The 72,089-nt window shown below is 38.3% G+C and overlaps 1 long non-coding RNA gene across 4 annotated transcripts, besides 2 other annotated features; it reads right to left on the bottom strand.

Moving 5' to 3' along the window:
* Positions 5,910 to 7,109: an enhancer, noted in NCBI's record as "P300/CBP strongly-dependent group 1 enhancer chr2:151519399-151520598 (GRCh37/hg19 assembly coordinates)". NCBI's record gives its function as "activates an origin of replication core promoter dependent on BRD2, BRD4, P300/CBP, MED14 and CDK7 cofactors, with strong dependence on P300/CBP, by STARR-seq in HCT116 cells {active_cell/tissue: HCT116}" and the evidence as "EXISTENCE:reporter gene assay evidence [ECO:0000049][PMID:35650434]".
* Positions 34,637 to 41,097, bottom strand: LINC02612 (long intergenic non-protein coding RNA 2612). 4 transcript variants are annotated; one of them, NR_110244.1, is made up of 5 exons: positions 40,873 to 41,097; positions 40,280 to 40,354; positions 37,598 to 37,727; positions 35,255 to 35,358; positions 34,637 to 34,808 (listed from the first exon to the last, which is right to left on the bottom strand). It is a non-coding gene; the product is annotated as a long intergenic non-protein coding RNA 2612 (long non-coding RNA). The 4 variants fall into 4 exon arrangements; NR_110246.1 differs by lacking the exon at positions 40,280 to 40,354 and having other exon boundaries at positions 34,637 to 34,759; NR_110247.1 differs by lacking the exon at positions 40,280 to 40,354 and having other exon boundaries at positions 34,637 to 34,756.
* Positions 48,543 to 49,742: an enhancer, noted in NCBI's record as "CDK7 strongly-dependent group 2 enhancer chr2:151476766-151477965 (GRCh37/hg19 assembly coordinates)". NCBI's record gives its function as "activates an origin of replication core promoter dependent on BRD2, BRD4, P300/CBP, MED14 and CDK7 cofactors, with strong dependence on CDK7, by STARR-seq in HCT116 cells {active_cell/tissue: HCT116}" and the evidence as "EXISTENCE:reporter gene assay evidence [ECO:0000049][PMID:35650434]".

Below are 72,089 nucleotides of genomic sequence, written 5' to 3'. Positions count from 1 at the left end.
CTTAGTCTTGCTTTGGCTATGTGGGCTCTTTTTTAGTTCCATATGAATTTTAGAATTGTTTTTCTAATTCTGTGAAGAATGATGGTGGCATTTTGATAGGGATTGTGTTGAATTCATAGATTGCTTTTGGCAGTAGGGTCATTTTCACAATATTGATTCTACCTATCCATGAGCATGGGTTTCCGTTTGTTTGTGTCATCTACGAATTCTTTCAGCAGTGTTTTGTACTTTTCTTTGTAGAGATCTTTCACCTTCTTGCTTAGGTATAGTGCTAAGTTTGGTTTATTTATTTATTTATTTATTTATTTATTTATTTATTTATTTGCAGTTATTGTAAAAGGGGTTGAGTTCTTGATTTTGTTCTCTGCTTGGTCGCTGTTGGTGTATAGAAGAGCTACCAATTTGTGTAGATTAATCTTGTATCTGAAAACTTTGCTGAACTCTTTTATCAGTTCTAGGAGCTTTCTGGGGGAGGCTTTAGGGTTTTCAAGGTAAATGATCATATCGTCAGCAAACAGTGCCAGTTTGACTTCCTCTTTACCAATTTGGATGCCCTTTATTTCTTTCTCTTGTCTGATTGCTCCGGCTAGGACTTCCAGTACTATGTTGAAGAGGAGTGGTGAGAGTGGGCATCCTTGTCTTGTTCCTCCCAGGGTTGTATTACATTGAGGTATATCCCTTGTATGCCGATTTTGCCGACTTTTAATCATAGAGGGATGCTGGATTTTGTCAGATGTTTTTCCTGTATCTATTCAGATGATCATGTGATTTTTGTTTTTAATTCTGTTTATTCAGTGTATCACATTTATTGACTTGCATATGGTAAACCACCCCTGCATCCCTGGTATGAAAACCACTTGATCATGATGGATTATCTTTTTGATATGTTGTTGGATTCAATTAGCTAGTATTTCATTAAGGATTTTATCATCTATGTTCATCAGGGATATTGGTATGTAGTTTTCTTTTTTGGTTATGTCCTTTCCTGGTTTTGGTATCAGGGTGATACTGGTTTCATAGAATGAATTAGGGAGGGTTTGCTCTTTCTCTATTTTGTGGAATAGTGTAAGCAGGATTGGTACCAAATTCTTTGAATGTCTGATAGAATTCTGCTGTGGATCCATCTGGTCTTGAATGTTCTTTTGTTGGTATTTTTAAATTAACATTTCAATCTTGCTGCTTGTTATCGGTCGGTTCAGGGTATCTAATTCTTCCTGATTTAAGCTAGGAGCATTGTATTTTTCCAGGAACTTATCCATCTTTTCTAGGTTTTCTAGTTTATGTGTGTAAAGGTACTCATAGTAGCCTTGAGAATGATCTTTTGTATTTCAGTGGTGTCAGTTGTAATATCTCCAATGTCATTTCTTAATGATGTTATTTGGATTTTCTTCCCTTCCTTTCTTGGTTAATCTTGCTAATGGTCTATCAATTTTATTTATCTTTTCAAAGAACCAGCTTTTTATTTCATTTATCTTTTGTATTTATTTGTTTCAATTTCATTTAGTTCTGCTCTAATCTTGGTTATTTCCTTTCTTCTGCTGGGTTTGAGTTTGGTTTGTTCTTGTTTCTCTAGTTCCTTGAGTTGTGACCTTCGAATGTCAGTTTGTGCTCTTTTGGACTTTTTGACGTAGGTGTTTAGGGCTATGAACTTTCCTGTTAGCACCACTTTTGCTGTATCCCAGAAGTTTAGATAAATTGTGTCATTATTGTCATTCAGTTCAAATAAATTTTTAATTTCCATCTTGATTTCATTTCTGACCCAGTGCTCATCCAGGAGCAGGTTATTTAATTTCCATGTATGAGAGTTTTGAAGGTTCCTTTTAGAGTTGATTTCTAGTTTCATTCTACTGTGGTTTAAATCTATTGTTTCTTTTTTGACTTTCTGTCTTGATGACTTGTCTAGTACTGTCACTAGAGGGTTGAAGTCCCTCACTATTATTGTGTTGCTGTTATCTCATTTCTTAGGTCTATTAGTAATTGTTTTATAAATTCGGGACCTCCAGTGTTAGGTGCATATACGTTTAGGATTGTGATATTTTCCTGTTGGACAAGGCCTTTTACCATTATATACTGTCCCTCTTTGTCTCTTTTAACTGCTGTTGCTTTAAAGTTTGTTCTGTCTGATATAAGAATAGCTACCCCTGCTTACTTTTGGGGTCCGTTTGCATGAAATGCCTTTTTTTGCCCCTTACTTTAAGTTTATGTGGGTCCTTAGGGGTTACGTGAGTCTCCTGAAGGCAGCAGAGAGTTGGTTGCTGAGTTCTTATCCATTCTGCAGTTCTGTATCTTTTAAGTATAGCATTTAGGCCATTTACATTCAATGTTACTATTGAGATGTGAGGTACCATTCCATTCATTGTGCTATTTGTTGCCTGTATATTTTTGTTTTTGCTTTTTTAATTGTATTTTTGTTTTATAGGTCCTGTGTGATTTATGCCTTAAAGAGGTTCTGTTTTGATGTGTTTCCAGAATTTGTTTCAAGATTTAGAGCTCCTTTTAGCAGTTCTTGTAGTGGTGGATTGGTAGTGATGAATTCTCTCAGCAGTTGTTTGTCTGAAAAAGATTATCTTTCCTTCATATATGATGCTTAGTTTCACTGGATACAAAATTCTTGGCTGCTAATTGTTTTGTTTGAGGAGGCTGAAGATAGGGCCCCAATCCCTTCTAGGGGATGTGGCTTCCTGAAAGCTGAGCTGCAGTGATTGTTATCTCTCTTCTGGGTCTAGCCACCCAGCAAGTCTACCAGGCTCCAGGCTGGTACTGGAAGTTGTCTGCACAGAGTCCTGTGTTGTGAACCATCTATGGGTCTCCCACCTGTGGTTACCAGCATTTGTTCTAGTGGAGGTGGCAGGGGACTTCCCCTTTTCTGTGCTATTTTTTTTCCTCAGAATCTTTAAATGTTACTAATCTGTCATAGTTGTTTTTAATTTGAATATTGAAAATTAAATTTTTAAAATAATGTTTATTTTGTTGAACTATTCTACATGAACTGAATAATATTTTCAGAGAACGTAAAAAATGTATACATTGACAACTAAGCAGTCCCGTTTCTGACTCAGCTTTTTAATGGCATTCATCATTAATAAATTCCTTTGTGCCATTTTTCTGAAAAAGTTATCTGCTTTTTAAAAGTTTAGCTATCTTTAACATGCACACACACATACTCCAAAAAATACAAATAAGAGCATAATTTGCACTGCTCTGAACTTTGCTTTTTCCTTAAAAATATAGCTTAGAGATCTCTCCAAATTAGCACCTATTGAGAACTATTGCTTCATTCTTTTAATGGCTGCATCTTCTGCTATTCTCTGTATGTACTATGAATGATTTAAGCAAATTTCCTACTGGATTACATATTTTTTCTCCTGTTTTTCGCCTATTCTAAATTTGAAGCAATTAACATCTTTGCACATATGTCTTTGCACACATTTGTGAGAAGCTAAGTCAGTCATTTACCCAATTCCTAGGGAGATGGCATTTATACCATGGACTATGGGAATGGGACTCTCTGACAGTGCATACCCTGCAAGGCAGTACTCAGTGACTATAAGACAATTCCCTAAAGGTGAAATGCTAGTTCTAAGTTCAGAGTATTTAAAACATTAATGTATGTTTTTTGATAATCTCATTAACAGTGAGTGTTTGAGAGGGCCTGTTTTCCTCATGGTTCCCATACTGGACAACATGCAATCCTATATGAATGGTGCCCCTGGAGTTCCGTGGCATGTGAAATATGGTGGCCCTGATTTCCAAAAGCTCTATAATCAGACTGAATTAGCAGACTATTAGGTAAAAGCACTCTCTTCTTACATTTTTAATTTGTATTTATGTAATTTTAAAGAAGTTTGAGTATGTTTTTTGTTTTGTCTTTTTTTTTTTTTTTTTTTTTTTTTTTTTTTGAGACAGAGTCTTTCTCCATCGCCTAGGCTGGAGTGCAGTGGTGCGATCTCAGCTCATTGCAACCTCCACCTCCCAGGTTCAGGTGATTCTCTAGCTTCAGCCTCCCAAGTGGCTGGGACTACAGGCACACACCACTGCATCCAGCTAAGTTTTTTGTATTTTTAGTAGAGACAGGGTTTCACCATGTTAGCCAGGCTGGTCTTGAGCTCCTGACCTCGGGTGATCCACCCACCTTGGCCTCTCAAAGTGCTGGGATTACAGGTGTGAGCCACCATGCCCAGCTGAGTATGTTTTTATATGTTTAAAATTTATTTATAGCAGTGTATGAGTGTGTGTGTACCCTTTGTTCTTGCTGTTTGCCTATGTTTTTCCTAATGGATTGTATGTCAACATTCTTTATATGCTAAGCAATTATTAGATTTAAAATAATTATTTGATATTTTAAATATGCTGGATGTAATTTTTCCAGTTGTCATTCTATTAATCATGAAAAATTAAATATAGTTTGAGTTGTCTCTCTTATAAAGGCTTTTCCCATTCTATGTTAATTTTTAAAAATTACCCATGTTTTCTTTTTAATTCTTTTTAGTCTTTGAAGTAATTTATGAAATGGGGCAAATATCCAATTTTTGGGGTTTTTTCCTCCAAATGGTTTATTACTTTCTGATCTTACTTTTCTTCACCATTTGTTAAATAACCCATATTTTCTTACTGACAGGAAGTACCACTTTTGTATGCTAAATTCTTATATATATTTGAGTTTGTAAGTCCTTTGTAACTGAGCCAGGGGAAACCAGACAAAAGATCAGAGTTGTACAAAATAAGGTGGGGGAGGAATAATGGATTAGTTTGGGATATGTTTGTTTGAATTAAATTTAGGACAAATAAATGAAGGGGTCCACTTGGTATTTGGGATTAAAACCAGGCCTTCACAGGAATTTAACTGCAGTCACAAAAGCCTTGTTAAACCCCCCAGTTTGCCCCAAATATTCTGTCTTCAGTTTCCATATGATTTGTCTTTTATGGCAGGGACTTTCAGTCTTGCCACTACTGCAATTTGGAAAAATAAAATGGTTCTAGCTCCAACTGAGTTGGCAGAAAATTTATCCATGGCCTTTTGTATTTGATTTTATGTAAAGGAAAGGTGTGTAGAAATGCACCTTTTATGAATAGACAGTTCTGGTACCACTGCTATTTAAATATAGCCTCATTTAATGGTAATATGGCAGAATTCTTTTGAAGTATGGTTTGGTTTTGACAAAGTTATTTTTATAAAGTTAGCAATGAGACTAGCCTTAAGAAAAAAGTTAGAAACTATGTTTTAGCCAAAAAATCCTATTGATGAAAACATTCCCTAAAGAAACTAAAAAGGTTATTGACTGTTTACTTCCAATTTGGCATTGGACTGAGTGAGAACATTGGCTGATTGCAATCCTCTGAAGCATTTTCATCTTATGTTAACATTTAGCTAAACTTCCTTCTGTATTTCCCCTGTTCATTAAGAGGTACAATTCAATATCCAGCCAATTTGTTCGCATATTCTAATTAGATTGCCACCTGTCCTTTTCACACTTGAGTCTTTCTGGAATGGTTGTGTGCATATTGGGCCAATTGATATTAGTTGTAATTGTATGCAACAGTCAGAATGTGTTGTATTGCTAGATTATAGTTTCTACTTCTACTCAATTTTTTCCAGGCACCTAGATTTTATGACTGTACCTTAGATTCAACCAAGAGGGATATCAATAAAGTTATTTGAACCTAAGCACATAATAGAATAGGATGGAATAAATTATGGACAACACTCTCATCAAATTACCAGAAGGCTGTTCCCCTGGCAAAATATTAGAAGGTTGTGAATAAACTCAGATCCTAGGTTATTTCTTCAAGGCACTGACAAAAGAATATTTTCCGCAGGAGCATGACTGTAGAAACTCAGAAAATGAGTAGAAAATCTTAAATGTAAAATTGTTATACCCACTCTGGGTCGTAATTGGATTTATAGATTTGTAATTTATGTTGGGTCTTCCTTTTTGGATATATAACATGCCTATGCAATGCTAACTGAACACCTATGCATTGGCACACCAGGTCAAGGGGTGTAACTGAACACCTATGCATTGGCACACCAGGTCAAGGAGTGTATATATGGAAATCTTGAAGAGAAAGGTTAAATAAGGCAGCCTACACTTATAATGTTAGGTTGTAGTAGCAGCAGCAGCAGCAGCCAACAGAGGTTGGATCTGCATTCAATAGCACACCTTTAAGATAATTTCTAATCATAAGATTTTATAATCTTAGGAAATGAGATGATTTTCTGAACAAAGTATCCATTGATCAAATGATTGAAACTTCAAACTTTAAAATAACATCAGTATCTGAAAATTGCATTGTCTGGGATTCAAAACTCTCAAATTCTTCATGAGAACTACCACTACTGCAGATTCATGAAACAATTTCTGAGAGTGAATATTTATCAATACAGTGAATACTTTTATTATAACTACTGGGCCTTGGCCTTTGGTGGTCTGGACTAGGCCACAGGGTTTTCTTTGGAGCATCTGGCTGAAGGCTTAGGCTCCAGCAGAACTGGTACAACCTTAGAACTCTTTACCCCCTTGGAACTTCCTCTCAGGTCCATGTTCTCCAGCTTTTTACCACTCCCATAATGAGGAAAAGCCCAGAAAGTCTAATCCAGAGGGAATACCAAGGAAATAAGTCATTTTAACCCGATACCTACAGAGTGATTAAAGAAAGCTGTTCTTTGTGAGTCACTTCCTGCTTGCAAAGTCAAAATTTTCCCCCTCCACACAACTGCTTTCCATTTTGGGGGGCCAGTAATGTTGGCACTGTTTTGGCTGAGTTCTGAGAAACCACTGCTGAGAATTTTACTGGAGCTAACACAGGACTGGAGAGCCATTGGGCAAGCCACAGTCAAAGTTATGAGCAAAATTTAAAGTAGATTTCTAAAAGATACAACACAAACACCACTCCTGAATGCCCAGTGACCAGATCGAGCACAGGTTGAAAGACCAAGACCTGGAGGCCAGGTAGAGCTAAAAATAGAGTAGCAGCTCATTGAGAAAAAGAGACAAGATCCCAAGGAATTGTTTCACGTGTCTTTGAGCATTAGTGGCTGTTGTGGGAAGTCAGGGACCCCAAACGGAGGGACCGGCTGAAGCCATGGCAGAAGAACATAAATTGTGAAGATTTCATGGACATTTATTAGTTCCTCAAATTAATACTTTTATAATTCCTTACACCTGTCTTTACTGCAGTCTCTGAACATAAATTGTGAAGATTTCATGGACACTTATCACTTCCCCAATCAATACCCTTGTGATTTCCTATGCCTGACTTTACTTTAATCTCTTAATCCCATCATCTTCGTAAGCTAAGGAGGATGTATGTCGCCTTAGGACCCTGTGATGATCGCATTAACTGCACAAATTGTTTGTAGAGCATGTGTGTTTGAACAATATGAAATCTGGGCACCTGGAAAAAAGAACAGGATAACAGCAATGTTCAGGGAACGAGAGATAACCTTAAACTCTGACTGCTGGTGAGCTGGGCAGAACAGAGCCATATTTCTCTTCTTTAAAAATCAAATGGGAGAAATATTGCTGAATTCTTTTTCTCAGCAAGGAACATCCCTGAGAAAGAATGCATCCCTGAGGGGAGGCCTCTGAAATGGCTGCTTTGGGGATGGCTGTCTTTTACGGTCATAGCAGAGGGATGAAATAAGCCCGGGTCTCCTGTAGCACTCCCAGGCTTATTAGGATGAGGAAATTCCTGCCTAATAAATTTTGGTCAGACCAGTTGTCTGCTCTCAATCCCTGTCTCCTGATAAGATGTTATCAATGGCAATGCGTGCCCGAAACTTCATTAGCAATTTTAACTTCACCCCGGTCCTGTGGTCTTGTGATCTCGCCCTGCCTCCATTTGCCTTTTGATATCTTATTACCTTGTGAAGAATCATGTGATCTCTGTGACCCACACCCTATTCGTACACTCCATCCCCTTTTGAAAATCACTAATAAAAACTTGCTGGTTTTGCGGCTTGGGGGGCATCACGGAACCTGCCAACATGTGATGTCTCCCCTGGACACCCAGCTTTAAAATTTCTCTGTTTTGTACTCTGTCCCTTTATTTCTCAGACTGGCTGACACTTAGGGAAAATAGAAAAGAACCTACAAGAAATATCGGAGGTGAATTTCGCCTGATAAGTGGCCCATCGTTATTTGTTGTTTGTAGTACATGGGGAGGTTGGACCTAAGGGCAGCCTCAAAGATTTCTGAAATGGCTTCGGGGCCTTTTTCCTGTTGTCTTAACTATTAATTAGCACCTGGTTACCTTTTAGTCATGCTAATCTTCCTAGAAAGTGGTTGTTTCACAGCACACTTGGATTCCTCTCCTGACAATGCGCTTCCCTTTTCTACCACATGGCCAGGCTGCACATTTTCCAAATTTTTGCTCTCTGTTTCTCTTTTAATTATAAATTCCACCTTAGATCATTCTGTTGCTACTATATGTGATCATAAGCTATTAAAAGTAGACACACCACATCATGAATGCTTTACTGCTTAGAAATTTCTTCTACCAAATACCCTAGGTCATCACTCTTAAGTTTGGCCTTCCACAAAGCCCCAGGGTATGGACAAAATACAGCCAAGTTCTTCGCTAAGGTGTAGCATGGGGAACCTTTGCTCTAGTTTCCAGTTGGTTCCTCATGTCTATCTGAGACCTTATCAGCCTGACCTTTGCTGTCCATATTTCTAAAAGCATCTAGGTCACAACCTCTTAGTCTCTAAAAAGTTCCAAGCTTTCCCTCATCTTCCTGTCTTCTGAGCTCTCCAAACATCTGTCTATTACCCAGTTCCAAAGCCTCTTCTGCATTTTATTTCATGGTATCTTTATAGAAATGCCTTATTCTCCAGTACCAATTTTCTGTCTTAGTTTGTTTAGTATTGCTATAAAGGAATGCATGAGGCAGGACAATTCATAAAGAAAAGAGGTTTATTTCACTCACAGTTATGAAAATGGTACAAGAAGCATGGGACTAATATTTGCTTCTGATGAGGGCTTCAGAAAGCTTCCAGTCACAGTGGAAGGTGAAAGGGAGCTGGGTGTGCAGAGATCACATGGTGAGAGAGGAAGCAAGAGAGAGGGAGGAGGTGCCCAGCTCTTTTTAACAACTAGCTCTCATGGGAACTCATAGAATGAGAAGTTACCTACCCCTCCAGGGAGGACATTAATCTATTCATCAGGGATCTGCCCACATTACCCAAACACTTCTCACTTAGGCCCCACTTCCAACATTGGGGATCAAATTTCAACACGAGGCCTGGAACAGTCAAATATCCAAACTGTAGGAGGGGTCAGACCACCTTAAACTGAGACCTAATTCTGCCACTACTCTCTTTGCCTCAGCCTTTACATCTGTAAAATGAAAATACTAATAGTACAAGCCTCAGAGTATTGTTGTGAAGATTAAATAAATTGTATATGTGCAACAAGTGCTTATGATAGTGTTGGTCACATAATAAGCTATAAGTAAGTGTAGATATTATTATTATGTTTTTGGAAAAAAATAAAACCCTACTCTATTCATCTCAATTTTCAAACAAAATGAGTAATAGCAGCTCCACTCTGCCTTGTCATCATAAGCCCAGAGGCCTAGAAAGACAGAATGGTTTGTGGGGTAGCCCTGGGATGCTGGTACCCTGTGTTGCTTTGAGACTCTGCTTCCTACATCCCCACTGCTCTAGCTCCATCTGTGGCTAAAACAGCCTCAGTTACTACTTGGGCTGCTGTTCCAGAGAGCACAAGCCATAAATTTTGGCAGTGTCCATGTGGTGCTTAGTCTACAGTCTCCCAAAATGCAAGAGTGGTGGAGACTTGGAAGCTTCCGTGTAAATTTCAGAGGGTGTATCAAAAAGCCAGGGTGCCTTTTGACAGACAGAATCTTATCACAGGGGTGGAGCCACAGCAAAGAGCCCCTACTAGGGCAATGGCTAGTGGAGTTGTGGGAGCAAGCCCACCATCCTCCAGACTCCAGAATTATAGACCCTCTGGCAGCATGCAACAACAGCCTGGAAAATCCAGAGATATTTTAGTCACAGGCCAACCTGTGAAAGCAGTCATGTGGCCTACCAGTCACACCAGTGTGCCTAGGATATAGGGCATGGAGTCAAAAGAGAGTATATTGGAGTTTTCAGATTTGATGTCTGCCTTGCTGGGTTTCAGACTTACTTGAGGCCTGTTACCCATTTCTTTTTGCCAATTTATCCCTTTTGGAATAGTAGTGTTTACCCAATGCCTGATAATCATTGAATCTTGGAAGAAAAGAATTAGGTTTTTATTTTACAGGCTCATAGTTGGAAGAAACTTTCCCTGAGTCTCATATGAGACTTTGGACTTTGAACTTTTGAGTTGATGTTAGAACAAGTTAAGACTTGGAGCCTGTTTTTTTTTTTTTGTTTTTTTTTTTGTTTTTTTTTGAGACAGAGTCTCACTCTGTTACCCAGGCTGGAGTGCAGTGGCACGATCTTGGTTTATGGCAACATCCAACTCCGGGGTTCAAGCAATTCCTGCGCCTCAGCTACTTGAGTAGATGGGATTACAGGTGTGCACCACCATGCCTGGCTAATTTTTGTATTTTTAGTTGAGATGGGGTTTCACCATGTTGGCCAGTCTGGTTTCAAACTCCTGGCCTCAAGTGATCTGCCCACTTCGGCCTCCCAAAGTGATGGGATTACAGGCATGAGCCATAGACATGGTCTTGAGGACTATTAAAAAAGGATGATTGGCTGGGCTCGGTGGCTCACGCCTATAATCCGAGCACTTTGGGAGGCCGAGGCAGGTGGATCATGAAGTCAGGAGATTTGGACCATCCTGGCTAACACGGTGAAACCCCGTCTCTACTAAAAATACAAAAAATTAGCCGGGCGTGGTGGCAGGCGCCTGTAATCCCAGCTACTCGGGAGGCTGAGGCGGGAGAATGGTGTGAACCCAGGAGGTAGAGGTTGCTGTGAGCACAGATCACACCACTGCACTCCAGCCTGAGTGACAGAGCAAGACTCCATCTCAAAAAAATGAAAAAAAAAAAAAAAAAGAATGATTGTATTTTGTAATAAGAAGAACATGAGATTTGTGGGACTAGGGATAGAATGCTATAATTTGGATGTTTGTTCTCTCCAAATTTCACATGATTCTCAGTGTTGGAGGTGGTGCCTAATGGGAGATGCCTAATATGTTATGAATAGATTAATGCCCTCCCTGGGGGGTAGTGAGTGAGCTCCTGCTCTGTTGGTTCCTTTGAGATCTGATTGTTAAAAAGAGCCTGGCACCTCCCCTCTCACTCTCTTGCTTCCTCTCTCACCATGTGATCTCTGCACACACGACTCCCTTTCGCCTTCTGCCATGAATGGAAGCAGCCTGAGGCTTTTACCAGATGCTCAGTCTTTCAACCAGTAGAATCATGAGTCAAATAAACCTTTGTTCTTTACAAATTATTTAGCCTCCAGTATTCCCTTATAGTAACACAAATGAACTAAGACAGTCCCCCTAAGTCTTTATTCTTCATTGCTGGACTATACTGCCTCATATTCTTTACCAAGGTACTAGAGAGAGCAATCACTTGGAGAATGAGCATTCATAGGTTGATTTTGGTCATCAGTTGTTGGTAACTTTATTGGGTGACTCTGGACAGACTGAAAGAATGAATAATAGTCTTGAAAACCTCCACCACAGAAAAATGTATTTTAAGTAGTTAGGATGGTTCTGTCAGTCATTCATAAAAAGCTCTTTCTAGTTGATTATTGTAGTAGTCCATTTTGCATTGCTATAAAGAAATACCTGAAGCTTGGTAATTTATAAAGAAAAGAGGTTTATTTGGCTCATAGTTCTGTAGGGCGTACAAGGAACATGGCACTGACATCTGCTAAGCTTGTGATGAGGCCTCAGGAAGCTTTTACTTATGGCAGAAGGTAAGATGGCTGGCATGTCATATGGTGGGAGAGGGAGCAAGAGGGTCGGGGGCAGTGCCAGACTATTTTTAACAATCTGATATCATAGTAACTAATATACTTTGAGGTAATTCATTACCTTGAAGATAGCACCAAGCCATACATGAGGGATCCACCCCCATGAAACAAACACCTCCTTCTAGGCTCCACCTTTAAAATTGGGGATCACATTTTAACATGAGATTTGGAAGGGACAAACATCCAAACTCTATCAGCTTTCCCTGAACACAGGGAACTCACCCAACAAGACCACTGGAGAGCAGAGCACAGGGAACTCACCCAACAAGACCTCTGGAAGCATTGCCTTCTCAGAAGAGGTAGCATTTGAACAGAAGCTTGAAGAATGAATGAGGTTGTCAGGCACCCAAGCTGGGAGGCTGTTCCAGGAAGAGCCTGTGTAAGACAGGGTGCCAACAGAGAGACTGGAACATTCAGAGAACTCTAAGTAGTTCAAGATTGCCAGTTTGCAAACAGCAATCCAGAAATGACAGATGAGACTTGACTTCTAGGCAGTGGCCAGATCCTGAAGTTCTTTGCCAAGTAAAGGAATTTACAATTTACTCCTGTAGGCACTAGGGAAGCATTTTAAGGGCTTTAAACCAAGGTTTCATGTTAGATTTTCATATTTGGACTATCATTTTGGCAGCCAGTATAAAAGATGGATTGAAGGGATGTGATCTAGAGGCATGGGCCTGGTAGGGGTGTTAGGCTGCCCTACTCTGGGGATTTTCTTGGCATTGGAAATAGCAGTAACCTTGAACTTTCCTTTATGGGTCTGGGTCAGACCCCGTGGAATTTCAGAGCTCATTGTCAGGTGAGATCAGGTAGGAGGTACAAGGGAAAAATGATAGCCTGAACCATCTAGACTTCATGGTATAATAGGTAGAATTTGGAATTTGAATCAAGTGTGTATGCACTGTGGAACATCTTTTCAGCCATCTCCACACATTAAAATGACAGCAGTATCATCCTCAAGTGCAAAATTTCACTATAGCAGCATTGTCATTTTTATCATAATGCCATAAGACTTACTTGGAGACCAAACCAATTCATAATTTACCTATTTTTTAACTTCTACAACTAAACTCCCTTGGATTGTGTCCAAGTTGAATTTATAAACAAGTTCTTTGTTTCAGGGAGCATGGTTGTATTGCAAAAGTTAGTGTAAAATGTACTCTTTTTATTTCAGATAATTATTGATCAGATCAGCTTTAGTTTTCTGATATTTATGCCATAGCTACCCTGAGTTGGTCAACAGGTTTATTCCTCGCCTCTTGGAGGATTTACTTATACACATGCATGCATGTTACACCCACACACACCTCAAAAGTGCTTCCACATATACAAAAGATGAAATGTTGTTCTTTACCTTCTCTAGGAAAGAAAGCCTTGATTTACTGACCTTAAGTCATAATTTAAAATTTATCTTCTTTAATAAGTTTTCTAAAATACTTAAAAGATTTGTTTTCATGCCAATTCTGCTATGTCTGAATTTGTGTGACTTTTTTCTTCTTGTCATCTTAAAACAGCATTTTGCCAGAAAAATCAGTATTAAAATAAGCATTTTGAATGGTGTTGGGACCCTGGATGGTTTTCTTACATGAATCACTCCATCAACATTCTAACCCAATGCAGCTAAATGTAAATTGGCCTCCAGCTCACTGTCACTTTAGAGGTGATACCATTATTTGGCTTTCTAGGCAGTATATAGTGTTTTGATGATTTTGCAGTTGGGGTCTGTGTGTCTGTAGGCATGTGCACAGGCCACATATGAACATCTGTAATCTCCCAGACAGCTGCCAATTCTGTTTTCATGTCATTGATTACATACTCAGGCATCTCCCCTAATAAAACAAGCCAATCTAAAATGAAGTGAGCAAAATGGAAAACATACAGCATGGTCAGGGGCCAGGAGGCTGATACATACATTCCCGTAAGATAACGCCTCACATATGATCTTGTGTTGACTGTCAAAACTCATGAACCTCAATTCATGTCACCTGATACTGATTTTTCCTGAATGTTTTACATCATTCACTCTCTTTGAAGCTAATCAGAACTTGTAATTTTGCAATATAATCATTTCAGAAGACTGAGAACTGCATCCAATACAGGACATGAAGAGTTATTCCTTGACTATGTAATAGAAATTGTGTTATTCTGATATATACTGACTATTTGAGAACTATAAGTAGAGATTTTGGAGTTAGATTGCTTGGTGGGTTTAAATTCCAACTTACTGACTAGGTGATCTTGAGCAAGTTTCTTAACCTTTCTGTGCCTCAGTTTGCTTATCTGTAAAAAAAGGAGTCCTTTCTAGTAGACTATAATGAGGACTAAGTAAGAAAGTACACATAAAGTGTTTGGAACATAGTAAGTGTTAAATATCTTCTCTGTTATTACTCAAGTATCAATGCCTAACTATCCTCTGGCCCCCATGAACACTGATGTCCTTTAGTTCCTGCAGGTTAATTGATTACCTGGATTATCATTGATCATGAATGTGGAAAATCTGTCTTCCCAAAAGGGTTATGTGAACTCTATGACTAAGATATCTCTCTCTCCACCCCACATAAGCCCCAAAACCCTACGCAAAGTGATACTACTTATTTTTTCTTGTCACAGTGAATGATAATGAAAAATGTAAAATATAAGGACTACAATAAACAGCTATTTTGCAGTTATCAGAAGTAGATGGTGATTATGATTGAGAAAGAACTGAGGAATTCAGGACCTCTCTTGAAGACACCTTGTCAATATGCAATTAACTCTTCTTTATCTTAGAAAGCGATCATAAATTATATTTTGCAAATGTGAGAAAAAGGAACATATAAATACTAAGTAACGATTCTCAGCACAGAATGATTTTTTTCCAGAGCTGCAAATGCCAGAAGACCCTGAGGAATTTATCTATTCACCAAAGAATGTTTTAACATACGAACTTGTTTCAGACAGACATAATTCAGATGATCAAAACAAAGTAATGGTTTCCCAGTATCACATAATATAAATATTAATAAAAAGGCATTAATTTGATTTTCAGATGTGAACTATGTTATTTTTCTATTTGTCATTTTCACTTATGCAATTTTTTTTGAAGAATTTTCACAGCTTTCCTAGAAGTAAAATGAAGCTAAAACTTTATGTAGCAGTGCCTACATATATATATATATAAAACATATATACAATATATGAGATATATGTGCATTATATATGTGTGTGTACAAGTGTGTGTGCATGTGTGCAGAGAGATAGCGAGAAAGAGAACCCAAATTCTTTGTATGATGAATACTAGTATCTGAACACATGCCTTTGATGAGATGTCTTGTAAAAGTCAGAGTGCAAATGCATAAAGGGCAGAATGTGTTGTAGATCTTGCCCTCTCAGCTATTCCCACTACCCTCTTTAGAGTGGACGTGTCAGAAATGGATTTACCTCATTGTCTTTACCAAAGAACATGATCTGGGTATAATCAATCTACTTTTTTTGTATTTTTCTATTGGGAATAATAATAACAATGATGCAGCAGAGTTGTCTGAAGATCAAATGAGATAATGTATACGGTGATTCATATGTAGTGAAGGTTTGTTCTTTTTTATGATTATTAGGCATCTGACTTATTCTTGCCTTTTAGCTTCCGCACTTTCAGTTGATAGAGTTCCTTAGAATTTATAAAGCCCTTTTAAATTAATTAGCACAGTAACTTGCAAACAGGCAATATTAGTTCCATTTTTCAGATGAATAAAATTAATAAAAGGTGACTAGGACAATAGGATTTTTACTAGAGATAATTTTTATTATTGGAGTATATAAGAGTGGCTTAGTCCATTGGAGCACTATAACAAAATATCATAGACCGGGTAGCATATGAACAACAAAAATTTGTTTTTCAACATTCTGAAGGCTGGAGGACCCAAGGTCAAGGCACTGGCAGATTCAGTGTCTGGCGAGGGCCTGTTTTCTCATACAAAGATGGTGCCTTTTGCTGTGTCCTCACTTGTCCTCACTTGATGGAAGGAGAGAGGAGTCTCTTTTATAAGGGCACTAATCCTATTCATGAGGGTTCCACCCTCATGGCCTAATCACCTCCCAAAGAGCCTACCTCCTAATCCATTCCCTTGGTGGTTAAGATTTTAATATATGAATTTTGAGGGGACACAAACATTCAGACCATGGCAAGGAGTGAATGGCAATTAGTCTAAGAGCATAACTCCCTGGCAGGCCAGGCATCATGCTGATTAAATCAATAGTGATGCTGCTCCTAGCAAGGCAAGAAAAACATATTTGGGGACAGAAGTAAAGCCACTTTAGAGGGCATATGTGGCATAATGATTAAAAAATAAAATTGTCCATCAGTTTCTGTTGTCTTTCTAATTTATTTCACTTCGCATAGAGATAAGAAAAGGAAATCTGGAGAGAAAATGCTTTAATTGTATTGGAAATACTGCTCCTTTTTGAACATATTGAATGATGTTATCTGGTTCTCCCAAGGAGTTATATTACTTAAGTGACCTCTCTCTGGAATGAAGAATTTCAACAGAGGGAGTGAAATTCTTGCAAAATATATGTTTGGGAAAAATAATAAGTAGTACTTGGTTTATTCTCTGAGTTGTTTTGAACTTTGATTTTTTAATATAAATTTTTTTAAATTTTTGTTAAGTTAATTGAGATATGATTAAAATTCACCAGTTTTGGGTATGGTCCTATGACTTTTGGTACATAAATACATACATGTAACCACCACCACAATCAAGATACAAAACATTTCTATCAATCCTGAAGTGTGAACTTTGTTTTGAGTCAAGTTATTCTTAGTAAGTTTTGTGTTTTAAAAATTTCTCAGAATCTGACAAATGCAATGATCCTCTTCCTTGGAAAAGTGTGGAGATACATACAATATTACCTACTATTTCAGAGGAATGATGAAGCCTAGCCTTGGGTCCCCAGATTCAGAAACAGAGTTTAAATTCTTTACAATTAGTGTCTTTATAAAATTACATATTTTCTTAGAAGTAGAAATCTTGTTTTTCTACCAATTGCCTGGAGAGCTGACTTATTTTTTGATGGATGATTTCTTAAATATAATCATTCATCTACATATGAAGGTATATTGGGCTTCAAAATTTGTGGATATGTTAGGCCGGGTGCGGTGGCTCACGCCTGTAATCCCAGCACTTTGGGAGGCTGAGGCGGGCAAATCACAAGGTCAGGAGATCGAGACCATCCTGGCTAACACGGTGAAACCCCGTCTCTACTAAAAATACAAAAAATTAGCCGGGCCTGGTGGTGGGCGCCTGTAGTCCCAGCTACTCAGGAGGCTGAGGCAGGAGAATGACGTGAACCCGGGAGGCGGAGATTGCAGTGAGCTGAGATAGCGCCACTGCACTCCAGCCTGGGCGACAGAGTGAGACTCCGTCTCAAAAAGCAAAAACAAAACAAAACAAAAAAATTGTGGATATGTTAATGGTTAAATTCTTTCAAAGTATTTCAACTTATCATGGACAAAGAGAGGGTTCATGCTAATATATTGGTCTGCTCACACCAGTAATTAACATGGATTTACCAGGCAAGGTGCAGAACACCCAGTTAAATTTGAATTCCAGATAAACAAATATTTTTCATTATAAATATTCCCATGCATTGATAGTTCCCATAAAATTCAAATATGTCCCAATGCATGGGTCATAGTTTTACTTTTAAAAAAAAACTATTAATTGATTATCTAAGTTCAAATTTAACTGGGTATCCTGAATTATTTTATGATTCCAGCTCCTTCCCATTGGCAAAGATATATTTTGTCATATTTTATTTACCTCCACCTTTGCCATTGTCTGTTGAAAACCCTAGGATATAATAGATAGTCATAACATTCACTAAATGAAAAAAGTTATTCAATTTCTAGGTAAGAGAGGCTTTATATTTGGTTCAAGTGTTTCAAGGAACTTTCTAAGAATTCAGTATAGGATTGAACTCCAAGCCAGTCTTAATTTTGAATAATTTCCCCTACATGCAAATTAAAATTAGAATCCACATCTTCTTAACTCCAAATCCCATGTTTCAACCTCTATTAGTGACTCTTAAAGAAAGACAGATTGCATTTTAGGGAGAATTTTAATTAATAGGGGCAACATGAGGGGTTGGGAGTGGAAGAGTAGGGAGATGCTGGAAGTTAGAGGGTAGTAGCCAGAGATACTACATATCCAGCAATGCGTGGGGACAATCTCACGCAAGAAGGACTTGTTCTGGGTCCCACAGAGTTTTTGAGATTACTACCAGATATTCATGTCAGAAATAGACAAAAATTATCTAAACTTAGAATGTAACTCAAACTGACATATATACACAAAATTTTGCGTGGTTTTAATATTTTTTAAATTTTCCAGAAATGAAAACTGAAATGTAAGTCAAAAGAAGATTATCCATAAAATTCTGACAAAAAAATCCAACAGTGGATAAAATGTCAGGTGATATTATCACAAACTGATGAAATGAGCAGAGTAAACCTGCACAGCCAGCTGGGAAATAATAGTTCTAGTGGCCCACAGGCAATTAGGTGTCCACGTCCCAGGTGCAGTGTCGCACCACCTTCAAGTAGTTGTCTTCTCTGGCTTTACATCTTTGGGGACAATTCTGGGTCCTGTGGATGGCTAGAACTTCCAAAACAACAGCAGCAATTCCAGAAATCTCTTGATTAGTTGGTTATTGGTTCATGATCCCAGTAGAACAGTCCACTTTTCCCCTGATATTTCCCTAGATGAAATTGCCTGCCTGGCTTTGCTCTTATATCTATGTCTTCAACTCTCATCGCAATAAGAACTTCAGACTAGCTAGGCATAGTGGCTCACACCTGTAATCCCAGCACTTTGGGAGGCTGAGGCAGGTGGATCACTTGAGCTCAGGAGTTTGAGACCAGGCTGGCCAACATGGCAAAGCCCCATCTCTACCAAAAATATATTAGCTGGGCATGGTGGTGCACATCTGTGGTCCCAGTTATTTGGGAAGCTGAGGTGAGAAGATCACTTGAGTCTGGGAGTGGGAGGTTGCAGTGCACCTCTACACTCCAGCCTGGGTGGAAAAAAAAAAAAAAAAAAAGCAGTCTGGGTGCAGTGGATCATGCCTGTAATCCCAGCACTTTGGGAGGGCAAGCTGGGCAGATCACGAGGTCAGGAGATCGAGACCATCCTGGCTAACAAGATGAAACCCCTTCTGTACTAAAAATGCAAAAAATTAGCTGGGCATGGTGGTGGGCGCCTGTAGCCCCAGCTACTTGGGAGGCTGAGGCAGGCGAATGGTGTGAACACAGGAGACGGAGCTTGCAATGAGCTGAGATCGCACTACTGCACTCCAGCCTGGGTGACAGAGTGAGACCCCGTCTCAAAAAAACAAAAACAAACAAAGCAAAAACTTCAGACCAGCTTCCGCAGAGAGGGAACCTGAGCAGAGGATAGGAGCAAATTTATCCCTATCTCCTTATTAAGGAATGAACTATTTTATAGTTTTACTGTTTTTTGTTTGTTTATTTGTTTGTTTGTTTTATTCTGGAACTTTATTAAGAGCTTTTTACCATTTTAGAAAATTTCGTCATTGATGGTAATCTTCCTATGATACTTGACCTTCTATTTAGCAATCTGTGCCTGTTAAATTCAAATTCTACATAGAGAAGAAAATATCTGTTTCATTTTATTTTCTATTTAAACCACATTGAAATACTATATTATTGTAAATTTATTTTCTTTATTTATAATATAGATGTGATGTTATTTTCTTTTTAAAAATTATGTGTACTGTGCAATATTGATTGAGAGCTGGTGCTCTGAGTTATCTGATGAGAACAGTTCTTTTAAAGAGTACCAGCCAATCTGAACAATGTCTGACATTCAGTTAAATTACATTATAAATCACTAGTTGGCAGATTAATTAGCCACAGTATAAAATTATAGCTGGAAAAAAAACTATGTCAAAAAATAATAGTAGTAAATAATATTTTTGCCACACATTTCCTAGGAAAACCTTGTAAACATTTAGAGAAACCATTAGCAATTTTACTTGTTATGAATATCTCTTAAAGTATTCTTAAGTAAAAAACAACATTTCTTATAATCTCAATGAATACTTTCAGCACACCTAACATTTGGATAGAGAACTCAAGAAGAGGTAAGGATTTCTTATGGGAAGGCTTGAGGTTGCATTGGTTAAATGACAACCCTAATTCTGTTTTTGTTTTGTTTTGTTTTGTTTTGTTTTGAGATGAAATCTCACTCTGTTGCCAGGCTGGAGTGCAGTGGCACGATCTCAGCTCACTGCAACTTCTGCCTCCTGGGTTCAAGCGATTCACCTGTCTCAGCCTCCCAAGTAGCTGGGACTACAGGTGCACGCCACCACGCCCAGCTAATTTTTGTATTTTTAATAGAGATGGGGTTTCACCATGTCGGTCAGGCTGGTCTCAAACTCCTGACCTTGTGATCCACCCACCTCGGCCTCCCAAAGTGCTGGGATTACAGGCCTGAGACACTGTACCCGGCCAGCCCTGATTCTGATAAAAGGCCAGTGGACACATCTGGACCAAATATTATGGGGAAAGGTGACATCTTCTCAGAACTGCTCAGGCCACTTGTGTATTTTATTGCTAAAGGATGCAAAGGGACATAGTGATAAAGAACCTTATTTGGAGCTGGACAGCTCTAAGCTTGAGTCCCAGGTGTGCCACTGCATGGGACTTTAAATATGTTATTTAGTCACTCTGAAGTTCAATGTTCTCTTCTGTAAGTAAAAATAATTACAGGTCCTACCTTCTATCCGTATAGAAAGTAACACACTTAAGGGTTGCATTAATCTGCTCACACTGCCATAGCAAAATACCATAGACTAGGTGGTTTAAACAACAGAAATTTATTTTCTTACAGTTCTGGAGGCTGGGAAATCCAAGATCAAAGTGCTGGCCAATTCAATATCCAGTAAGGGCTCTGGAAACTGAATTGTTTCCAGAAGTCCTTTGACCTTGGACTTCCTAGCCTCCAGAACTGGCTTGCTGATGGCTGACTTCTCCCTGTATCTTCTCATGGCCTCTTTCTTCTCTCTCTCTGTCTCTCTCTCTCTCTCTCTCTCTGTGTGTGTGTGTGTGTGTGTGTGTGTGTGTGTGTGTGTGAGAGAGAGAAAGAGACAGACACAGCTCTCTTCTTATGAGGACACTAATCCTATCAGATCAGGACTTTACCCTCATGACCTCATTTGACCTTCATTATCTCTTCAAAGGCCTTATCTCCAAATACAGTTACATGGGAGTTTAGGGCTTCAACAGATGAATTTGGTGTTGGGGAGAGGGGACACAATTCAGTCCATAGCACAGTGCCAGACTCTTAGTTGCACTACTAAACATTGGTTATTACTAACATCAGATGCCTAATCTAACACAACCATGTTGTAAAGTAAGCATTATTATCCTTCTTTTAAACATAAAAAAAACTGATGCTCAGAAAGCTTGACTCACATCCTTGGGTTATATACACACTAGTACAAGCATCGAGGCAGTGGTGATACCAGAATTTAAAGTTAGTTCAGGTTGATGGCAATATACATGCTCATTTCACTCCACACTAGATTGCTTTACAGAATAATGGTATTTTAATTCTTATGAATAATTAACATTCTTCCAATATTCTATAATTTGTAAAATGTTTTCCCAGCCTTTAATGTTCCTGTGGAGGAAGCCTTGGGCTGGTTAAAAGGGAAAGAAAGGGAGGACTGAGGTGAAGGAGAGGGCAAGCAGAGACAAAAGAGCTACAAGAAAGAAGGTTTCATTCGAAGAAAGCAGGTAAAGCAAAACTTAAGTGACTTCTCAGGGCCAGAGAGGCAGGCAAAACTCGAAGAAAGGGTGACTCAAAGAACAAGCTTTACAAGAAAACAGCAAAGCAAGAAATGAGAGTAGAGTTGGCATCAGGGTATAGGTAGAGCCTACAGTCAGATGCCTCAAGTAACTCAAACACGCTGAGAATGGTTCAGCAAGAATTGCAATTGCTGTAGTCAATTAGAAATGGGAAGTGAGCAAGATGTTTGTTCTGCATGAAAGAGAAGTCCATTGTTGTTGCGATCATGGTGGGTGGTTTACGGTGCTGATCTGGAGTCAAATTGCCAGGATTGCACTCTGCCTTCATCTTTTCTAGCTGTATGACCTCGGGGAATATTGACTTCCCTAGCTGCAGTATGGGAAGCTTGATACTCCCTATCTCATAATGTTGATGAATTAAATCAACATTATGAGGGTATGTGCTTAGCACTCTACCAAGGACACAGTAAACATAGCATAGTAAAGTTCTAGCAATGATGATGATGAGGAGGAGGAGGAAGAATTTTATCCCTAAAATAATTCCTGTATGGCTAATGTGAGACATTATGTGCATTGCAATTGTGACTGTGTCTCTTACACTCCAGGTGACAGGCTAGAAGGTGCAATATTCCTGTAAAATATCATTGTTTGCATTTGACCTTTTCTAGGAAGTACTCAGGAAGACTTAACAGAGACAGTGCCTTAGGTAGTGAAAACAGATTCCATTAGAACTTCAGGTGAGCAGAGCAATGCCGTTAAGCTGAGCTAGGGGTCAAAGGTTAGCAGGACTTTCTGAGGAAACATTTCCTGTCATTCTTTTGTTCTCCTGTCCTGCCTATCCACACACACTCATGGAAGTCCCCTTTTCTGGGCCAGAGATTAGTGACTGTCTCCCATAGTGAACTGCTTGCCACCCTCAGGAATATTGGTACCAACATGAATGAAAGAGAAAGTGAGAGAGCCAGAACAGGAAGAAAAGAGAAAGAAGAAAAAGAGGAGAGGAAGAAATTCAATAAATCAGACATCTCTCAGAAAGATACTCATAGCCAGAACTCCATGAGAAAGGGCTGAAATATTCATAGCTGAAAATTTCATAGCTGAAAATACTGAAATATTTCTGAGGACTTGCTGCTGAAAAGGTCAGGAAATGGATCATCGACTCAGATCTACAAATTCGAAATTGTACTAAGTCTTGCTTTTCCCCCCACAAAGTATGGGAATACATAGAATGCCAGATGGAGCATGGGTCTGTTTCAACTACCAGCTCTCGTGGTAGTTGAAAATGGCTGTGTGGTTGCTCCACCATGGTTGCTTAGATGAGTAAAGGCTTTATTTGGAAAAAATAATGATAGTTACAGTCTCATGTAGTATCATGTTACAAGTGAAACTCATTCATTGAACACCAAAACTGTATGGTTAAATATGCTTGAAAGATTGTCTATAAAATAAAAAGGTTAACTTCACGGCTTATCTGTTCCTTATACATTGCATATCTGTACATAAAGTTTTCTACATTTAAGCTATAATGTTTTCCTAAATGTGCATCATGGAAACTGTAAATCCAGATACTTCATTCCATGTATAATTGAGATCAACCTCTGCAGAAAACTGGGACACCTCAATTATATAATCCCAGTCCAGTCCACACCATCCTTGTTATTTATAATGTCAATCTCATTCTATATTGCCCATCTCTAAAATAATAAATATCATAGGTAGTTGTCATATATAAACCTTGATGATTTGTTATTTTAATTAAAAGAATTTTAAAATGTTGATGCAAGACAACGTTGATGATTTCAAACAGAATACAATTCCTGAATAAAGCAAGCCAGAAATCTTACATGAGACTATCTTTAGAAAACAATTATTGTGATCATATATCCTCTAGCAAGTTGTTCACTTTTAATTCAAATGGTCAAGAAGTCTGAGTATCTTTTATTTCCTGAAGGGATGTATATATTTGAAATCTGGCACAACTCACTGTATGTCAGTACATTAGATATAGGGGGAAGAACAATGAAGAAAAAGAAAATATATGAAAATAGACAGATGATTTTGGGAAGCTTACATGCCTTTGGGGGAAAAGAGGTATGAAATAGCTGCTAGCACCCTTGAAAATACTGCTTATGTGCCTCATTATGCCACCTAGATTTCCAGACTGTCACATTCAATGAGGTCTTTGTGAGCCCATGATGCTAGGGCTGTCAGCCTGATAGTCTATAATTTGGAATGACTCCCACCCCTGCCATTTTGTAATGCTTCCTGAAAAGCAATGGAGGAACCTTGCTGGATATTCTCTCTAACTTCATTTAATAGAGTATTTCATGGTTTCAGTAAGAACAGCTCTGCTACTGATGCGCTGGGGCATCCAGTCATCCATTCATGCTTTTTCTTTTTTAAATAACAGGCCTCAGCATGGAAAATTGCATTTGATTCAATTCGTAGAAATTAATGCTATATATAGTGCCCCCAAATTCACCACCCTAGTTGCAACTTCTACAATCAGCCTCATCCATTCTCTCAGTTCTGTAGCCTCTCCCCTGAGATTCTGATTGCACATATTGGGCCATTTTTGGAGAGCTAGATGTGTCTTCTTAGAGAAAGTGCACATTGTCTAGGAGTGGGGCAGCAGTAGCTTAATGCATCTTGTAGTTCTCCATTGGAATGACTGGAATTCTGTGTAGCTCCAGAAGGAATAGTTAATCTCTCTTTCTCCTAACATGTGCTTCTTGATGCAGGATTGAGTGGATCTTGTTTCCCTGGAATGCCCCTAGATTCTGTCCTAGCCTTGGTTTGAGGGCAAATCACTGATGAGGTGGGGACTGGGAGACACATCTATTGAAGCTTCCAGAAGCCTGGTAGGAAGACAAGGTCAGCAAGGGAGTGAAGTACGTGATTCGGTGCCTGAAGGAATTATCAGGTGACCATGAGGGCCCTACACTATGGGAATCAGTGAGATGTGAGATCATCTACAGAGCTATTTTCCTAAAGAGGAAGAGGATGGATCACTTTCCTTCCTTCTTACAACATCCTCCCCAAGCTTCTCTTTTCTTTAGAGAATGACGGCCACCGGCCACCTACCACCCACCACCCACCTCCCTTGGAGGACTGTAGAATCAGGTATTTTTAACAAATATAGAGAAACTGTTTTGAAGATAGGGTTCATATTCTCACGTCTGATTTTGGCAGGTGTAATATATGTTTGGCAGGGGGATAAACTAGGTCTTGCATCTTTGAAGAGATGCTGCTGGGATCAAAGCAGTATGACAACAGAGGAAGGAAAGAGAAGACAAGAGAGTCTTAGTATAGCACTGAAGTCCCAGCACCAAATTATTTCGGGAACAGTATCTTCCTCTTCCTGACTGTTCTCTCAATGTGTGTCCTTGTTTTCTTGCCTCACACAAACATTCAGATGTCCTCAATGCCCTCAGTTCATTTCTGTTCCTAGCTAGCCAAGAATAATTATTTCTGTTCACATTTTCCTCTTACTATGGCCTCTCTCACATCATGAGTTTACACTATTACATTCCAAGGACTATGCACTTGATTTAGGTATATTTGCTAGGAATATAGTCCTCTCTGCTTGAAGAGAAGTCTCATTTGCTGTCCTGTGCACTCTCTCTCTCAACTTTTTCCCTCTAGTTTAGTACAAAGAATCTGCAATCTGCTTTCAGTCATCACTGTTGACACACCAGAGAAATATGACTCTAATTTTTCAAAGAAAATATGAATCACGTAGTGTTCCCCACACAGACAGTACCCTCCTCTGTTAGCTAGCTGTACAATCTAAAATTCTGAGCATTACTTTTCACACAAGCAATGGTCAGATTATTGGGACTGTACAGAGCAGAGCGCCACGGCACCAGGATATGACCTCATCTGCTCTGAGGAACTAAGTGGGGTTGAGCTGTGTCCATGTTTGGAGGGGCCTACTTCCAGTGGAGAGAAGCCCAGAAAGGGTCAGCAATTTCTCATTTTGGACAACAGCCTGCTTCTTTGATGAGAACACTTCAATTGAAAATTAAAATGCAATGATAGGCTCATTATTGTCACAGAAAACTGCTTAATAGAGAATAAACTCTGTTTTTTTACTACCAAGCAACTAAATGGCATAGAAAAAGAAACATCAACTAAATGGCATAGAAAAAAATTAATTCATGGTTCATTTTTGTGGGTGACATGGACAATGGAAATAATGGAAATAAGGTTTGTTTCCAAATCAACAACATCTAAGGTGTGTGTTATGGTCAGAACAGTTTTAGCTTGTTTTTTGTATGTGCAGTACTTTGCATGGAAATTTCCTGATGATGCCCCTGTCATTGCAAGACCTTGAATATCCTTGATTCATCCAGATAACTATTTCCAAAGCCTTCCAGTAAAATGCAGAACGATTGCTAATGAGAATTAACTATTAAACTATTGGGACGGTACTCAGGAACCAGAATATTGCATGAACCAAAGCATCCCATTCTCTAGCCCCTCAAATAAAAGGAATTTATTGTCTTTTGATGACAAGACAGAGGAAGGATATATGAAGTAGCAGAAGGTGAATATTCAAGAGCAGCACTTAAGCCTCAATCCTGTCATTACACCCTGACTAATGAAGGTTCCCGCAAATATCACTTGGACTCAACTCTCACAGTCTCTCATTACTCATCGGTTACTGCTTCGAGGCTTTTTATCTGACCCACTGTGAGGGGGATGCATTCCAAAGCTGAGAAAATTATTTCCCTTGAGCGTGTTCAGGTGGGTGGGTGAATTTACAGTTGCAGGCGTTCAAGAATGTATTGGTGACAGCAAGATTCCTTCAGGTTCATTTCAGCTGCCAAAGAAATGACTCTGCTGAATATTGATTCTGTCCTGCTTTAGGTGTTGCCCTTGGAGGCAGTCACCATCCACAAACATGCATGTAAACTCATACTCATGCATCCCACACAGCAACGGCACATTACTCTTAGATAAGGTCAGGCAGCTACATCTTCCAGGATCGACGCTGGGCAGAGAACCATTCTAGACGGTGTGTGTGCTGGGGGAGGATGGAGGGTAATTACACCGAAAATAGAGAATATGTTTTAGTAATCTGAAGGTATTGATGGTTTAACAAGAAACATAAAATTAAAGTCTACTAGTACATACAAATAAAATGGGCAATAAAATATATGCATAAACAACTGAACCAGTACAGTGACAATACTGGCATTTTTGTATGAAGCAATCCTAAACATTTTCATATGAAGAAAAAGGTAAAGAAGCATAAATTAAAAGGATAACTTGAAGAAGACCATAGGTAGCATGTCAGGCCTGACATGCTACCTTAGAAGAGATGAATTAAATCTTAGAAGAGATGAACGAAAACCTAATATTTTTCTAGTCTTAGGGGAAAGACATGAAGTCAGTGTAGTTAAGACAAATGAATTCCATGGGGCAGCCTATCCAAGATTGTTGTTCTCAAAATCCATGCAATGTTCAGAAGTATTTCTATTTTTTGGAAAATAAATTCTGGTTTCAGAAAGCAACAAACAATATTCTCTCTTAGAGATTAACAAAGAATATCAACATCTTAAGGGCCCTGAAGATTCTTCTGCAATACAGCTCTCTTAACTCTAGCTATTTTAGTTCCATGTTTCCCAACATTCTTTGATTAGGAGGGCTTCTTTTTGTTGTCCCAGGAATATTGTAGGAATCTTTACGATACAGTTGAAGAAGCAAATAGAATGGAATTATCAAAGATGATGTTGAGTACATATATCTTCCTTTTTTCCTTGCTAGGAGAACCATGGAAATACTTTTCCCAATGGCCTTAGGAACTTGCAAGTTTCTATCTTGTTCATCAACCTATCTTTAAAAAAAAATCTTTTGAGTCAAGTTAATAGGATTATTTCATTTCAAAAACATTTAGGACCTGATTGCCTTTATCAAACAAGCTCCTATAATCTTTTGAATATATTTGCTATAGTTTGCACTGAATCATCAAAAGGAAAACTGTGGTAAAGAATACATTATGCCGTCTAGAAGCATTTTACATGGAGGAGCATGAAATCAGGAACCCGAGAGATCACACTTCAAAGAACTGCAATGCAATTATGGTTCAATGTTGTGTATTGTTTTTAATGCATTCAGTTATGATACATCAAGATGAAGGTAGTTGAAATGATTTTTGTTAATCATAGCTTATCATCAAGCTGAGTTACTTCTTGTTTGTCACAGATTTGGTAATACTTGTTCAGTTGTCTCTAGTCTAAATGTATATAGGGATCCTAGTAATAACTAGCTTAGGAACTGGCTACTGGAGACAAAAGTCACAAACAATGTTTATCACTAGATTCTTTTAAAAGAGGGACTGTAGGCTGTGTCCTCAGGCCAGAATTGACAACATCCTATAAAAGTGGAAGCAATTTTTCTCATTAATTAAGAGTAGGTTATCTTAGGACTATCAGGTAACAATTAACCTAAACTTTTTGACTAGCACCTAGATAGTATTTAGTGAATTATATCAGTGAGAGATAACTAATTGCATGTTCATGATATTATCAGACTCCATGTTTTGATGTGTGTAATTTCTTATTAGAAATTCAAGCCCATCGTTTCTAGGTCAGTGAACACATTATACATGTTTCTCCTTATTTTGAAGCACTTAATGATACATAGTAGGTAGGAAAGATTTAGATATAAAACCTCATAGTCAAAATATTTATAAAGGGGACAAATTTGACTCCCTAAATATGAAATTAAAACCGCTTCACTATAAAACAGCCTATAAGAGCATGTGAAAAGACAAAACAGTGTAAAAGAAAATATGTGCATCAAATGTCATCATCAAAGGCTAATATCCAAAATATTTGAAGACTTGCTACAATACAGTAAGAAACAGACAAACAATATAACACAAAAAGGAAGTAGGGTATAACAGAAAGTTCAGACAAAAAGATACAGGTAGTTTATCAACATGCAGAATAATGTTCCACCTTTCTGGCGGTCATTTAAACACAAATCAACAATGAGATATAATTTTAGCCTTATCAGATTAGTAAAAGTCCAGTATTGTTGAAAGTATTGTTAAAGCAGCTGGAATCTCAAACAAAACAGTTGAGAGGGCAACTTTCCAATACTTATACATTTATGTAGTATTTAAACCCTTTGACTTAACAATTCTATTCCTAGTAATTAATCTTACAGAAATATTTTCTAAAGTGTTTATCAAAGTGTTCAGAAATAAAGATGTCCCCTAAAGGATAATTTGTAATAATAGAAATGCAGCATTATTGTAGTAATAAAAATTTGAAAATAAACTAAATGCCTATATTGAATATGTTATGGTTGATTCATAGAGTAAGAAGACTAATAAGCCATTAGAAGGAAACAGGATTTGCAGAATCTAACAAGCAAACATATCTTTGACATATTGCTAAGTGAAAAACAGCAGTGACAAGCAGTTCATATAATTTTATTTTTTAGATAAATATATGTTTGTGTGTGTACATGCATGTAAATGATGTAGCAACGACTTTCTTTTTTCTATACATATTTTATTTTTCAACATTTTATAGAAAACTTTGTTTTTAAAGAAAGCAAAATAAAATACTCAAGCAAAAACACCTCAGATGGAATAGTGATGGAAGGATGCCATATGGCTAGCCTTAAATGTCTTTTTAAAGTAATTTCCCAAGTCAAATAGTAGGCATGATCTAGAGGATTAGAAGTGCATTAATCCCAAAACTCAGCTATCATTTCTCCATCACTGCTCCATTGATGGCATCTCATCTTTTCCTTGGAGTACTGCCTCGACCTTTAAACTGTTCTCCCTGCTTCTACTATTAATTCATTGCAACAACCCGTTCTCAACACAGCAGGCCGAATAGGCTTTCCAGCATTTCAAGGACATGCTTTCTGTTGCACTCAAGATAAAACCCCAAATCCCTAACCTACCCTGTAAGGACCTATGTCATCTTGTCTTCCCGTTTTCCAGCCTCCTCTGATTGTATGCTACTCCTGCTTCACTAAGCTCCAGCCCTCTGGCCCCTTTCATTTATTCAAAGGCACTCAGTTCTTTCCTGCCATAAAACCTTCGTACAAGTTTTTTCACTTTTTCCAGAATGCCCTTTCCCTGACTCCAAACCCATCCCATTTCTCTTCAATTCTTGGCTAAGATGCAGTCATTCTTTCACACTTATCTAGACTTCCTCAGAGAGGCTTTCCTAACTAAATTATATTTCTGTCAGTTTCTTTTACTTTCAGTTTACTTGTCACAGTTTGTAATCATATTATTATACAATTCTTTGCTTAATGTTTGCCTTTCTATCGGAGCAAGATTTATGTAAGCAGTAACCAAATCCTTAAATCAAACAAACAAACAGTCTATGAAATCACTTTGTTAGCATGATACCTGGCAGCATAAGAAATATTTTGAATAAATGAATAAATGAAAGAATATACCAACGCCTCCCACCCTGTTGATTCTTATTTTAAAAGCCCAGTTTTTCTTAAGCTTACTTCTGAAAGCATCTCATAAAATATTCCAAAGTAAAGTGAATACAAAACCAATCAACCATAATACAAAAGTATTTTAGTTAATGAACTGAAGTGCTATTCTGGGCGAGTAGAAACATCCTTGGGTGCCACTTAACAAAAACAGGCTCTGCTGTTTTCATATTCTCTCCATCTATAAGAGAGTGGGTGTCTCAACCCTGTTAAGCTTTTGTGCTGTTAGAATCCCAGTTACCAGGGGAAGCTAGCATCACCGTTTAAACTGTTATGTCTTAACTTACATTTTGTTTCTGGCGATTTAGATTTTATACCTTTCTGTCTTTTTAAAATGAAACCACAGCTCATCTGTTCTTATACCCTCCAAATTTAAAAGTTTTTATTTCTTTGATGAAGGAGATGGTAAATTGGGAAAACATAGGAAAACCTCCTACCAAAAACATCACTCTTCTGGGAAGAGAAAGACAAACAGAAGCCTAATCCTGTGTTTATGAGTCAAATGTTGCTCGCCTGTTTTAGATGAGTTTTGCAAAAGGTTTTATTAATGTGCAAGCTTTCTTTCCAAGCTCCACAATTGCATTTGTTCTGCTCTCATTTCCAGTTCCACTAGAAACATCTGAATCTGCATTTGATGCAAGTTCCATAAGTATTTTATGCTAGGTACTAATTAAATTTCTTTGAGTTGTATGCAATAGAAACCAGAAGATGATAAAAAGGGACAAAAGAAATGAAAAAAGACTTGAACAATGAAGCACTTGAAGGGATGGAGACAAAACTACTCCAAACTCATGGATTTTTTTCTCTAGAGTTCTGTAAGGAACATGTGTCTGTTCCTTTTTTCCTGCTGTCTACTGGTTAAAATTCTCAAGGCCAGGTTCTAACTGGACCAGCTTAAAACAGGTGCCCATGTCAGGTCCAATCAGGTATTGCCAGCCAGATCTACTTCTGTGAATGGAGTAGGCAGAGAAGGGGTGTTCTGGAAGACACCTTAATGGATGTTCATGACACACAGCCTATAAATTCTACCGAAACACTTTATTGATTGATTTATTGATGATAAGAAAGCTATAAATATAGATGTATAACTCACTGAGAGACTTTGAAAGAGCCATATTCTAATAATAGGATTCTAGAATGACATATTTTAAATTTGTTCAAATACTGAGAAAGAAATAGAAAATTAAGGCACACAGATAACCTTTATGTTTGGGGTGTAGAAGATTGACCTTTAGCAATATGGCTTCCTTTGTCTCCAGTCTCCTGCTGGAAAGGGAGTTTTCTAGTACACATTGAGTCTTATTAGCTTTGACTAACTTTCTCCCTTCTCGCATACCCAAATTCACACCATCGGTTGTTTTTGTCCTCTATGATTTGGTCCGCTTTCTCTCACTATCTTTGTCACTTCATACTATGGCCCTCACCTTATCACCTCATTGTCAAAGATTGACATTGGCCAGCAGGTATCCCGGCCTAAAGTTATTTACCTCCTTTATTCCACCTTCCATGTGCTGCAAGATGAATCTTCCTAAAGCACTACTTTTATTATGATGGCAATCTCCTCAAAAACATTTAATCCATTTTGCTTTCCCACTTAATCAATTATAATCTCCTTTGCTGATCTGCCGAAGTCTTTTAATAGTTTGGCTGTTCTTATCCACATTTAGTTTCCAGTCTTCCTTAGTCTGAATCCATGGGTCTGTCAGTTTGGCCTTCTTAATGTCCTCTTCCAAACATATTCACACATCTACTCCCACTCCTGGCTCACGTTTGGTTTTGTACTGTGCTAGAATGCTGTACTTCATCCCTCCTGTTCACCTATTGAATTCAGATTATTATTCTAGACCCATCTCAAGTCTTAACCTCCCATGAGGTCTACCTTATGCTTACTGTCCCACTTATTTTAAAAATTATTTTATTTTTGAACTTGGTACGTATTATGATTTTATAAAAGATTATTCTGGGCCAGGTGTGGTGGCTCACACCTGTAGTCCCAGCACTTTCGGCCTAGGCGGGCGGATCATGAGGTCAGGAGATTGAGACCATCCTGGCCAACATGGTGAAACCCCGTCTCTACTAAAAATACAAAAATGAGCTGGGCATGGTGGTGCATGACTGTAGTCCCAGCTACTTGGGAGGCTGAGGCAGGAGAATGGCTTGAAGCCAGCAGGCAGAGGTTGCAGTGAGCCGAGATTGCACCACTGCACTCCAGCCTGGTGACAGAGCAAAACTCCGTCTCATAAGTAAATAATAAATATAAATTATCATTCTGTTCTTTAATGTCTGTAAACAGTTTGCAAATTTAGCCTACCAATATATAGAAAGTACATAATACTCTTTTATTCCTTATTATTTTAAACAAATATTTATTATATGCTTCCTACATGCCTGACATTGTTCTAGACAATGCAGATACAAAGAGCAAGACAGATAAGGACAGCTACTCCCATCGGCCTTAATTACTGCAGAAAAAGATAGACTGCAGCCTGGTCAAGGTGAAAAGTGACAGGAGATGTGGTAAGAGAGATAGGGTCAGACTGTGGAGAAATTTGAAAGCTATGGGATAGGGAAAATAGCATGATTCCTTTTCCTCCTCACCCTTCTCCTCCTCCTATGCTAAACAGTATAGGTTTCATTTTAAATGCAATGGATGATCACTGACTCCTGTGTAGAAGAAATATTATAAAAGGGCAAATGAAGAAACAGACAGGACATGCAGAAATCTGGGGAGGAGATGATGGTGCCTTGGGCTAAGGTGATAGGAAGGAAGCTGGAGGAATCATTTCGTGTGTTTACATGTGACCTCTCCTGCTCTATTAAGGGCGCGGTGGCTCACGCCTGTAATCCCAGCACTTTGGGAGGTGGAGGCAGATAGATCACGAGGTCAGGAGATCGAGACCATCCTGGCTAACACGGTGAAACCCCATCTCTACTAAAAATACAAAAAATTAGCCAAGCCTGGTGGCGGGCGCCTATAGTCTCAGCTACTCAGGAGGCTGAGGCAGGAGAATGGCGTGAACCCGGGAGGCGGAGCTTGCAGTGAGCCGAGATTGTGTCCCTGGACTCCAGCCTGGGCGACAGAGTGAGACTCCGTCTCAAAAAAAAAAAAAAAAAAAACCACAGACAGATGACATATCTTAACCTATGAAATATTCAACAGGTAAAAGCACACAGCAGATGTTCCATATATATCTGTTGGCAAAATAATTGAATTTCACTGTACCACTGCTTTATTTAAAAAATTGAGGAATAGAAGACTGATAGTATATGACTGAATTGACCAATTTGCTTTTGTTGTTAACTATTTCTCTTCGTCTCATGATGGACACCTGCACAATTATTTGTTTGGTTTACCAGGCACGATGTTCAGTCAAGATGAGCCAAACTACTAAACTGAAATTTCCTAACATTTTTCAGTTTTTGGACATGTCCCCTATGTGTCACAATATTGTAAGGATCTTTAATAAGAAAATCTCAAGGCAATATAAGATAGCTGAACATTTTTTTCTTCCCACAAGTATATTTCTTTTTAGTCCAGTATGTTTGCTTTTGCAAATGTCATGGTAATGTTTCAAATAATTATTTAATCCCCAATGTATAGTTTTGAGTAGGATGTGCCAATGATTAAGACTCTATGTATGGAAATAAAACTGTCGCTTACAAAAGCTGTTAAATCTCAAGACTGTGTTTGGATGTGTAATTCATTTTTCTTTTTATAACTATAACTTGACTGCTTGAGGACTAACTTTTCCCAAGTAACTTTTTGAAATAAATTTAAATGTTCACAAGAGAAAGGCACCATATAAGTGAGTTGACTCAAAGACATGTAATCTGCTCCTATAGGTAAATCATATAATGAATGCAAAGCCTAGGATATCAGGTTTCCAGTGCAGCTCTCTTCTGAAAAATTACCATCAAAGTAGAAAAAATAAATACAAAAGCACTTTGAAACATTTTAAAAATCATATATTTGGTACTCTTTTTATTTAATAAATCAGAACAGCTTCTTTATGCTTTATTCAGAACAATTGCAAGCCCTTGGATTCTAAAGAAAATGTTTTTTTGGAATGGTTGACTAAAAGCCAGAGTTGACTTCACCAACCTGAAAACCTTCTACTGCCCTGTTTTAATTTGTACAAGAAGCTCTGTGGGAGAAGCCTCCTTCAATATTTACTAATATCATTTGGAAAAATAAATTTCTAATGAAATGGTTCACTGATGAAAATAATGCCGAGTCCTGATATGGCCCATTGGAATCAAATCACAGTTCTATAGAATTTTAGAGGTGGACAGGGCATTAGAAACCATTTAGTTCAATTCATTTGCCTCTCACATGGTAACGAAAAGCAGGCAAATTTTTGTGACAGGGAAGAATGGACAATTGAGAGGGATCCACACACTATATCTTTATAATAATATTTTAAAAAGCATTGTTTATTGACTTACATGGATCGTTTTGTGGCAGGCAGCACTGAGATTTAACCTCTGGTCTCTAAAGCTGAGGCCAATACCCATCACCTGCATCCTGCTTGTTTGAATATCTTAATTTTACTGTATTATTGAAGCCATTCCATTAACTAAATTGTAAACAATAAAAATCTCTCTGCAAATTTTCTCTATTCCAGGAACTGTTCTAAGCACTTACAACTAGTAAATTGTTTAATTATCACTACATACCATTATCATTTCTGCTTTACAGATTAGAAAACTGAGGCTCAGAGAGTTTGATCATTCATCAAAATCCCAGAGATACTGAGTGGCAGAGTATGGATATGAATCCACACAATATGAATACTAAATACCTGCCCATTACTTTATTTATGACTGCCCAAAGTACTTCACTTAAAATTATAATAAGACTTAAACAGTCAAATTACGTTCTTAAAAATAAATAGTATATAAAATTCTGATAATGACTGCTTCTAGTTTTAAAACCCTGATAATTTAACTTTCAGCATTAGGATTTCAAATATATCATCAAAGAAAAAATCTGGGAGATACTTTGCTAATTTGGGGAACATACTGCCTGATTCAAATATTCATGTGAAAGACTGCATCTGCTTCGATCTTGTCTATATCTCCAGATATCAACACAGCACTTGGAATGTGATAGGAGTTCCACAGCATCTACGAAATGAATGAAGGGATGAATTATTGAATTGCAAATAATTTTTATGTGTAAAAATGCTAAAGAACTTTATTAGGGCAAATCTGGTGACTTGGAATGATTCATGTAGCTTTCCTCAATATTAACAAATTTCTTAAATTACCAAATTACATAATAAGTTTAAGCATTATAGGTATTATTAAATAAGTTTATAAAAAATTTTGTTGTTTTTCTTTAAGTACTATATGAATTGAATTGTGCTTTTAAAATCTGAACACCAGAAAAATGTCAAAATAATGGCAGTTTTTAAAAATCAAAATTTGGACTATCAACATAATTATTTATTCCCCTAACAAATCACTTTCCTTCCCTTATAATCAATCAGGTGTAATGATGAAAGATCGATTTAATCCGCATATTTAGGAATACTTGCCAAGCAAAATATAAACAAAATAATACTTTCTTTTCGGTGTTTGTTGAATCTCACAATGGTTAGCATAGTGGGCAAATAAATATATGCTTAATTCATTTACTGGGATTTGTTTTATGTTGGTCTTCCCAGATATTTAAAGTTTCATTACTCAACAGAAATTATCTACTCAGTAACCTTGGCAACACATATGTTTAAATACTATAGAAAGATAATTGGAAAATAGATGCATTAGAAGTAGAAATTTTATACTACAGGAAGCTCAAAATATAAGACTATTTCAAGTACATTGGTTACCATCTTAATTAGCTATTTAAAAAATAAAATGTCTCAACAGATCTGATATTTTTCTCCAGAATGAATTCTAGTCAAGTCAACTCAATTGTTGGGGAAATTTGATATTCAGCCTCCATATAGCTCAAATATTTGATTTGCCTTTGTATTCTAGGCACTATTTTACAGAGAAGACCTGTGTTATATGGCAGTGCTGGGTGATCTCCCACTAAGTAACAAGGCAGCCTGCTTCTGCTCAGCTTACCCAGCTAGAGAAGAGTAGCCCAGCTCACAGGGGTAAGGTGTGCCCTACAGCTGTGCAACATTGGAGAAGCTACTGGATATTTTGAATAGTTCAAACATATTATTTATTCCTTCAATAATATTGAGATGCTTTATCTTCAATAAGATAATAATTATTTTAGATTCTCCAGCAATTGTTAAAGCCAAATAAAAATTATTCCCTTCATTGGGTGGGTGGGGAGTAGAGGGCAAGCATTAGATGGATGACCTTTAAAGAGTCCTTTCAATCTGAAAGGATGTGATTTTAGATGTCTGTAATCCAGTTGGGGAAATAACCCTGAGGCAAAGCTAACTATGAAGGCTGAATATAATTAATTGCTGAATAAATCGCCTGAAGGAAGAGAAGCAACACGAAGTTTAACAAAACTTGCGTTCAGCAAATTTATTATAATGGGATTTAAAAAAAATCTTATTGGGTGGGAATTGTATTTATAAGTAGAGTTCTCTGTGTTTCTGACTGTTTTTATAAAGTGGTGTAATAAATTGAATGTAATCTACTTTTTTTTCTTTTCTTTTTTTTTTTTTTTGAGACGGAGTCTCGCTCGGTCGCCCAGGCTAGGGTGCGGGAGCGCAACCTCGGCTCACTGCAAGCTCCGCCTCCCGGGTTCACGCCATTCTCCTGCCTCAGCCTCCCGAGTAGCTGGGACTACAGGTGCCCGCCACCACGCCCAGCTAATTTTTTTGTATTTTTAGTACAGACGGGTTTTCACCGTGTTAGCCAGGATGGTCTCCATCTCCTGACCTTGTGATCTGCCTGCCTCGGCCTCCCAAAGTGTTGGGATTACCGGCATGAGCCACCGTGCCTGACCTACTTTTCTTAATCTGTAAGTACTGCTGATCACTAAGTAACCAGTTTGATCCCAGCATAGTTTATTGAGTTACTGAGATTGGCTGAACTAAACATTTCTTGTTTTCATTAATATCCTGGGCAATTGGATTAATTACAAGGTTATTAACTTTCAAATAATAGGGTTTTTTTAGATGTCTTTTTAATACTAATTAATCTGTCTCTATGATAGTATCTTGCTTAAGAATTATATTCAGAGAACCAGGTTTTACAAATATTGAAAGAGCAATTTTCAGTGTTATTGCTTGCTTCCTTTTATTGGTTATTAGTATTTTCTCCAATAATTTAAAACTGAAAAAAAAGGTCAGTCTTGTTTTGATATTTTATTTGCCAAGCCTTTAACGCACCTCAAGTTATATTTTGGATAACATTGCCCTACATCAAATAACAGCTCTATAATCCTTACCTTCAGCTGCATTCATCCACTTTTGCCTTTCTTTCTTCTCTCAGCCCTGCAGATTCTGGTGGTCATGCCAGGGTTAGTTGCTAGAAGTTCTTGGTTACCAAAAAGTCCAGAGAATAATTGTCAATCCACTCTAGAAAACAGCACATGGCAGATTTGGGGAAATAATTCTATTGTAAAACCTAAAGGTTGAATGCTAGTTAAAAACACAATCATGTCTTGATCTAGCTGGCTTGGACATCAAAGATGGTAGCGGGCCAATGGATGAATGTGGTAGGCCATTCTTGATAAAGCCCCTGTTTAAGAGGTCTCCTCCTGCATTGATCTCCTTGGCCTCACATCAGAAGTGTCAGCAATGCCAGCATCCAGCATCTTTCATCTGGGAGAAAAGTACTGGGACCAGAGAGAAAATTTCATTTGTTATTCAGATCCATTTATCTCCTCTACCTTCCAACACCTTTTTTTTTTCTTTATTTGTCTCCTCTGTCTCTGGGATTGATTATTCTCATGAGCTTATATTTTGCTAGAAAAAATTTCCAGTAAGTGAATACTAGAAAAATGCATTGAGCTTCTGTGAACAGGAGTTATAAGCATACACAAGTGAACTTTTAAATGAGTTAATCATGACTTCAAGATGTACTCAGATACATTGATGATAAAGTAGGACTTCGGGAGGACTATAATAGCAGCATTTTATGTGTTTTTTTTGAAATAGATACTTCACCAGGAATTAATTCAGAATTCTTGTAAATGCTCTTGGCTGAAGGTCCTATTAGCCTTCACTTGAACATTTTGGCAGGGTTTCTTCTTCCCATTTTGGAAAATCTTTTTCTGGTATCAAAGAAACATGTGTAGTATGGATTTTATTTTTTTAAAAATTGAAATTTTAAAAAATTTATTTTCTTGCTTCATGACACAGGAAATGCTTCCCATGTTTTTGGGAAAGACCTGCCAGACAGTGATTGAAAGGTCAACCTAATCTTCCTGGTAACCCTTCCAAGGGGACTTTGGTACTGTTGATAAATACATGCTCCACAGATGGCAGCATTTTATCTTCCAGAAACCTCCTCCTCTGGATAGCAATGAGTTATAACGCTACATAAATTTAAAAAAAAAAAGTGTGAACATCTTCTCTCTGATCAGCAATAGGTCATTCTGCACAGGATTTCGGAGCTCATGAAAGATGTCCACTGGTCAGTTCATCATAGTGTCTGCGTGTACTCCATTAGCTATGCTGTAAGGAATGCCACTTGCTCTTTTTGTTCTGTGAGGCAGAACAATAGGGCACTCTCCTCTGGAATAGCTGCTGATTCCTTCAAAGTTCAGTCAAAGCCCACATTTTTCCTTTCTGAATAATGTATGAGCTTGGTTCACCCATGTGCTGCTAATCTACTATGGAGGAAGCTTCCAACAGCTTTCAGCCTTTTTGTCTGATGCCACTCAGAAAAACTCACCAGTTCAAACAGGAAGACCTTGTGATCAGACTTTGGTAGAAGGTTTTTGATGAAAAGGTAGGAGTGAGAGAAACCCAGAGGAGTGTGAATTGCACACAGACAGACAGGCATGCTGACCTTTGAGACAGCATCCAATTCAATATTTCTTACCTCATGGGCTCATGTGAGATGGAAAGGTAAACACAACTTCTGATGCACAACAGTGAGCAGGCATTGTGTTGAAGAAATACCTCCTCCATGTCCTCTTGTGAAACGGAGGGCCCAGTCAGTGGCCAGCTCTCAAGCCTTCTTAGTCCATGATGGTCAATGTGCCCCATGAGGGGTCTACTTCTATTTTTCACCTGTGTATTATTCCCAGGACCGCTGTAACAAATTGCCACAAACTGGGTGGTTTAAAATAGCAGAAATGTATTCTCTCATAGTTCTAGAGGCTAGAAGTCCAAAATGAAGATGTTGGCAGAGCCATGCTGTCTCTGAAACTTCAAGGGAAGATCCCTTCTTGCCTCTTCCAACTGCTGGTGGCTCTTGGTGTTCCTTGGCTTGTGGCAACAGAACTCAATCTCTGTCTCTGTCTTTAAGTGACCTTCCTTTCTGTGTGTCTTCATCTGTCTTCCCATAAGGGCACCAGCCATTGGATTTAAGGCCCAACTGAATCCAGTATGACTATATATTAACTAATTACACTTATTTCTAAATAAGCTCACACTCTGAGGTTATGGGATGACATAAGTTTTGTGGGGATATTTTTCAACCTAGTACAACCTATAAGAATAAAGAACCATAATTTATAGACACCTGTGCTAATCTCTAGAAGTATCTGGGAAGCATGCTTAGTGCCTAACCATTTTTAAAATGTGGATAAAGATGCTTCTAAGGATCATATTCCATTCCTCAACCAGAGGGAGACAGCTTCACGTGTGCAAAACTACCGGCCTCTTAGGACCAAAGGCTTCCCTATACATATGTGACCAAACCCACATTCTTCAAGGGCCTTTCTTCATATGACTTTTCTCTGAAGGTACTTTTTCCAGAGGACGTTATTAGTCTTCCTTTAGTCCCATAAATTTGAGTAGACTTTTATAAATTTAGAACTTCTCAAGGTCCCCAAAATCCATGCTCCCAGGATTTCTAGGTAGGAAGGGCAGGAATAAAGCAGTGAAGAATCATGAAATCACAAACATTTGAAGGAAATTGAGGCACTGGGCAGCCAACCCTTTATGTAAGATAGTACCTTAAATTTCTTTGTTAGCTCCGTTAAGCAGGAATGGCCAAGTATGAAACCAGAATTTTATGTAGTAGATGATTTCTGAAGGATAGAAGAATATATTATGAGGGAGGTAGGAGGGCCCAAAACAAATCTCACCTGTTTTATCAGTTAGCCTCAAGCTATTCCTGAAGCTCACAGTGACCTCTTTCCATCATCTCAATTCTTATGCACCAAACAATCAACATAGGTGTTGTGTTTAGCCTCTGTGTTGTATTTGGCCAATATCTTCTCTCTTGAACTTGTTAAACCTTCCAAGAGTGGAGGAATGTGAGGGAGTAGAGTATAAGTGAAGACATTTTCTGTTCTCTGGGCCCAAGGAGGACAGGGGGCCTCTCATGCCCAGCACAGTGGCTAGGGAAAAGCAGGAACAGCATTCTCTAGGGCAGGTGACATGGATTTGAACATTAGAGCAAAACTCCTTTAGCTTTACCATCTCCTGCTGGTCCCTCTGTAGACCTTTTTCACCAATATGTGGTCTTTCCTATCAGTTAAAATGCTTTAGTTGTGATTAATAAAAGAACCCCCCAAAATGACCTATAAAACGAGGGGTTTATTACCTCATACAACAAGAATTGTAGAGTCTAGAAGTTTCCAAGATTAGTTAATTTAGCAGCTTAATAATATGAAGGGCCCTGGTGCTTTTGGTCTTCCTTCTCTGACTTGGCTATGTTCCTGTTGTGGTCTTGAGATGGCTGAGGCTGATGCAGACATGAAGACCAGGGCCACAATCAGGGGTGGGCCATCAGTGCTCTCCTATAGGGCCCCAGGTTCAGCAGGTCCTGCTTGGGTGCTAATGCTCTGTGGTCACTGTATTGAAATTCTTAGTAATTCTATTTAGAATGTGTGCTTTGTAAGTGAAGTATGATGGAACAAAGAAGCATGTACCAAGGGTTCAGAGCCCCAACTCATGGGCAGTCCTTCCTGACCTCCTTGCTGAGACAAGTTCTAGGCCACTTGCTCCCAGCCACTGCCCAACAGCTGCTGCCCACCTCTGCCTCCAGCAGAGGTTGGAGTATAAGTGCAGGGGATCGGGGTCAGAATAATGTGTGCTGTACATGCTGAGTTGCAGGACGAGGCTCTAGGTGTCTGTGAGGGTACCCCAAACCCAAAGCACAAATAAAAACCACCATGACAAGTCAAGAAGGAGAGATCATTGATAAAAGGAAAATGTTTGATTCTGCTTCTTGAATAAGGATCTTCACATTTTAAGTTTTCACTTGGGCCTGCAAGTTATGTGGCTAACCCTAGTTCAGAAATCCAGCATAGAAAACAGATTTTACCTTGAAAGGATTTTCTCTGTCTAGAAAAGTCTTCTTCAGATGCTTCGAGGAGATCTTAGTTCCACATAGCTCAGAGTTAGAGCACACGTCCATGCCTGAGACAATGACTGGCCAGCAATTAAGACTACTCTGATTGATACAGATCAATAGAGGTTCACTTTTGGGTCAAAGATGGTCTCCATCCCTGAACTCATGGTAGCTCCCAGTATTAGAACAAAGTTGGGGTTCAGCAAGTAAGGAAAAATCAGGGTAGAATAGTGGGAGGAGGAGGATTTAGGTAGAAAATTAGCAGTGTCTGTCACACTGTTTTCTCTATAATTTATCTCCCTTTTCATTCCATTATATCAGCTAGAGAAGCTATAAGGATTCTCAGAAATGACCTAACCAATGCTCTTCCAGTTCTTTTGCAGTGGAAACTTTTCTTCAAATGAAATCACACAGAGAACCTCAAAATCAGAAGGCACTAAGAAAACGAAAGGGTAGCTACTTTGGTTGAAACAGATGAGTGTTGCTTGGGTCCTAACAAATTAGGAAACCATTACCCTAAAGTAATAGTCTACCAAACCAATATAATTATGTCAACTTAAATGTTGTTCTTGAAAAATCTTTCCATGCTACTAACATTCTTTTTTAAGACCTCAAAAATGTCCTAAAAATAGATGTTTGTCAGACACATGGGCACTTCAGTTTATTTTCTTACTCAAATGCAACATTTTTTCTTTTTCAGGGCATATAAGATAAACTAACCCATCAGGAAGAGATACTATAACAATTAATGTTTTTCTAGTTTAATTCTTGTTTTTACCTAGGCCTGAGCATCCCACCAAGCCTTCTGATGTTTGGCCTGTGTACTTAATTTCCAAACCACCAGAATCACATTAAAATTCCTAAGCATTTGTGATTGGATGACTTGATTGACTAGCAGAATGTAACTGGGCAAGAAACTGAGTTGGAAGTTGATTTTGTTTTCTTTTCACACCAAACTCTCAGCTACTGGGCAGACAGATCATGCATCTTTCTTTACCCATTGTCCCAGAAGTTTTTTATGCCAACCATTCAGTTCCAGTCGCTCCAGTGCACTCCCAGAGGTACAAATGCCACCAGCTGAGAATGTCAGAAGAGGAAATCCAAGCCTGATTGTACTCTTGAGCTTTACAGAAAACATTTAGCAACTTGGAAAGACCTCAAGAAAATGTGTCCTAACCCTTCCACATTCCATCCACTGCTTTACCATGGTACAAATACATACACTGCAAAACCTTGCCCCTGCAAATACACACTGTAATCCACAAAACTGTGCCCTTGTGCACACACAGTCAGAAACAGAGAATTTCCTCTGCATAGGAATTCTGAAAACAAAGACCAGAGTCTGAGGTTTTCAGCACAAGGACTCCACCAGGATTAGCACAGATGCCTGGGAAAGAAAGGAGCTCAGTCTGGCAAAACACTCCCCACAAACTTAACTGAGCATCACTAGTGGAAGGAGAGGAATACACCCAAGACACACGAATGCCACAATGTCTCACTGGATATTTTCTAGTTCTAAAGATCAGGCTTTAGTTGAGTGATGCTGGTGCACACAGGCTTGCATTTTTTATGTTACCTGTTAGCGTTTCTTGGCTTTGTTCTAATCTTAGGCCTATGGCACAACTGAGGCCAGTTACCTAGAAAAAGTATCTGAAGAGGACTAGGTAAGAAGTGGGCATAGGTGAGCACTGGAAAAAGAAATTCAAACCCTTAAAATACTCTATTTCTTGAGCAATGTCTTTGTTATAAAGAAGGTCATGGTGGAAAAATGAGAATCACAATTTGTCTTAGTCTGTTTGTGCTGCTATAACAGAATACCACAGAGGAGAATTTACAAAAAAACAAAAACAAAGACAAAACAAAACAAAAAAAAACAGAGATATTTGTCTCATGGTTCTGGAGCCTGGGAAGTCCAAGACTGAAGGGTCACATCTGGTGAGGGTCTTCTTCCTGTGTCATAACATGACAGAACGCATCACACAGCCAACACACGAAACACAGAGGAAATCAAGCCAAGTTCATCCTTTTATCCTGAGCCCACCCCCGTGATAACTAACCCACTCTCATGATAAGGGCGCTAATGCTTTCAGAAAGTTGAAGCTCTCATGACCTAATCACCTCTTAAAGGTTCTGCCTCATAATACCATCACAATGGCAATTACATTTCAACATGAGTTTTGGAGGGGACATTCAAACTACTGCACACTTTGACCTGCTTTTTCTAGACTATTGAAGAATTGCCAAGCTGGTTTCAGCATTTTCAGTGGCATTTATGTATGTTGGAGATATACAACTCATCTAAAAATCATACGATAACATTTAGAAAAGTGCTTTGTAAGCTAGGAGGGTGATTTTCTTGTTATTTGTCTAAACTCCTCATTTCTAGAGTCCAGTCAAAACCGGGAGGTTGAGTGATTTGCCCTGAGTCACATGGTTTTCAGTCTCTTGGCTCTCAGTCCAGTCACCACAAAGCAGACAGCTCTAAAAAAAAGTACCCAGAGCAGATTTTCTTAGGGTAACTAACTTCACCAAATATATTATTATGCATATAATATCAGGAGTTACAAACTTTCTGGAAACCAACATCATTAACTCTAGTAAGTCATGGTTGGGAGTTCTTTGGAATGGTCCTTTTCCTGTGGATTGAATTATTCAGGCGGTTTTGGAACTCATAGAGCTATTAAGTAAATATATATAAAATCTGCCTTTTATGCCTAGTCAGCCTCTGCATGACTTTTCTTCTAAGACAAAAGGAACAATAGTAGTCACATGCTGGTGATGAATATATGACCCAGAGCATGAGGAAGCTTGTTAGTGTTTTCCTTTCTAGGACATTTAATTCACTGTGTGTCATTACATCCCCAGGCACTCTTGGCTATGCCAATGTTATGGTCATCTTGGTGCCTGGCTATCAGGTGTGGGGTGACAAGTATGGGGAGCAATGTCAGCTTGAGCAAAGAGGATGAGTCACAGAGAAACTAAAGCCCTGTGCTACTCCATAGTTTGTGTTGAGGAGAGTGATAATAGGGCAGCAGGGTATAATTTCTAATCAATGGCAGGCCTACTTTTTGGAGAAAACTTCTTTGATTTTGTAATATTTGAATAAGAATTAATTGAGGTGGGACATTTGGCCGCTAGTTTCACTGCTCCCTGGTATGAACCTGGTATGAATTGAATATGACCATATTTTTGACCTGTTATTTCTTGGTTTAATTCAATCAGTCATTCAGGACATAGGATTCTATTTCCCAGGGACTTGCACATGTTTTTAGTAAAGGGCCACATAAGTAAATATTTTGGGCTTTGTGGGCAAAATGTCCTCTGCTGGCAATACTCAACATTGCCATTGTAGTATGAAAATAGCCATGGACAATTTGCTGGAAAACAAAACAAAAAAAAAGGCAGGTGGGCATTGCTTTGTTTCAGTAAAACTTTATTTACAAAAACAGGAAGCTGGTTGGATTTGGTCCATGGGGGCATAGTTTGCTGACCTCTGTTTTCATAGTTCTGAAGTTTCTAAACTCACTCTAGAAAGTGAAGGCAGGTCTTAAGGGGCTCTGGGAAGCTTTCAGCTGGAAGAAAACCATGTCCAGATGGAATAAGAAGGCAGGGTTTCACATGAATTCTAGATGAATTCTAGCCATCTTTAGGAGTCTGGGTGGAAAAGATTTGGGAATTCTGATTAACATTAATTGTCTACTGAGGCTTCCCTAGAAAGATTGAAAATTCTCTGTGTGGGATAATTGGTTGAACTGATCCTCTCATCACATTCTATGCATTCTTTTCACTAAGGAGAGTAGAGATCAGTTGGAGGGAGTTTTCTCTATTACCTCCAACCCACTGCCATCTTGAAAAAACAGAACCTCACTTGTCATGGTTACAGACGCCAAAGAACATGTATTTTGAATTTATACCTCAGTGTGTGATAAATATGATTTTGGTCAGTGCAACGTAACTTGAAGACATAGAGACATATGGTTTGAGCTCGTGCTGTGTGTGTGTGTGTGTGTGTGTGTGTGTCTGTGTCTGTGTGTATAACATAAAACAATACCATCTGACTAAACAGTAGGCTTTGCGCCAGATGCCAATCTGACTGAGACAGGCACACAAGCGAACAAAGCTAACCTCAGCCTCCACTTCCTCTTCCCCCAAGAATCTATTAAAAGACTGAAAAGGGCTGTTTAGCATCAGAGAGTGGGACATGATGCTAAAGTGCACATTCTCCAGTGTCAGAAGCAGCAGCAGCTGCAGCCAAGTTTCAATGACAGTCACCCGCTCTGCTATGCCTCAGCACATCCCAGAACCCAGAGGAGGAAACTGTAGCCCTTCCCGGATGTGGGGATTGGAGCAGGAAGGGAAACAACACACATATTATAGAGCCATACAAGACAGCTGCAAGGAGGCGAAAACTGTGCTACTCTGATGGCAGAGGACAACTGCAGTCCATTGGTGGAAAACTTTTCACTTTTTCTCTCAAGTCAAACTTAGGAAAAATAAGTGAGGTGACAGAGAAGCAAGCAGTCTTTGATCCATGTTGTAGGAAAGGCAAAAGGCCCGGGGACTCTGAAGCTTGCTAGTTCTTCCAAATGTTTGCCTATAGTGAATTGTTTATCAAGTGAATAGTATTTTTTACATTAAATATAGAATCTTTCAAGCATAGAAGAATTACTAAAATAACAAACACCTGTGTATCCACTGTGCATATTTTTGATACTAAGACATCTGCCATATGTGTGTCATTTTTTAAAGAAAGATTTTTTTTTTTTTTTTTGATGGAATCTAGTTCTGTCGCCCAGGCTGGAGTGCGGTGGCACGATCTTGGCTGGCTGCAACCTCTGCCTCCTGGGTTCAAACGATTCTCCTGCCTCACCCTCCCAAGTAGCTGGGATTACAGGCATGCACCACCACACCCAGCTAATTTTGTATTTTTAGTAGAGACAAGGTTTCTCCATGTTGGTGAGGCTGGTCTCGAACTCCCAACCTCAGGTGATCCACACACCTCGGCCTCCCAAAGTGCTGGGATTACAGGCATAAGCCACTGTGCCCAGCCAAGAAAGAAAATTTTAAAGAAATAAAATGTTACAGATACAGTTGAAGCCCCCTATGTATCACTCTCTTCTCTCATTTCCTTCACTGTGTTTTTGGAGGTAACTCCAGTAATTTCTGAATTTTAATGCATGTTTTTCTTAAGCGTATTTTATGCTGTTTATATATATATTTATATATACATACATATATACACACATCCCACATACATACATGTTATATACATAATATAAAAAATAATATATAGACTTATTTTGCACATTTCCAACTTTTATAAAAATAGTGTTATGGTAACTTTTGGTACCTTTTGTTCTACAGAAGTTTTAACTTTCATTTAGTAAAATTTGGCCACATTTTCTTTTCATGATTTGTGCATTTTTGTCTTTTTAAAGACTCCTTCCCTATCTGTATTAGGCTGTTTCTGCATTGCTATAAAGCATTATGTAAGCCTGGGTAATTTATAAAGGAGAGGTATAATTGGCTCATGGTTCTGCAGGCTGTACAGGAAGCATGGCACAGCATCTGCTTAGCTTCTGGTGAGGCCTCAGGAAACTTTTATGGCAGAAAGTGAAGCAGGAGCAGGCATGTCACATGGTGAGAGGGAGCGAGAGTGAGGGGAGAGGTGCCACACACTTCAACAACCAGATCTCATGTGAAATTAGAGAGAGAACTCTAATTTGTGCGAAGACAGCACCAACCCCCATTCATGAGGGATCTGCCCCCATGACCAGGCATCTCCCACCAGGCCCTACCTCCAACACTGGGGATTACATTTCACCATGAGACTCAAAAGGAGCAAACGTCTAAATTGTATCACTCTCCTAAAGTCATATCGTATTTTCTTATAAATTTTTTTCTGTTCAAGTCTTCACATCACCTGGCATTGATTTCCTCAGATCCAAATTAGGGAGGCTTATTTTATTTTATAATGTCTATCTGTCCTATGACTGTTTATTAAATTGTCCTTCCTTTCCCCACTGACCTATAAAGCCACCTCCATAAACTTGCAATCCTTCCTTGTGTAGCATGTCCTCCTTTACTTGAGGAGAAGGGTCTGAGAGTATCATCCAGCACCTCACCGTGAGGCTCTCTGGTGGCCTAAGAAGGGGCTCCCATGCCGCCCAAGTCAGCAGCAGAGAGAAACTTGAACACTGGAGGGAATCTCTCCTTGTGCATTTACGACTTGTGATCAAACTCGGGAGATAACTTTTTGACTCAAGACCTTTTGATAATTATAAGGGAATTAGTCATGCCAGCCTCATACTCTATAGTCATGAGCTCCAGCCTTCATAAGATCAGAATGAATCACAGCCAAGGTACAGTCCATGCCCAGCAGTTCTTCACAGACTACAGCCAAGCATCAAATTTCATATATTCCAGGTTTAAGAAATGTGATTAGTTGACCTACAATAAACACACTTTACCACTTAGGGGTATTTTTCTCTGTTTCCTGTAAACTGTGATACATGTGCATTATAAACCTCATACATTATTAACAGAGTTTGTTTTCTTAAAAAAAATCTTGGCAGAATACTATTGGAATTAAACCAATTCAACTTTCTGGACTTTAAGATGGCACAGATCCAGACTGAGATTCAGAAATAAAAAAACAATAACAATCATCAGTTATTTTAATTAACAACCACCACCACAATAAATCAGTTATTTGAAGAAAATCTTCACAAATAGCCTTATGGTAGAGATTTCTGTTGATGGAAATAGTACGGAAATGCCAACAAATGAAAGGGGAAAATAATCTGACTTTTACTGAACATTTAGTAGGAATAAGTCACCACAGAAAGCCCTTTTACATATGCTGTGCCATTTAAAACTTACACAGCCCTCAAAAACGCTATTAAAATTCCCACTTTAAGGATGAGAAGCTGAAGTTTAAAAAACTTGATAAACCTGTCAAGGGTACAGAACTGGTAAGTGATAGGTCAGGGATTCAAACTCAGATCGAATTGGCCAGTGCTCATCCATTTTTTAACGTGGCTACTGGTTCTAGCACTTGGGTGTGTTGCTGTAAGAATAATCATTCTAAGGGCCACAGGAATCAAGGTTAAGCTCAGGACGGGAAGTGTTTGGCATCTCCAAGGCTGTCCCGAGTCTGCTTTGGAGTAGACCCAACCTATGGCTGACCCCAGAACCACTCAGCCTGTGAGAACCAAACAATCTTCACCTAGAACTGCAGCATCGCATCGTCAGATGATCTCGAAGCTGGGTCAATCGGATTCTATGTCACAAGCCTCATGTTACAAGTCTCCAAAATCCCTAAGACAAGATATTTATTGGGATACAGGATGTTTGGTAATCCCAATAAAGATAAAATGTTATGTTAGCAATTATTGCAGAATACCTCCTACAGGTATGAGTCAGCAACTCATGACCTTGCAATTACATTGATATTTCTGCTGTGAAACAAATGAATATTCATACTAAATAAAGAAAAACAAGGTAATACATAGGCCTGTCAGTTCAGAGAAGATTTTGCCTCTAAATGAGTTACAAATACTTTTGGATTTAGATTCTTGGGGATTTCAGAATTGTATATAAAGAATTGTGTATCTGTGTTGTTGTAAGTGTATGCTTCTGGGAAACTATAGTTTCTGTTTGGAGAGGAATAAAAGATTAAGGAGACATGAACTCTGAATACTACTTTGCTGTTGATAAAACTATTTTCATATGTTATTTCACCCTTAGAGTAACCATGTGAGAGACTTTTATTCTATGTTATTGAAGAAGCTGGTCAAACTCAGAGCTTGAGAAACTTGCAGAGGGTCAAAAAGCCAGGAAATAATAAGACTGCAAACATTTATATCCTTTGACATCTATAGGGAATCTGATACTAGGTCCTACTTCCAATTGAACCTCTTTCTACTGTAGAAACTTCCAAGCCACTAAACCTCACTAACGTTTGGCTTTCTTGTCTATAACCTGGGGATAATTATCTTTTCTGTCTAGTTCAAAAGATTTTAGTGGGAAACAGATTATATTGTACTAGAAAAGATATTATTATTATAATACACCTGCATTTGTTTGGCTTAGAGCCCACATGGGGCTTTGTCAGGACAGACAGCATTGTCTGTATTTCCTGGTGAGCTTGTCAAAACTCCTCGTAGGATGACCAGAAGGGGACCTGTCCTCTCCTGCCGAGCCTAAGCACACAGCCACAGCTGCAAAGCCCTCACTTTTTAAAAAAAACTTTCAGCTGATCTCTGAGCACATTCCATTCTCATGATGTGCAAATTTTAAAGGACATTTGCCTCCAAGCAAGTTGGAAGAAAAAAAATGGAACATCTTTTTCAGTCTTTGGACCTCAAAATACATAATTCAGGTAATAAAAATATCATATCACATGTTTTATTGTTTATTTCCATATAATACAGAGATGCATATTTGGAAGGAAGTTATCTTCCTTTTCATTGCAGTTTTTTCAGGACCTCACTAAGAAGCAGCAATGCCGAAATCTGCTTTATTGGAAAACTCTTGGAGAATGTGTCCGGAAAAATGTGCTAAAGGGCATTGTTATGCCCGAGATTCAGTTAAAATAAAGGCCAAACCAGTTCCTACTCATATATCTTGTAGGCCACCACTTATACTATGATATTAAAGGACAATTTAGGCATAGCTCCATTTTCATAACACCAGCATGATGGAAATATTGTAATACATTTGTTATTTCCTCATTTGTTATTTCCTTTCTTCTAATCTTACACACAAATATACATCAAATTTCATGTAAGTGAATATATATATATAATTTTAAGTGTGGATAAGTGTTTATTGCATATATGTGTATTTGCATGTACATATATTAGTGTACACATTCTCTATAAGTGGTCATTTATTCAGCAAACATATATTAATTACCTCATGTGAATATCTATGAGGCACTGGAGATAACAACAACAAAGCAAGTATAACCTAGTCCCTAATCTCTAGCAGAAGGACATTCATGGAAATGAATAATTTGATTAGTGCAGTATGAGAAAATTATCAGTTTTATTGAGAGTCCAAGGTAATTGTATAGGACAGTGTATATATCTCTTCAATTATATATAAATCTCCTAGAAGCTAGGACTGTAGAGATACTACTTTGCATTTTGCCGACAGATAGAATATTGTTTTGTACATAGTGTATGCTTAGTTCATATTTAATTCATTAATATGGTTTTCTTTCAATAATCTGAAAAGTATTACTCCAGAGTAGTGACCAAACTTTGCATGTGAAGGTCATACTTGCTGGAGTGATTTCTGCATAGGACCCTCACAAATCAATGCTTTTTTTTTGGCCCAGACTTCACTGACACTAAGTTGTCTTTCTTTTCATTTATTTATAAGGTATTAAATTCTAAAAACAAAACAAAAGAAAACAAAAACAGCACTGAATCACACCTACAGGGCTAAACAAATGAAAAAAAAATGAGATGAGTTATATACATATATATGGGGTTTCAAAATGATTTGGTCATTTCTTTGCTAGCACTCTCACTTTTCAAGCCAGCCTTTTTGTCTTTAGAGCTGAATATATTAAGTCTTTTCTCTGCGGTTATTGGAGTTTCTGGTAGAAGATAAGACGGAAACAGAGGTTGTAACTCTTTAAACATGTTGATTGGAGATTATCTGTGGATTTTAGTGAACCTTGGGTAACGGATGTTGGCTCTTATGGCTGAGACAAAAGATGCTGGGAATGTTCCCTAGATGGGATAAAAGAGAGAAATTCTTCCCTAAAGTATTAAGTTCATGGCTTAGGCTTCTCCGAGCATTTTTTGTTGGCAAGGTTGTGTTTAAGTCCAGAGACAGAGTTGTCACGATTAATTTCTATTTATGAGGCATTCCAAATATATTGTAGTGTAAAAATAATAACCAAAATTGTTATTTTCAGGTATGTGAGCTGTAAAGCTGACACTTCAGCCCTCTGGCTATTTTTCAAGACATTACCTAATACATTACCTCATAATGATGACTAGAGGGAAACATTTTCGAAAGCACAGTCATAAAGTGCTTCGATAAAGCCCACCCTAGGTCTCATAGCAAAACCTAGACATTAATACCTCCTAATAGGAGTTAGGGGGCACAGCTATCTCTGTTCACTCATAGTACTATCATTTATGTCCCTCAAGATTCTCTGTTTCACTTTGGGACAGAAATCCTGGCAGGTAGGCTATGTGACATAAATTGCACCTAATTCTACTCCAGGAAGAAAAGAACTATAAGTACCCTATAAGTAGCTGTAACAGACAAAACTCTGTCTCCCTATTCATTTTTATGCAGTGGGAAAAATTATCAGCCAATAAAGCCTTACTTTTGCAATTGTGCCTCTCAGAGTCCTGTCCCTTAGGAAGGGGCAGGGTTGGGACATATAGGCACAGAATGGGGACAGCGGTCTACCAAAGCACCACTGGGAACCTGCAAAAGGCTGCACTGCTACACTTCTGCCAGAACCAGATATAAAAGACTGAAGAGTGGCTCAGGAACTGTCACTGGCAAGGGCTGGTTGCAGAGCTCATTTTTCATTTGCACTCAGAGATGAAAAACTAGCTTTCTCATCCCCAGGGCATCTGCAAGCAACATCTCAATTACCTCATTTCTCTCCTTTTTATCCTACCTCTCACGCCTCTGTCCTTGCCATTTCCTATTCAGAGCTCCTGAAAGATCATCCAAGATGGTGGCTCTTGATTCTGGTTATGCATTAGACTCACTTAGGGAGCTTTGAAAAGAATGCCGACCCCTGGGCCTCACTGGTTATCACTTCTAATTCAGATGACTCGAGCATTGTTGGCATGTTCACAAAACCCACCAGTTAATTGCAACATACACTCACGGTTAACAGCCATTGACTTAAGACGTTAGGGATTTTTTTGGTAGGTAATGAGTAGCTAGTAATGTTTCTGTGACAAAGTAAATCTGGTGACATTTTGGTGGGTATATTGGAACAGGGAGAGACTGCAGGTGGAAACCATGGATCCATCAATTCTATCAGCATTCAAAGGGTGATCATTCATGGTGGCTGGAGTGTCATTCTCTGTGAAATGACTCCACTCAAAATCTTTGCTTAAATCAATGTTGTGCTTTGAATAATTGACCGAAGAATTTGGATTCTATTTGGTAAGCAGTAAGCAGCTACTGAATATTTCTTAAGCAAGAATAAATACAGATAATGCAGTATTTTAGGAAGACAAATGTGATGACTGGGTAGGGGATGGATTAAAGGGAGGGAAATTATCCCTTTAAGTAATTCCAGCATTGCAGAGGAGACTGGTCTGTCAGTGCATAAATTAGAGAAAAATCTCAAGAGAGACTTCTGAGCTTCCAAAAGATGGAGGTTATAAAAGAAGAGGGTTTAAGGTCTTTAGGTGCCTCAACTACTCCATCTTATTTCTATCCTGATTGCATCCTCTTAGAGACGCTGTCTAAATAATAAGCCAGTCTTACTGATAAATTGCAGCACCAGCCTTATAGGTTAATTGTAGCTGGAAAGTTAGTAGTCATCCTTCAATGACAGCTCCTCAAGAGAGTTGTAGGTCTCTACTGATGGGGGTCTGCTTGACCTTCAGGCATGTCATACTATTGGTGGCAGTAGTTATTCTTACAGCCAAGTAAGGGATCAAAGCCTTTTTTTCTTTAGCAGAAGCTCACATTCAAATGTGCAAAGAATCCTCTAGAACATGAGGAAAGTAGATTTGCCCCACAACTTACATTATCCTCATTCAACAAAAATTTACCGAGTGCCTACTGTGTGTTTGGCCCTATCTCAGACTCACTCCTAAGGGCTCTCATGGTGTGGAGAGAATACCAGGTCTACTATCACCATTTCCCTAACCCACAGATGACAGGTACCTGGCTTACGTGCCTCTGCTCTCAGCTCCCAAGTCCCTGTGGTCATGGCACATCTTCCCACTCGGCCTAGTCATGGCTCACAGTCCTCCCCTGCCCAGAACCGCAGGCAATCCCACATACACTGCCTACAGGGAGCCTATGAGCTGTTGCTTCTTGTTGCTTATTTGCATGTCTGCCTTGAAACAAGTTGTCTTCTTCCCAGCATCAGAATGCCAGTTCCAGAGAAATATCATTCATTAAAAATTTACACTGTCATTCAATTTTAAAGTTCTCCCTTGGTTAAGCCTCCTTCAAGCTAGGAAACTTACAGTGCAAAAGAGAGGTGTATTCAATCCTCTCTTCTGATAACCCTACCACATACCCAGAGTTTATCTCAGTTGTAATGCATAGGATATGAAAGGGTCTTTTGTGACTGAGAATGCTATAACCTTTCACTGGAGACTTCTGGATGTAATCATATCCAATGATGAGTCTCACCTGGGCATTTTTATAACTTTTCCCACCTGCTGAGACCCCTCAAGCTTTGAGCAATCTAGCCTTAGGTCTCCTCACCTCTGCAGAATCCCTCTCAAAGGCACCCCTTTTATGGGCTGGATCTGGACCAAATGAAAATTTTCCCTTTGCCTTTCTAAACTGTGGAAGTGCAGGCTTGTCCCAAATCAGACCTGTCCCTTCTCTCTGCCACCAAGCAACAGAAACTTCATATACAGCCTCATGCATTGACCTTCTTTCAGGGATGAGCCAGATTCCTGTCCTTGCATCTTCTAGGTGTTCATAGGTCCTTCCCTCAGGGTTCTTCCTGGAGCCATCCCTCCTTTGGATTGAGGGGAGGACTCCTTAGATGCTTCACGAGTGGAGAGGGATGGGTGACCAACACAGCAACAACTCTCTCTCTAAAGAAATCTAATCATCAGTCTATCCCCAGGATGAGTTCTTGGCCACATCTTCTGTAGTCTGGAGGTGGAGGATGAGCTATCTTTGGCAGAATAGCCAACATAATCTCTAAGTGTGTCCCACTTAGGTGGTAGAGCATCTTCTTTAAGCTGTGGGAGAAACTACTGCAGTTTTTGTTGTTGTTGAAAATCCAAGGCAACAGGAAAAGTCAAATTTAATGTCCAATTACATGTCTAATTTTTTATGAATTAAAAATCATATGGAATTTGTAAGTTATACATCTGTAGTCCCTCATGTGAAACTTCTTGGGGTAGATAAGTCTCATAACTCACAATTTTTCAGATTTTAGAAAGGAAATATAGTACATCTATCATAGAGTATGCCACGGCCCCCAGTATTTTAGGGTCAGCACCACCTAACAAAATTCAGCAACATATGCACATAGTCACCCAAAGTGAGATCAATAAAGATAAGAAATGGCCTCTTATTAGTTCCGGTCAAGGTCAGCCACCAAATAACTTGCTGCTTGGATGAAATAAGTAGTAGTAGGAGATATACTCTGGTTTCTCTCTTCTTTCTGTTCTCCAGGCTTCTACTGATGGCTCCTACTGGCCACGAACCAGCAGGTGAGAAAGCCTCGGAAATACAGTGTGTGGAATAAGCCTCCCAAGGACACAGAGAGGAGGAGGGAAGGGCTAGAAATGGGTGTGAGACAAGCACGTCTGGGACTGACACACTTACCTTTTTTGCTCAGGCCACTCCTTCAGAGGTCACTGATTTATTACCCCTCCTTCTTCCCTTTATGTCACTGCCGTTTCTTCTCAGCTAGCTCTAAATAGAACCAGCATTGAGTTGAAAACCAGACTATCTGGGCTCTGTTTAGAAGTCTCCCATTATCTTTTAATATATATAGAGTTCCCAAAATGTGAGAGAGCTTTTGGGAAGTGCATATAACAATTTTATATCATAAGAAAAGCCAGAGAGTTGAATCTATGTTGTTCAAGTACAGCTGTCTTTCTCAAGGTTTGACCCAAAGATTCAGGGTCAACAAGAACGAAGGATGTGTATTAGGTAATAACTGGTGATTTAAAGATTACAGGAATGAAAGTATTAAGACTTGTATATGATTTGGGTCCTTTTAAGCCTTTTTTAATATGACAAGGACCAACAAAAACACTAAAGAATGCATATCCATACCTCGTCCTTCCAGTGAAGGAAGAGATCATGTTGGTTCTTCAGTGTTTGCTTTTCTAATCTGACATGAAAGACAAATACAGAGCTGACTGGTGAAGGGCTAAGCTAATTTCCATTAAAAGGCATGTATCATTTTGTTATACAGAATAATTGCTTTTCTTGCTCCTGAGTGCAAATGTTTGAGAGAGGATGGGGTAGAAAGGAGAGAGAGGAAAGTCAACATAGGCTCAACTGGGGGAGACCAAGTTTAAATGTGTGCGGAGCCATACTTAGGAGAGTGATTCTGCTATATGAACTCTTGAGAGAGAAAGGGGAAAACAGTTTTTAGGAGGTTTTGCTATGTGTTGTGAATGGCAGACCTCTTTGCTGCCTCTCTATAGACGTCACTATGGTTTAAATTGCTTTTCAATACCTTTTTGGAGGTCAGGTAGGTGTTTCTTTTATGTAGGACTCTTGCTGAGGTAGGTCACAGAGAGGCCCAGTTTTACTAGGGTTATATTTTTATAGCATCTTTTTAAAGTGCTCTTTAGTGCTGCTGTTTAACTTTATTAAATAATTCTTCTTTTGAGTTTTAAATGATGAGTAAAAAGGCTGTTAATCTTTTTCTCAGTTAACCCAGGCTCTGTTGGAATCCTGGCAATTCCAACTTGTAGACAGAACTAAAGCAAAATACCTAAGAGGAAAAAGGCAGCCTTTGAGCCTTGATCTTGGAAACCCAAATGTTCAAGATTGCAACATGAAGTATCCCAACAAAATGCATTTTGTTTTCTAGTTTCTGAACTTCCTGTGTTCTTAACTTGGAAACAGACACGCTGAGGTTTTACAGGCCATTCCCAGGGATGCATTTCAGTAAAACTTCTCCATTGTGTGTGATGAGGTATGTGAACAATTCCAGCATCAACGCCCATTAATTTCCCATGCCCTTCCCTGCAGGGCTGTTAGGTCCCAGCCCCAAGTCCCGTCACAGAGAGGGCACTGCACCTGGACCCTCTCTGCAACATTCACCACATTGCATCTTTGACATGCGTGTCTTTGTTCTGTCTGAACATGTAGCACATCCTCACCTTTTTCGGCAATTTCAAAACCTGGATGTTAGTTTCCCGTTCCTTTTCCAATTCTCTTTGTTTATAGGAAAGCATTTCTGGTTACTTTCTAGACTTTGATTACTGGCTAAAGGATGATCAGTTCTCCTGGCAAATTTGAACAGTTGTCTGTGTTTACATCTGTTCCTTATCAGGAGCACCCTGTACTAGACTGGATGTTGGCATGCTGCAGACTTCCTTCTCTTTGGCCAAGTGCCTATTTTAAAACAGTACAACCTCCAAGATTTTCCTCGAGGTCATTATCAACACCTCCCAACAGCATGAGGGCAGGAGGGTGGGAGAGATTTCTTTCTGCTGGGTTTACTTCCCCAATACATGGGAGGCTTTTTCCCCTTTCTTTGAAAATAGTTTGAAGTATCTGTATCATCGCTTTCATTGTCTTGCACCAATGCTTTGTCTTGGATTGATTTATCAGTCTCTGCCTTGTTCTTTTCATTGTCTATGCATAAGACCCTGGCAGCATAGCTGCCCTAATAATTCTCTTCTTGATATTGCCATGCTTTTCAAACATGTTGTCCCAAATGTGCTCCTAAAGGAAGGTAGGCTCAACCTCTGTGTATGTTTGTGTTGATGATTTTGCAGCTGAACAAACAAACATCTGAGGTGCTTGATGAATAGTACCAATTAAAAAGTATCTACCAACAAGGCATATTATTTAAAGACAAAATTTTGTGCATGGATGGACTATGCGGAATTTTCATAATTATTCATTTTCCAGTTATCAGTTATAGAGAACGTGTGCAATTTAGCAAGCCCCCAAGTTTGTCAAGTTTGAACACTTACCTTCAGAAGCAGTAGTGCAGAATAGAAAGTACATGGACTCCAGACCAGACAAACTTGGATCCAAATCCTGGTTCTACCATATAAGAGCTCTCAGGGCCTCATCTCTCCATTTATAAAATAGGAACTATATTTATTATGCAAGATTGCAGTTAAGATACATCCCTATATAAAAAGTGCTTGGAAAATACTAGGTACCCCCCAAATGGTAGCCACTTTAACTTTATTATTGATTTTCCTGAAAATGCCCTTAGTCTGCCTCACTCAGGTGCTCTCACTGGCATGATTAGCTATTATTCTCGTATTTCATAAACCACATTTGGCTTTAATGAAACCATACATATGTCCATCTGGAAAGTAAGTTCAAAAAATAAATATAACTCCACAAAATGATGAAATAGCCTCTTGGGAAGACCAAAACACTCACAGACTGAGGATTTTTAGGTAGGTCAGAGAAATTTTGCCTAGGAGTAAACAATCAATGCCTACTTTTTCATTAAATTCCAGGAAAACTATATCAATATGTCTAGAGTCTATATTTCTAAGCTTCCATTTTTGCAATTCCTTCACGGTAAACTTCATTGTACTCAATTTATCTCCCTAGAAAACCAATGTTGTTCTGGGATATGATTGGCCTCAAGGAACATTTCATTATCTGACTCAATTCTCAAAAGTTTTCTAAGATACTTTGTGAATGGGATTTAAATAATTTGTTTTATTTTAAAGAAAAGGATCATTTCTCAGGAAACATAGTCATTCCTGCCTCTTAGATTTAAAAAAAAGATATAAATGGGATGGGGTCTTTCAATCTGACAGTGGAGAAAACCCTTATAGAACTTGCCACTCCTAGGAATTCCCATGGGGCAAATGGTTTCATCTAAACATTGATCTGATCCCAGTGAACCAGAGAAAAATTTTTGAGCCAAAAAAGCCTTCTATAAAAATTGTAACAGAAAATTAAGTGTTTTGAGTCATAATGAGGATATCCACAAACAATTTCTGGCAATTCTGTTATTTAATAAATTTGTATCTTACAATTAATCCAAAGTATGTATAAAAAGTTACCATGCATATGAAAAAACAAGAATAACTATTTATCCAAAACTATTTTGCATGTTTAAAATAAATCTTTTGAATCAATCACTCTTTTGATGCTTTATTATGCATAGGACTAGAGTGGAGCATTATTTTAATTAATTCATCATTGTTACATCCAAGATCATTTGTTATTTTCGTAGTACCTTCTGTATTTCCACTAAGTACTTTAAACTACTTCACCACATTTTAATGACAAGTCATATGAAAGTCCCTTGACATATGGCCTCTAATATGATCTCTAGCCTAGTATTTCCAAATGATCTGAATTTTGTTACTATGAGATTTCTAATGAAAGGTAGAATTCTTTCAACTGATAGAATTAATTTTTAGACTCAAACCATCCTGTAGGCTCCCCAGGCAAAAGGTAGCTTCATCATTGGTTAGAGTAAGGAAAAAGAGATTGCTGGAGAAATGTGGGGTAAGACTGATGCTGAAGTCAGGCAGAGGTTGGGCCCTGGGTACCTGAGAAAAGCATAGCTGCGTCAAGGATCATCAACTTTGACATTTACTACCTGTTTCCTCCAGAAGGTGGTGCTTGTCAGTCACGCCTGGATGGTTGTGAGACTGGAATAGATCCTGATTCTTCATGTTTCTTAATTCTGTGAGAATCTTTCCTCGTGAAAAGAAGCCACAGAATGTAGAAGCATTACTATATCGGCAACAAAGCATGTTTTAGCACATCTACGACTTCTACATGATATGCATTGTAGGAGTTCATGGTAAAGGAATGGTTGAGGTTACAGCAGAAAATTCACAGAATCATAAAATGTTCAACTAACAAAACTTCAAAGGTCATCAGTTGTAAGAGTTCTTAACAACCCCCTACGAGGTGTGTGAATTGATTTTAGAACATCTGTAAACTTCTAGAAGTCGCCTGCAAATTTCATGTTGTATTTATCCATGAGGGTTCACAGTTTTCATTATATTCCCAAAGGTCCCCCAAAATAAATAAGATTTAGTAACATTCATTTTGCAAAGGAGGAAGCTGAGGCATGGCATGGTTAAGCAACTTGCTTATGTCTCCTTCAGAATATCAGTGGTGGTGCTGGTGATGGAGTCCTATTTTCCTGAGCAATGCTGCATCTACACAAAATTCCAACAAAATTTCTTCATTTTTGGAAATAGAAGTGTTTACAAGGTACTCTGCTAAGTTTGTTTCTGAATCATGTCCAAATAACTGTAAGTTTGGTTAAATACTCAAAGCTATTAGCATTACACTAATGATTTTGAAAATGCTTGTTTGACCAAATGTTTCCGTTTTGATTGATTATGTTGGTATTATCCAGACATATACAAATAACAGCACACTCCCATGACCATGATCCTGTAAATATTCTGGCATCTCCCCCATTAGCAATAAAATGATTCAGCACAAATATGCAGCATAAAAGGGAGAAAAATGGGAAACATGTGTCTGAGTTCTCCACGTGAAATCTGGAGTCATTAAGGGAATGATTTGTATTCTGCACCCTAAGCATGCAGTAAGTTAGCAACCATGGAATCCAGCAAAGTCAAAAGGAACAGTAAGATTGCGAGGGATATTTCCAAAGGAGAGAAAACCACAATTCTTGTTTTGAAACCAAAATAACTCAAAGGCTAAAACCAGTTTGAAAACATTTATACAAGACAAATGCAAAATCTCGTACTCTTGTGATATGATGTGGTTTCTAAAGATTTAGGGTAGGATGGTAAAAAGACAAATATGCTGAGAAAACCTACAGACTAATAATTGCTAAATAACAGTTTTTGTTTTGTTTTTTGTGTTTGTTTTGTTTTTGATTTTTCTTGTTTAAAACGGAGTTTCGCTCTGTCGCCAGGCTGGAGTGCAGTGGCACGATCTTGGCTTACTGCATCCTCCACCTCCCGGGTTCAAGCGATTTTCCTGCCTTAGCCTCCTGAGTAGCTGGGATTACAGGTGCATGGCACCACACCCAGCTAATTTTTTGTATTTTAAGTAGAGACAGGATTTTGCCATGTTGGGCAGCCTGGTCTTGAACTCCTGACCTCAGGTGATCCACCCTCCTTGGCCTCCCAAAGTGCTGGGATTACAGGTGTGAGCCACTGCACCTGGCCACAAAACAGTTAATGAAACAAACAACATCAATAGCAAAAAATGAAAAATAAAAAAAATAGCACTAAAGATCGCAAACAGGTACCATAGAATAACAATTATTATTAGCCTGGATAGGGTTCACATCCTTTCCCAACCTCTGCTTGAGCCTTTCATTTTGCCTATCACCAAGAAAGGTTAAAAGTCAATTTTTCATGAGAAAACAGAGATCAAAAAAGAAGCTAAATTTCCCATGGTGGCTGCACGAAGAGGAGCCTGGGAGTGTGGGCCTACATGATAGTACAGGCTTCATGTTATGTCAGGACATGGAGCCTCAAGATAGTAGGGGTAGATGTCAGGCATAAAATAATCCTATGGGGTAGAAGAAAGTCTCTGGGGGTGGTGGTGTTAGAAAATAGGAAAAGATGAGAAGTAGTTGGAAGCTGTTTCCTCTAAATGTTGAGGAAGAGGTGAGGGCAGAAAATGATCAAGGCTTCAAGAAAGACTTACACAAGCAAAATGACAATAGACACTATTTTCTAAAAACAATGTCCAGGTAGCTTTGGTATTCATGACATTGAAACAGCATGTGTGACCTATTTTCACAATGGGCCACTTTGCATTCAATGTGATGGGTGTACTTGTCATTGTACTTACCACAAAAGGAGGTGTTCAACACTCAGTGAACAACATCTTCATGTTGGTGATGAGGGCTGGGACTAGAAGAAGGTAATATGTGGAAGACAAAGGCTAGGTGTTCCACCCCTTAAACCTTACATCAAGGTCAATTGCAAGTTTCAGTGCTTGGTAATAGCAGGAAGTGAGTCCAATTAGTTAATCCCTTCTGTATTTGGGATGGCTGCAATCTACATTAGTCAACTTGGGAAACAAACTAGCCTTACTCTTCATGCTTGTGAAGGTGTGAAGCACAACACTGATTGTCCACACTCGGTGATTTCCACAGTCATGAGGGAATAGGCTCAATCCTGCCATATACAGGCAGAATCCTTGGTTGCTCTGTTTCCTTTTTCCTTCCAGGTCATGAAAGTTTTTGCTTTAGTAATTTGCTTAACTAAGGAAATCTTTGAATCAGAGATTACCACATGAAATCTTCAGATTGTATTTCCATGGAAATGGCTAGGAAGGAAGACCTTTATTATAGAGTAAGTATATTGGCTTGTCATTTAGTGAAAGAGGTCCCCAGTCTTTTGTGGCCAGCTGTCCAGAACATATCCTTCCCGTGGGGCATTCACACTTAATTGTTAGAAGTGGGTTTTAATTACTTGCCACTTTGCTCTAACTCCATTAAGGTCTATTGTATGGTGGACAGTGGGCATTATTTACTCACTGCTCACGAGCCAGTGGCCATAGTTAAATTTCACTTAGATTTGCTTGTGTGTGATGTGTCAGTCATGATCAATATTCTAGAACTTCTACCAAATCAGAAACCCATTTCACTGCTTGGGAATTATGTTGATAGTCATACTTCCTGGCCATCAGGTACCATATTTTTTCTTTCAAAACTTCCTGAAGATGTCCCAGTCTTGGGCAGTTTTTCTGCCTTCAACAATCCTGCCATGAAAATGCATCTGGTGAAATGCTGTTTCACAATGTGGTTTGTGAATAATTTGCCTCAGAGTACATCACTCAGTAATCTCCAGCCCAGAGTAACAGGAAACCCAGCACCCCTCCTTGAAGGGTACCCCTCCTCTCCAGTATTTCTAGGAATTCCCCTAGGATGCTTATACTTGTGCAAAGGGATGGTCCTTTTTGCTCCCAACTGCCCTGGACTGTGACTCCCACACACTGTCTTCAGGATGGGAACATCATAACCAATTCTACAGACCAGCTGTAACAGACTGGATCCCACCCCTTTCATCATGACTGTTGCTGGCAAAGCCAGAAACCTGCTGAGCATCTAAAGACCCAGACAAAAGAGATCTGCTGCTGCTATTCAAGCAGCATGTTCTGCATGTCATTCATATCTGAAGCAGGATTGCTTGAGTCTGAAACTCATATTTTAGTCACTTCCACTAGTGCAGGACTTTGGCCCTGGAGATTTTAATACTTGAAATGTCATCTAAGGGCATCTCATTCTAAGACAGCCTCTTCTACAAAAGTCTTTATATTCACAGAAACCCTTTCTGATAACATAAATAAAACTAGGTCAGGTTCTGGTATTCAGACACTCATAACATAGATCTAACTCTATTTTTTTCTTGCCATCAAGAAAATTTTATCTTTGGAGCTTTTGTTGTCCTTCCCAGCCACTGGGCATCGGCAAAGACCACCCTGACAGGTCACAGTAGCTTTGAAAATTGAGCAGAAATTTCAGATGGCCTGTGATCTTGCATACATTTGCCCAAGCTCTCTCTAACCACAATACAAGCTTGTATATCAATAGTTGTTTTCTTATCCATCCTTCCCCCCAAAATTCCCTTCACTAGATACTCCACTACTCTAAGTATAGCATAGCCATATGAACATTAGAATTAGGAAATCCTGAATTAGCATATGACCATCATTCCAGATATGTGTCATTAAGGAAGTTACTGAGCCTTTTAGACTTGAGCTTTTTTTTATCTGTACACTGAAAATAATAAAAGGGATAATAACCTTATGGGATTGTTAGTGAGATTCAAGTTAGTTAATAATGTGAAGAGTTTAGAGCTGCATTTGGCACATAGTAAGTATAGAACAAAAGGTAGCTATAACAAATGTCTGCTGTAAGTTAAAGTTGTGGTCTACTCAGGCATAAATGAGGCTCTCAGAGCTGTGGGGGGTTGCATCTGTTCTGCCTCTCTCCAGCAACATAATCTAGACCACAGTTGGCAGGTGGAGTTCTCTTATTCCTGATACCTATCTATAATAATGCTTGGCATGCTCCTTAAGTAAGGACTTTGTGAAGATAGAAACATTATTAGCTGAAAACCACTGGACCCACCTAATGGAATGAAAATTATATATAGGTTATAAGTATCAAGTGTAGAGATAACAGTGTAACTACACAGTTAACTCAGATATAATAAGACACATTAAGCATGGGGCTGTGAAATCCAGTCTTTTCTCACTAAAGAAACTGCAGAATTGGTTTTCTTTTTCTTTTGTCGAGTATTTTTATCTTTTTTTTACTTAAAGTGTTTTACTCTTTTACATTTTTTAAATTATAAAATAGATGCTCCTTGTAAAAAAAATTATTAGCCTATGATTATCGAAAAAAAGATTCTTATATAGTTAAAATTTTAAAATCTCAAAATGTGAAATTTTATAGAAGAGAAAAATAAAAGTCCCTATGACTCTTTTTCCTATTCTTTATCATCTCACTTCTGAGAAGTTGACATTGAAAATAGTTTGGTATATGGACATCTACACATATAAATATATGAACATACATACATATGAGTATACAGTGATGTGTTACTTAACAATGGGGATACTTGATACTTTTGGAGAAACAGATCATAGGTGATTTCATTGTGCAAACATCAGAGTACACTTACGCAAACCTAGCTGGTATAGCCTACTACACACCTACAATAGATGGGATAGCCTATTGTTCCTAGGCTACACACCTGTACAGCATGTTACGTATTAAATACTGTAGGCAATTGTAACACAGTGGTACTTGTGTATTTAAACATATCTAAATACAGAAAAGGTACAGTAAAACTATCGTATTATAATCTTATTTATTTATTTATTTATTTATTTTGCGACAGAGCCTCTCTGTGTCGCCCAGGCTGGAGTGCAGTGGCGCTATCTTGGCTCACTGCAATCTCTGCCTCCTGAGTTCAAGCGATTCTCGTGCCTCAGCGCCATGAGTAGCTGGGATTACAGGCCTGTGCCACCATGATCCACTAATTTTCTTATTGTATATTTTAGTAGAGTTGGGGTTTCGCCATGTTGGCCAGGCTGGTCTCAAACTCCTGGCCTCAAGTGATCAGCCCACCTCGGCCTCCCAAGGTGCTGGGATTACAGCACCCGGCCCAGTATTATAATCTTACATGACCACTATCATCTATGCAGTCCATCGTTGACCAAAATGTCATTATGCAGAGCATGTGTGTATGTATTTTTTTTTTTTTTTAACAAAATCATCTCATACTATGTGCTGTTCTATGACTTGCTTTTTCCCTTCACAATATATTTTGGGCACCTATTTATATCCGTATGTTTAGGTTTTCTTAATTCTTAATCACGAATAATTTAGATATAGTTCATTAACCTCTTAGCTAATGCATGCATTTTCTTTAGGCTTTATTAATGCACAGTGTTATTTATAAATTTTAAGTCTTTCTTAAAAGACTTAAGCAATGTATCTTGTTTTTATTGAAGAGCAAGGCCATGCAATTTTAGTGTTTTTTTGTTGATTTGTATTTCTTTCCATTCTCATATCTTCTGCCCAAATTCCTACAGAGTAATTTTCCTTATTCTTATTGATTTACATGAAAGTTTTTGTGTATTAAATTAATCTTTTCCGTCATATATGTAACGACTCTATTTTTTCTTTGCCATTGATATTATTGTTTCACTTTGTTTATAATGCTTTGCATTAAACATAAGTGTTTGAAACAAACTTGTCTAGATTTTAGTTTGTTACTTACAGATTTTTGTTATACTGAGAAATGTCTTTCCTAGTCCAAGATTACCGAAAAAGTTTTTTCTTTGGTTATTTTACATTTAAAAAATATTTAAACCTTTAATCCGTGTAGAATTTATTATGAAGTAAAGAGTAAGTGCGTTTTGTCCAAATAGCTACACGTATGAACCAACAACATGTACTAAATAGTACATCTTTCCCCAACAGTTTGACAACCCCATTTTAACACACAAAACTTTCAGTTTTTCTAGGAATGTATTTCTGGCTCTTATAGATTCCTCCATTGATTTCCTTGTCTATTCTTGTACCGCCATTTTGAACATTGCTTTTTGAAGCATTTTAATATGTTGCATATTTTTTCTCCCTTGTTAGATGTTTTCATATTTTTCCTCACTTTACACAAGTGTATTCATTCCTTCAAACAAATTTTAATAGCGTTTTTGTAAAAGGTAATTTGATTACTTTTAATTAAGATTGCAAAGAATTACAACATTATTTTAAGGTGAATTCACATCTTTATGATGTTGAGTGATTTTTTTAAAATCAAGATTGTATGCTTTTCTATTTACTATCTAAATGTGACTCAGAAAAATATAAGTATTTCCCTTTATATATATCCTTCACATTTCTTGTTGATTTCTTGATATTTTAATATTTTGCTGTTATTGTGAATGGGATCTTATATTTAATTTTATTTCTTACTATTTATTTTTGATATAAGGATAGTTGTTCATTATACTTTTTTAAACTGCCACCCTGAATGATTTCTTCTCTTTTCTCTGTTTTCTAATGCTTCTTTCAGGTATAAAATAATAATACTTGCTAGAATGTAGGTGGTGGGCATGCAGGTGCTCATTGTACAAGTTTTGCAAATTTTCTTTAGGTTTGAAATTGTTCATAATAGAACGTGGGGGTGATACTATTTTTTCCGAGTACACTAGGCCACACTTTGGATATTTCCTTATAACCCACCTATAATTGTATGGTTACATGAGATATTACTCAGTTCTGTTCTTATTTGGCCAAATACTTATTAGCTTTCTCATTACATTTTCTTATCCTTTATATTTCTAATCCCTTTTCTCCTTTTTTTAAAATCAGAGTGATGGCTAATTAAGACTAGGCTTATTTTATTATGTGCTATATTGAGAAATTTTGAAAAAAAATTTGATTTTAACTAACTTTAACATCATTTATTATTTGTATTATTCAGTGTTATTATCATTTGCAAGCACATGCTGCACAAGGTCCCTGCTCTGGAGATGATATTAAACCTCACATTTAATTATTATCTTGAAATTTTCTGGTATTCCAGGTAACAACAAAAGCTATGAGAGTCTAGAAATAATTAAAGCATATAATTAATATGACCAGTTTAATGTTATCATACACAATCTCCAATTGGCCAAATAAATATTTATTAAAATCTCCAAGCTTATTAAAACTAACATCTATTGGGACAATTTGTCAATGACCTCATTCATGATGCCTTATCATTCATGTACCATTAATTTCATTGTTTTTATGCTTCAGTGCTCAAATAGAACAAGAGGATTAACTTTAGTTATGATTTTATATGAGAATAAGTATGCAAATATCTAGTTTATAAACTGATTTATTTGTTACATTCTACCACACATGTCCCTGAGAAGTTTACAGAGCAGGCACCTTGCTATAGCTTATATTTTAGGCAAACCTGAGCGTGTGGACTTACAAATGAACTTCTTAAGGGATCACGTATTCACATATACTTACGCTGGCCATCACTAGAAATAATTTTAATAAAATGACATATTTATATTAGTTCCTTGGAATGCTTGTAAGCCTTCTCTAGACATCTGTGATGATGAAATATCTTTGTTATTTAACGTTAGTTGTATATTCTATCTCTTTCAGTTGAAATAACTGTTTAAACCAAAATGTAAGTGAAATGAAGTTTTTGCATATATCTAATCATATTTGCTGTATTTTTTCAGACTTCTAAAATGGATGTACGTACATATATCTAAATATATCTAATTTCCATTTTTATAAAACTAGGGCCATATTGATAATACAATTTTGTATTCTTTTTGCTTATTAGTATATTGTGTTTAAGAATGTCATTGAATTGGGTGTGGTGGCTCACGCCTGTAATCCCAACACTTTGGGAGGCTGAGGCGGGCGGATCACAAGGTCAGGAGATCGAGACCATCCTGGCTAACATGGTGAAACCCCAACTCTATTAAAAATACAAAAAAAATTAGCTGGGCATGGTGGCAGGCGCCTGCAGTCCCAGCTACTAGGGAGGCTGAGGCAGGAGAATGGTGTGAACCCGGGAGGCGGAGCTTGCAGTGAGCCGATATCACCCCCCGGACTCCAGCCTGGGTGACAGAGTGAGACTCCCTCTCAAAAAAAAAAAAAAAAAAAAAGAATGTCATTGAATAATCTCTAAAACTATAACTTATAATAGTATGAATCTGCCATAATTAATTTGCATATTGTTAAATCTTTGCTTATTTAATATCTGAAACAGAATCTTTTGTTCTCTAGAAGCTATTATGCTACTTTCAGGGCATAAAATAGATACACAGTAATTGTTAGAAAAAAAGAGAAAACTTTAAAAAGAAATAAAATACACCTTTTCTTTAGAAACTAATAATTACCTGGGAAGTGAGACAAAACACAGCTCAAGAGATGTGACATTTCCGAAATATAGCTGTGAACAGCTATAAAGATCCACAGAGAAGAAAGTGAAAGCTAATTTTTGATGTGGGAATAGGTATAGTAATTGTTTCAAAGGTCATTTCCTCAAAGGGATGATCAGTACAGACACTCACCTTGCCAGGGACTAAAGTTATTTCAATTCTGTTTACCAAGCAAAGGGTACACATGAAAATTTCTGAAGCTGTGGGTAGAACATTAAAACGCCTTACCTTCTCTGGAATTCTGACTGAGAAAGCACTGAACGCCAGCTGAAATTTCTCCAAAAAATTTCTGGTATGCTTCCTTCCATATAAAACAAACAAAAAAAGGAATGAAGGAAGAAAGTTCTCTAGGTCACAGGCTCCACATGCACAGCCTTCCCAAGCTTGGATGTTCTTTATTTGACTGAGCAGGCACATAACTGCAATCGGAAGGACTGTAGTGAGAGCTGGTCATATAAGCATAATGGCTAATACTAACAGAAAAAACACTTGCTCTGTGACTGGCTTTATTCTACCTAGCTTCCATACGCTGACTTACTAATCCACGCAATAACTATTGTGGTATGTCCCATTATAAGCTCCATATTATAGATGAAGAAACGGAGACAGAGAGAGGTTGGCTCAAAGTAGCACAGCTGGTTAGTGGTGAAGCTGGCATTCTAACCCTGGAGTCCACATTCTTAACCATTAGGACAAAGATGCCCAAACTTTCTTTGGTTCCTGGTACCTTTAGTATTACAGTAATTTTTTTTCACATTGCCCCAAAGCCAAGAGATATTTGAGTTTCATTTATTAAGTAGCTAAGTCAAAACAACTTAGTTTTATGTCCTAACAACTTAATAGCCATTTAAAAATAATACACATCCATTAAAATAAAATATATTTTAGTTCACTGGTACATAGCCACAATCAGTTACTAACATGCTGTGTGCACCTATTGGGCACTGCACAGCTTTTCAAATCCTGGAAATCAGACTAGGTATGGTTATCCTCATTTCCTAATTCACACTGATTGTGGTGCCATATTTGTTTTTATTATGTCAGTTGCCAAAAACTCAGCTTTACAATAAGAAGCTGTCATGGAAAGAAATGTAGCATGACCTAATAATGTTTAAACTATGTTTAAATGTTTAAACTACCTTGAGCTAGCAGGTCTCATGCTATTGGCAGATGTCAGTTAATACCATGTTTCCCTCCAAAGTTTAAAATACCTTGTAGCCCCTGTGAGTTCCCTGCACCACCCTGGGACACCTAAGTGCAGCTTGGGAATAGTGGCTGTAGAATTATATTGTCACTTGAGTTTAAGACTTGTCCAAAAATGAATTCTGATTGCTTTTAATTCAAAAGATGCCTTTTGAAAAATTATACTCCAAGTTGCCAGGTTCATTATTCAAAGCTTTACATATATTTAACTGAAAGATTCTTTCACTTGGCTTCGCACTCCTTTGAGAAAAGTATTACAAATCAGAGGGAATGAAAATGAAGCCATTTGGGGGATCTTAGCCATTTCAGGTTTGTACAGCTACAAAACATGGGGCTGAACTGAATGGTTTCTAAAGTCCTTTCTAAACTTCAATCACTGGAGTTTATACACTCAAGTCTTTTCTTTCTACTTATAGATATAATATTGCTTTTCCACGTGAGGATTCCTCCTCCCTCCCTCTCCCCTCAGTTTCCCTAAGCATTGAGCCATAGACTATGATACAATAAACACACTAGATTCCCGTTGAAAGACCTCTGGGGTTCTACTCTGAGCTCTGACATACACCACCTGTAAGACCTTGGGCAAGTCACCTCACCTTTTTGCACTCTTTCTCCTAATTTATAAAAATGAGGACAGCAGTGACTGTCTCACCAAACTGTGGTAGGGTTAAAACAGTGTGTGTGCCATAATCCTCTTCAAATTGTAAAGCACTATATGATTCTATTATTAATATGATGATATTCTAGTGGTGTTAACATCTCTCCACATTAGTGCCACCAATAGGCTGTGGTGATAATTACAATTTATTAGGGGAAAAATGTTTTTTAGGGTTTCTTAATTTATAATCTATATATGCCAATCCAACACCAAAAAATTCTGCTCATTTATAATCATTTTAATGCTAGGTTGATTAAATAAACACATATACTGCAATCTATCTTTAATCTAGCTTTGTTCTTCTTAGTGCCTGATCATTTTGATGGCTGCCAACAAATTCTGAAATTATTTAAACATATTTTTAAACAAAAACAGACACAAAGCATGAGACTCTAAACTCACTCATTATAACTCATTGAAAGTTAAAACCCATTAAAAGTTAGCTCCTATCACCCCAGAAAATGAAAATATGACTTTGTTTTTAAGCTAGTAAAGATTCCTCTTAGCAAACATTATATAAGTCAGATAGTAATATTTTGTTGCTTTGGGGAAAATATTTTCATCTGATTGAGTGGGACATTCAGAATATAGTTAAAGATGCCATTTATTGCATTATTGTTTCCTCTTTGCCTTAAAGGAGTTTTCTCTGTTCTTGATGTGAAGAATGTTGTAATGTTGTATTTCTCCTATGAACTTTTTTTTTTTTTTTTTTTTTTTTTGAGATGGAGTCTCCATCTGTCGCCAGACTGGAGTGCAGTGGTGCAGTCTCCGCTCACTGCAACCTCCTCCGCCTTCCGGGTTCAAGTGATTCTCCTGCCTCAGTCTCTTGAGTAGCTGGGACTACAGGCCACGCCCAGCTAATTTTTGTATTTTTAGTAGAGATGGGGTTTCACCATGTTAGCCAGGATGGTCTCGAACTCTTGACCTCGTGATCTACCCGCCTTGGCCTCCCAAAGTGCTGGGATTACAGGCGTGAACCACCGTGCCCGGCCTGAACTTCTTTTTTTAATATTTTTTCTCTTTGCCTTTGTCTGTTAGCAAGTTTGGAGACAAAATGGCTTCCACTTCACATGCTAATATAATTCCCAATTTTAGTTAAGTCCTTGCTCTTATTTTTCCCTTTGTCTCTTTTTTTTTTTTTTTTTACCAATATTCATTTATTCATTCCTTTTCTTACCAATATTCATTTTATTTTATTTTGTACATTTTGTGGATTATTTTAAAATACAACAAATCCTTTAGAGAACAAATCATGGTACATAAAAGTTATTTATCACATAGAAAAATATCCTAACAAATGGAAATACACTCAGCCTGATTATCAGACCAGGCTCTGACAAAAAATGCATGGCTCATCCAAGAAGGGTAATTTAAGGAGATTAATAAAAAGAATGATTTACAAAGTTGTAAAGAGGGTATAAGCAGCCTGAAAATGAGGGAGCAATGCCTCAGAGGTAGTGGCAGCAGCAGGCTTTCCACCTCCAGGCTTAAGGTGATAGTGAAAGGAGCCTTTACTGGAATCCAGAAAGGGGCCTTGTGTGGAAAGGGCCATCTGGCAAGAGGTGCGGCCTTTGGCTGTAGCTCTGCCAATGTAAAGAGGCCTCACAGGGAGGGAACCAGAGGGAATAAACACCCAAACTTTGCTCTTTTCTTGCCTTCTGATCTCCTGCCAGATGTCAAACCCAACAGGAAGATGGAGGGCCACAGAGTCCATTGATGCAGCGTGTGGAGCAGCCTCTGCCAACAGGCACAGAACAGGGTAGAGACAGGTGGAGAGTGGCCCTGGGGCTGCAAATGGAGGTTCTCCAGCTGATCTAGCAATGGTTAATAATGGAAATAAAAGTAATCCATAAAGAAATGAATCTGTAGGCTGGAGGGAATAATATATGGCACCTACCATCCCTATAGGTCAGTATTTCAAAAAGCAATATTCAAAAAAATTTATAATCATTGAATAATATAAACTCCAGCATTTTAAAGAAAATCCTCCATACGGAGTATGTATTTTACAATATACAATAAAATTAAAACTTACAGCACATTATCATCATGACCATAATTTTTAAAAATAGGAATTATGGCCCAGCACGGTGGCTCACGACTGTAATCCCAGCACTTTGGGAGGCCGAGGTGGGCGGATCACGAGGTCAGGAGATCGAGACCATCCTGGCTAACACAATGAAACCCCGTCTCTACTAAAAATATAAAAAATTAGCCGGGTAAGGTGACGCACGCCTGTAGTCCCAGCTACTCGGGAGGCTGAGGCAGGAGAATGGTATGAACCTGGGAGGCAGAGCTTGCAGTGAGCCAA

Source organism: Homo sapiens, chromosome 2 (assembly GCF_000001405.40).
Source record: "Homo sapiens chromosome 2, GRCh38.p14 Primary Assembly".
Classification (NCBI taxonomy): domain Eukaryota; kingdom Metazoa; phylum Chordata; class Mammalia; order Primates; family Hominidae; genus Homo; species Homo sapiens.
The sequence above is the reverse complement of the archived record's forward strand: the minus strand, read 5'-3'. Positions and strand labels throughout refer to the sequence as shown.